This window comes from Lycium barbarum, chromosome 4 (genome assembly GCF_019175385.1).
Source record: "Lycium barbarum isolate Lr01 chromosome 4, ASM1917538v2, whole genome shotgun sequence".
Classification (NCBI taxonomy): domain Eukaryota; kingdom Viridiplantae; phylum Streptophyta; class Magnoliopsida; order Solanales; family Solanaceae; genus Lycium; species Lycium barbarum.
In genome coordinates this window covers 39,341,203-39,413,291 of record NC_083340.1, presented here as the reverse complement: position 1 = coordinate 39,413,291, position 72,089 = coordinate 39,341,203, and the positions used below count along the sequence as shown (strand labels likewise).

General features: G+C 39.0%; 3 protein-coding genes across 4 annotated transcripts; 2 read left to right on the top strand and 1 right to left on the bottom strand.

The window, feature by feature from the left end:
• The first annotated feature begins 23,625 nt into the window (after nucleotides 1-23,625).
• Nucleotides 23,626-27,918, top strand: LOC132635924 (elongation factor 2). 2 transcript variants are annotated; one of them, XM_060352535.1, is made up of 3 exons: nucleotides 23,626-23,761; nucleotides 24,838-24,972; nucleotides 25,261-27,918. In XM_060352535.1, the coding sequence occupies exons 2-3, from the start codon at nucleotides 24,882-24,884 to the stop codon at nucleotides 27,699-27,701; spliced, it is 2,532 nt and encodes an 843-aa protein (XP_060208518.1). In that variant the 5' UTR covers nucleotides 23,626-23,761; nucleotides 24,838-24,881; the 3' UTR covers nucleotides 27,702-27,918. The 2 variants fall into 2 exon arrangements, with proteins under 2 accessions (XP_060208518.1, XP_060208517.1); XM_060352534.1 differs by having other exon boundaries at nucleotides 23,746-23,869.
• Nucleotides 27,919-29,457: 1,539 nt separating this feature from the next.
• Nucleotides 29,458-29,799, top strand: LOC132637425 (E3 ubiquitin-protein ligase ATL23-like). The gene has a single exon (XM_060354514.1). The coding sequence runs from the start codon at nucleotides 29,458-29,460 to the stop codon at nucleotides 29,797-29,799; it is 342 nt and encodes a 113-aa protein (XP_060210497.1).
• A 4,481-nt stretch (nucleotides 29,800-34,280) lies between these two features.
• Nucleotides 34,281-41,416, bottom strand: LOC132635923 (mitochondrial carrier protein CoAc1). Its single transcript, XM_060352533.1, has 7 exons — nucleotides 40,660-41,416; nucleotides 39,695-39,780; nucleotides 39,409-39,616; nucleotides 38,455-38,587; nucleotides 36,922-37,106; nucleotides 36,228-36,356; nucleotides 34,281-34,715 (listed from the first exon to the last, which is right to left on the bottom strand). Exons 1-7 carry the CDS (start codon nucleotides 40,831-40,833, stop codon nucleotides 34,614-34,616), a joined length of 1,017 nt encoding a protein of 338 aa, XP_060208516.1. The 5' UTR covers nucleotides 40,834-41,416; the 3' UTR covers nucleotides 34,281-34,613.
• Nucleotides 41,417-72,089: the final 30,673 nt, after the last annotated feature.

Sequence of the window (72,089 nt, the reverse complement as noted above, 5' to 3'; positions counted from 1 at the left end):
GAGCACAGTTCACAGCCAAATTCTGGAAGTCTTTTCAGCAAGGATTGGGGACTTAGGTGAGTCTTAGTACTGCGTTTCACCTCCAGACAAATGGACAAGCGGAGCGTACTATACAGACCCTTGAGGATATGCTTAGAGCTTGTGTACTTGACTTTCAAGGCATTTGGGATGATCATTTGCCTCTTATCGACTATGCTTATAACAACAGTTACCATTCTAGTATTCAGATGGCTCATTATGAGGCCTTATATGGGCGGAGATGCAGATCGCCCATAGGATGGCTTGATGTGGGGGGAGAATCAGTTAGTAGGCCCAGACTTAATTCAGCAAGCAATTGACAAGGTAAAAGTAATTAGAGACAGGTTGCTAACAGCTCAGAGTCGACAGAAGTCCTTGCGGATAATCGGCGACGTAAGCTAGAGTTCGAGATAGGCAACTGAGTGTTCCTGAAGGTTTCACCAATGAAGGGAGTGATAAGGTTTGGCAAAAAGGGTAAGTTGAGCCATAAGTTGAGCCCTCGATATATTGGGCCATACAGGATCATTCGCACAGTGGGCATGGTGGCATATGAGCTAGAATTGCCTTCTGAGTTGGATTCGGTACATCCGATATTTCATGTATCAATGCTTCGTAAGTGTATCGAAGATCCTTCAAAAGTGGTACCAGTGGATGATATCCAGGTGACCGAGCAGTTATCGTACGACGAAGTTCCAGTGGCTATATTGGACAGACAGGTCCGTCGGCTGAGGACCAAGGATGTAGCCTCCGTTAAAGTTTTGTGGAGGAATAAGAATGTTGAGGAAATTACTAGGGAAGCAGAAGAGGCAATGAAGACTGAGTACCCACATTTGTTCCCAGTAGTACAGGAGGTCCAATCTGAGGCATCATCGTCCCCAAGTATTATTTCATTTCAGTTATCGTAATTGGTCGTGTGAGGCCCAAGGTATTGTGTGTTATAGTATGTGGCCCTGTGTGACATTATTTTGGGTTGCTGCGTTCAGGATGGATTGGTATAAGTACAGGAGAAACTCTGTCGAAATTTCTATAACCCAGGATTGTTCGAACATTCGAGGACGAATGTTCCTAAGGGGGGGGGGGGGGGGGAGAATGTTACACCCCTCGTGTTCGTAGCCTATGGTTTCCTAGTCAGGTATACCCTTGGAATAGAGACCCGAGCCCGAGTTTGGAGGTAGAAAATGTCTTACCTCGTATACAAGGTTACCAGTAGATATTCCTGGCAATTTATAGAGTTAAAAGTTGAGCGAATCAAATCGACGCGATCTGAACTGAATCAGAAAAATTTGCAAGACACCAGTAATCGTCGATGAGTCGTCGACATGGTCGATGGACCATAGATGTACGGTGTTGACAGGATCCCGTAGCTTTGCATCATGTCGACGGTCCGTCGACCAGCTCGTCGAACCAGACCGTTGTAGCCTTTTTGTCTTCCAAGTATAAATAGGTGGTTCACGACCTTATTTCACATTTTTCTCCTTTCCAAATCAGAAAAATCCTAAGATATTATCTCCCAATATTTTTCTTCATATTAGTGGAGATTTGATAAGACCCGGACCCCGTAAACCCGAGATGGTGAAAAAGAAGGTTACTTATAGGGTTTCTTCAAGGTTGTGAAACTTAGGGAGTTGAAGTTGAAGTGATTCTTGGAATTTTTGACCCCTAAAGGTATGTAAATGATTTCCACCCTTATATTTAAGTTGAGTATCAAGATTTTAGTGATTCTAAGTAAAAAGGGGGTATTTGTGGGGGTGGTAAGTTGATGAAAGACAAGATAGTGACTTAGGGTTATCTTAAGAGATGTTTGGGAATGGATTTGAATATATTTGATATATATGTGTTGTCATTGTGTTGTGGGTATTGTGGTTGATATTGGACCGAATGAGAAGTTGATGAGCTTGTAAGGAAAATGTTTCCCATAAGTTGTTAAGCTCTGTTCGTGTTTAGAATGATTATTAATCGAGATAAATAACCTAATTAAGCTCTATGTTATCTTAATTGTAGACTTGCAAGTTCAATAGGTAGAAGTGGGACGATTGAGTATACTTTAAGGTATGTTAAGGCTATCCTTATCCTTTTTTTCTTTTGGCATGATCCAACAAGCGAGTAAGTGAGCTTTCATATTATTTTACTCTGAGAAGTATTAGAAGTACTTCAGTCTTTGATGTTCATTTACCCCATTTATGAGTGATCCTTCTGTTCATGGGTCCAGTCTTATGTAGCCAGTTCCATGCATACAGTTTATTCATGCATTGCATTCATTATATAGTTATGTACATTGACTCATGACCAGAAGGCGTTATATACGCGAATATTAGATATATGTAAAGTATGAGAGGAGATATAGGTATTATATATGCACTACCACTATGATGATTATATTGATTATGGCCACAGAGGAGCCGATATGATATGATGAGATGCCATAGAGGCTTTACAGGCGTTATATACGCACATACATCAGGCGTTATATACGCACATATATCAGGCGTTATATACGCACACATATATAGATGCACGACCATCATTGATAGGTATGAGCATGCATATTATGTGCCCATAGAGGCATTGTCAGTTATACAGATCTATGCAGATTTAGGCAGATACTGGTTCATACAAGTACATGCAGTCAGTCATTTCAGTTTATGAGTTCAGATCTTATTCATGATTCTTATGTACCTATGTTGTTCTTATGCCTTACATACTCGGTACATTATCCGTACTGACTCCCTGTTGCTTGGGGGCTGCACTCATGCCCGCAGGTACAGGGAGACATACAGGTGGTCCAGCTCAGTAGGACCTCTAGATCTAGCAGTGGTTAGTACGCTCCATTTGATCTTGAGCTACAGCCAGTTTTGGTATGCCGCTTTTGAGATGTGTATACATATGGGTATGACGGGGTCTTGTGTCACGACCCGACTAGGGGCCGTGATGAGTACCCAATACTTGTACCGAGCACCCCTTGTCTTTCGTTTTACCTCTACCTCTTAGCAAGCCGTAAGCACAGTGCCATATTTTTTTTTTTTAACATTGACATTAGCGGCGTCATTCTGAACATAGACTAATAAACTTCGTTATCACTTTATACATCAACACTAGCATGCCAAAACACCATATATCTAACTATACTTAACTGACTGTACATATCTGCCTACGAGCCTCTAGACATAGTACACTTATACATAGAAAGGGTCGGGTGCTGCCGTGCCCGAATATACATACACAAAATAGTACCGCAGAAGTGAGGCTCCGGAACAACTGGAGCGCTGTCAACACTGCTGGTAAGACTTCTAAGGATCAAGTCCACCCGTCTACTGACCTGTGCGGCATGAAACGCAGCGTCCACAAGAAGGGACGTCAGTACGAATAGTGTACCGAGTATGTAAGGCATAAAAGATAATATAAACAGTAACATAGAGTACGATTAACAATATCATGGAGTCATAGGACATATAACGAGGCAGGAAAGTAACCTGTACGTGGGAAGGCCTCTGTTTCAGGCCGGCTATCATGTAGGCTTGTCCTTTTCTCTTTGAGACATTTCTTTCTCGTAGACACAGAAAATAGGATTTATATCGTGTCATATTTTATCATATTATGCGCTGCTCTATCATAGCGTGTCGTATCACGTCATGTCGTAGCATCTCATATCATAGTATATCTTGGCATAGCGTATCATGTCATAGCATTGCCCCTTTTTCAGGACACGGTGTCCCTTATTCTCGTATACAGAAAACAGTACAATTCAGTAAACGGTATCTTTTACTCACATTTACAGACGCCGAATACATCGGCTCTCCCAACCCCCCTCCCCAACGGTGTCTCAACACATCATATCATATATATCTTACATCATATATATACAGGCGCCGCGTACGGCTCTCCCATATCCCGCGTCCGGGCATCCCGCGTCCAGGATGGAATCCAGCTGAATCAGGTGGTGATATAACAGTGGCCCTTCCCCTTTCCCCATATACATATACGTGTATAATTACTTATCTATTATACATATACATGTCTTATATACAAATACTTATCTGATATACATATACATATCCATACACATATACCTGTATCATATAACCAGCATGCACGGGAGTCCAAAGAAAGTTACGTCTATCGGAGTGACATAAAGTCGGTAACCTCCGATTACATTATAGAATACTCGTGATCGCTTTGTCTCACCTTGAAGGAACGAGTATTTTAAGGTGAGACTATCAACGGAGAATAATATTAAAGTAAACGTAGAATGAAATCGTGGGCATCATAGATGACAGTTCATAAGCTTTGGGGTCTTTAGAAAGTAAAGTCATAGCTAAAGGATATGAATAGGATTCAAAAATTAGTTTATCAACTTCTTGTTCACATTAAATCCTTAGCTTAGGAATCTTGGTCGTAGAATCGTTCCGGTCGTACTTGTCATAGGCACATTCTCTTGACTAGCATTGCCGTCATCATAGAAACATTCTCGTTGGAGTAGTCATAGTACTTATCATTGGTAACGAAATCGGGATCAAAGGTCCCCTTTGGATTCAACTTCAAGTAATTCAAACAAGACTATAGGGAAAATCCGAGAGTATCGGGCCCACCTCGGGCCGAATAAGGTAGCGTATACGATTTGCATATATTACATGTCATGGCGTTACTTGTAAGGGTCTTAGGGTAATCGGGTCCCAGTTATACAAGTTCTAGGGGTTTAGGAGGTCTTTCTAACATTTGCACTCTTTCTAGTTCAATTCTACTGAAGGAAAATGAGGAAACTTTAGGTGCGGATTCCGGGGAACAGAGTCTTCCCCGAGGCTCGTACCCAACTTATTACATCTAAGACATGCCATAGAAGGAAGGGTGAGGCCTTACATACCTCTTTCCGCTCCTTTTGCTATTCCGAATTCACGTTGCAATCTCGTCAAAATCTGCAAATTGGTCATGTTTACCAAAACTTTTATTAGGATACTTAGAGTTAGAATCTTAAGGAAACACTTGGCTACCGAAATTTCGGCAGCACTTCCCCTCTAAATATACCATCCTTAACATTCAACCTAGCCAAATTCTCATCAATCACAATCCGGGAATTCAAACTCGGCCAAACTATTAACATAATTCAACAATCACACTAGCAATTCACATATTCCATTCAAGATGCATGATCTCAATTTACTACTTTCTTCAAAACCTTCCGACTTCAATGAACACAATAGCAACCTTATAATATACATTCCAACAACATCATACTAATATCATTACATGCTATCCATGCAAGAACATTATTTTTCCAATATACACAATCTTCCAATTGCCAATACTTCACCAAACTTATCAAGTCTTTATTTGCGATATAACATCTACAACACAACGACTAAAATATTAATTACAACTCGCTCATTATTCTTTCACAACTCACCAATATACACGACTATACATCAAGTATACACGGCCACATACACACCACACACTACACGGCCAAATCATGCACACACAACTACATTCTATCCAAATTCATTCCACTTCCATTTTCCACCTATCATTTACAACCATAACAACCAAACACTAGACAACATAATTGAATCATGACTCCTACACACACATATATATATATATGCACGGCCATATACTATATTTCTCTCCTTCATGAATTTCATCCATTTTAGCATACTACAACACATATAAACCATATATAACACATAAAACAAGATTAAAACTCACCTTTCTTCTTCAACTTCTCACTTGGCTACAACTTGGCAACTTGTATGATTGTGAGTTTTTCTTGCTCCAACAATAACTCCACCTTGTTAAGCACCCTCTACTTGGTAGGAATTGATTTTTAGGAGAATTTTTGCAATTTTCCTTGGAAATTCTTGCTATGGCCGAATGGCCTTGAGCTTTCTCCTTCTTTTTTTTTTGTTCTTGATTTTTCTTGAAGTTTCTAGAGTCTTATGAGATAATTATGAGCTTTTCATCCTTTTAATTCATAAAAATTTTATCCCACATGGGCTTGGTCTCAAGTATGGCCGGTTGGGCCCTTAATGTTTTTCCTAAAAATTTCCAAGCCCACTTATGTTGTGAGCTAGGCCTTGTAATTCATGAAAACAAATTTTCCAACTCCCAAATTTGCCCTTCGTCTCCCTCCATATTTCCACGAGTTATGTCGTGAATTCCCCTTTATGCTCTTAACCTTTCTCATTGTCTTCACTTCTAAATTTTTCATAAACAACTCATGTGTCAAACAACATAAAATATTGCTTTGCTTGTTGTCTTCCCGCGATTGTCTTGAATTATCCGATTGCACCAAATGCGGGATATAACATCTTGTCCCGTCCTTTCTATAGCTTTTATTCTAGTAGAGGTCTGTAGATAGTTGTATGTAGTAGTCAGACGATGTGGCCTTGTCGGCTTCTATTCTTTTGTGTACAGTATATGTAGCAGCCCAACTGGCTTGTACTGTTCTTCCGCATGTCGTGCATATATATGCAGATTGTACAGAGTTCTGATGCTTCCCTTTTATGAGATAAATTTATGCCATTTATGGGCCTTTGATGTTCAGTATGTTTCAGATACGTGTTTAGGTGTGTTTGGTCGCTAGAGGACAGACACTCGTCACGACTCATCGGTTTGGGTCATGACACTACTTTTTCCCCCAAAAATCCTTGTTCAAATTTTCAAGATCATCAAACTAAACATTTAGAATTCTATGGACAAAGATAGGCCACTTGGTCGTACTTTTCCCCAAAAAAATCCTTATTCAAATTTTCAAGATCATCTAACTCAGCATTTAGAATTCTATGGACAAGAATAGGCCACTTGGCCGTACTTTTCCCCCCAAAAAGACCTTATCCAAATAGTATCAACAAAGGTACAAATGGATAAAATTCCCTTCTTATTTTTTATATTTTAGGTTAACTAGTCTAATACTGTCACGACCCGACTAGGGGCCATGACGGGTACCCGGAGCTGACTACCGAGCACCACTCATTATGCTAGTCATCATACTCACCCTGGAACACATATAATCTTCAAGGCAATGCATACATAAGCATAAGCCCCTACGGCTGCAAAAATGATATGCAAAAGTGCAATGTAGTCATCATGGGACATCACCCACATATACGTATCTACGATCCTCTACTAGAGTACTAGACATAAGGACGAGATAGGACCCCGTCATGCCCATATATGTACACAAAAGAATACATCAATAACTGGCACCTCCGGAATAGTGGGGTGCTCCTGTGTAGCTGATGATAGACTCCTATGAATCTGGGCCACCTCTCTGTCTACCTGTGGACATGAACACAGCGTCCAAAAAGAAAGAACGTCAGTATGAACATTGTACTGAGTATGTAAGGTATGAACAATAATAGCATATCCAAGAGATAAGGAAACAACCTGTAGCTGAGTATCACTTAAAATGGGACAATGCATGCTAACTTACATCATAAACATCATCATATCAAGTATGCATATATAAGTTGCCCGACCATATAGGTACGGTGTGATCATCATTAGCCCGTGTCCAGGCCTCCCGCGTCCGGGTAAACATCTCATGCCGCCCACTAGTGGTGTCTGCCCATGCCCTCTAGACATGGTGTATATACTGCCCGCCTTAGTTGTGTCTGCCCGGCCATATAGGCACGGTGTAATCTCATTATCATATACATCGCATAAAGCATTCATTAGAACTCAAATACAACCTATAACTCTATCGGGGTGATGTAAGGTCGAGAACCCCCAGTTCCATTGCGGCGTAGTCATGATCATCATGTCTCACCTTGAAGGAACTAGCATTATAAGGTGAGTCTAACAACAATGAATAATATCAAGAATCTTTAACTTCATAAAAATATCATATCATGAGCTTTAGAATCTCTAGACTTGGACTCATCATCATCATTATCATATTCATAACATATCTCTTAACTTTATCTCATGCGAAGCTCGTTATAACATAGACTCATAGTTTCCGGAATGTAAGAAGGTCATGGAAAGATAAGGAAAGTCATGTCATAGGGATCATGCCTTAGAAAAAGAAGGGAATAGAATTACATACCTTTACGTCTCGCTAACTTTATCAATTAACGCTTCCCTCCAATGTTCGTGATTCTACATTCAAGAGAATTCATACTAGAATTAGATAATCGATAACATAATTATACTTGAGCTAAAGCTAATGAAATTCGGCAGCATCTCCTTTGTTTCTACAACTTTCTCCATATAATATAACAACTCCCAAACATCAATAACAACATTCATAATATCACAATCCACAACTTTATCAAGTTCGACATTATCCAATTCCCCAAAATTCCCTCTCAAGGTCATTTATAACCATAGCCATAATATAACACCACATTCATCCTCATATAATACTTCTCCAATATTCTTAATATCATTTATAACAAGATTATACCCATAACATCTCAAATATTATGATTCATGTCAACTACTATTCAAGAATACCCTTATTTTCACATTTGAGCTCCATTTTCCACTTCCTTCCATAATCCAAGTCTTTCAACCATTCAATTTTCTAAATAACTTATAATGATCATAAAACTCACCTTTTATTGTGTATGAATGGATTTTGGATGGAAATGCCTCACTTGGATAAAACCCAAACTTTAATTCCAAAGAGATTTCTTGCTTCCATCAACCTTAGCTAGCATTCATGCACTTGATTCCACTAGTTTTTGGTATTTGATCTTTGATTTCTCTTGAATTCTTGTAGATGAAGTGTGTGGAATATTCTAGAGACTTATAGAGAAGTGGGAAATGAAAATAATAACTTGGGGTCTTATAATTATAATTGGAAAAAATCTGACCCGTCGTGAATTATACGGACACGTTTACGGTCCGTATAAGTGACCGTGAAATTGCCCCAACAATTCCTTATTTCTGTAACCATTATACGGTACCTTATACGGTCCGTATAAGTGACTGTATAACTCCATCAGTGATGGACCTCCACTGCAACGGTTATACGGACCGTATAATATTATACGGACCGTATAAATGGTCGTATAATCCACTTTTTCTCTAAACTTGTTCTCGTCGTTTCGTTTGATCTCCAATCCTTATGGAACCTTCTTAGCACTTGTTTAACACTTTATTAACATTATAAAGAGAGCTATAACTCTTCTTTAAGACATCATTAAGTCCACATTAAATGAGTACTTTGGAAAACCTTTCCGAAACACAACGTATACTTCGCCTTTCTCGACGAACATTCTTCTCTTGCCTCAAACGTCTTTGGAATCTTAATTAGAACCATTAAGTACTACTTCTTAATTATAGAAACGTCATATACTTCTCACCCTGCGTTAGTCTATCTACCATATGATGACATGAAATTTTCCGAGGTGTAACAAATACACCCCTCGTAAAATAATAATACGTCGTTTTAAAATACGAGCTTCAAAATGAACCGTAATTCATACGTCATTTTTAATTAACAATTTTCTCGAGTTAGGCGGAGCGAGATATATATCTTCTTTTCAAATCACATTTGTGAAAGTAAATAACTCGTAATTTCTTGTAATTGGTAATTTTTATGAAAAATAATAATTAAACGTTAATTTTTGCAATTTTCTCAGGATTTTGAAATTTTTAATTTTTTAAGGGCATCCTTACTCCGTCTTGGACTCAGGAAATTTGAAGATTAAAATACGCGTTTTATGAGATGAAAATTAGGTGTCAACAGTAAGATCTATGACCCTAGCCTTTGTTATTTGCCTTCCTAGATTCCTATTCCATGCCTAGAATCACTAGAATCTAGATAGAGAAGATGAGTCTTGTGTTAAAATTCTTGAAATGGGTTTAGACTTCTAAAATAGCAATTGGTGGTGAAGCTGACTAGAATAACCATCGAGTCTGATGAATTCCTTGTTGTTAAGCTTATTTCTTCCATTATTAATGGTTAATTTGAGGAATTAGGGTTCATACCCAAATTTGAGGGTTTTGCCTTAAATCCGAATTAGGCTTAATCTTGAGTTGTTTTAGCAAATGATTAGTGGGTTTTATCACCTAGAGCTTGAATTGCATGTTCCATCTTTTAATTTTTCGCTTTACCCTTGTGGGCCCATTTCCCCAATTTCTTGGGTTAGAATGTGACCTATCTAGAAGTATAGCAATATGGGTGTCATTATTCATGGTTTTTAATATAGAATTCGATTATGAATAGACTTTGAGTACTTAAAGGCGTTACAGAAAGGCAAGGCAAGGTGTGACGGTTCGAGGATCCTGTTCGGCTTTCCAGGTAGGTACGACTTACCTTTTTTGTTAGACTCCGGTTAGCGACTCGTATGTAGCACTACGGAATTATTGGAGACATCATGTGATCCTTCGGGTATGAATTTTGGGATGGAATTCTTAGGATTGGTACTATTGTGTGACTTGTGTGTTGGGGCTCGTGGCCCGTAGATTCCCTAAGTTATGCTTGGCTTTTCTTATGTGAATTGGTGGTTCCTTTATATTATGGGAGATTGGTTGGAAGGAATGGATTCATGTGATACTTGTACTATGATGGTTGTCCTTGTACGAAATTGATTGGAATCCATATGTTATTTATGATATTCTCATTGCATGATATACTTTCTCATATCCATGATATATTTGTCTTAATCTTGATATTGGGAAATGGTGACGACAGAGGTAAGTATGAATCATGCGACATTACTATATTTGCATAGCCATCTCTATGTTGTGTGATACGAAGTGGTTAGCATTGATATTGGATGGAGGAATCATTTTAAGCTGTGTGATACCGAATAACGGTACATGGACTTAACGGTCCCCCATGGGTCATGACTATCGAGAGGTGGACATCGTCTCCCCGGAGCATGTGTGTATCATTGTATTGCATTTCATATGCATCCACCTTATACGTTCTTTATGTCCTTGGATTGATATTGATCTACTGTGATATTTGAGTTATTGGGTGATTATTTGGTTATGTTTGGATTCTTGATATATTTGAGACATTGTTGGTAATTGATTGTACCACTTGGACTTATTGACTTGTATTTGTCTGTGAGCATGATTATCTTTCCATTTCTTTGTTTACATGCGTGATCTAACTGTTGCCGGCCTATGATGCTTACTTAGTACCGTGTTTTGTATTGATGCTACCTTGCTGTACTTTTTTCATGAGTGCAGAGTTTGCTGTTGGAGAAACTTCCACACCTCGCGACTGATCCCAGGGCGATTATCCTAGAGTTCTGAGGGCAAGCTACTGATGATCCATGCAGCCCGAGACTCTATCTTCTTTATTGTCCCATTTCTTTTCTGAGACAATATGTATTTCAGATGATATATTGACTATGCAGGCGTGCAGTAGTATTTAGTAGCTCTTGTACTGACCAGACCACGATTTGGGATTTGTTTATCTTCTGCACTTAGTATTTATATATTATGTCAGACTTATCGTATTATTCTTGGGATTCATTTATTCATTATTTATTTACTGATGATTGGTTGCATAAGGGACGGGTTTGCCTACTGAGATGGGAAATAGTATGTCCCCACACGTTTCTCGAGTTGGGGCGTGACAAGTTGGTATCAGAGCCCTAGGTTACCCCGTCTATAATACAAGAGCAAGTCTAGTAGAGTCATGTGGATCGGTATGAAGAGCTCCGTACCTATCTACGAGAGGCTATAGGACTTCGGTATGAATTCTGTTCTCTGACAGATGGTAAGAAATCGAGCCATGATAGCGAGGGATGAGGTGCCAGAGCCCGCTCCTAGGGCAGGCACTAGAGGGCGAGAAGCAGCAAGAGGTCGCGGTCGCGCCAGAGACTGTGGAGCACGCTGAGCCTCTGCAGATCAGTAGCCAGAAGCAGCACCGGTAGTCAGGGGTAGTGTAGGACCAGCTCAGACCCACCCCGACACTGTGTCTGACCTCATGTTTCAGGATATCAGTCCCGGGTACTTCTTCATTTGGACGGTCAGCATGCTGTAGGGGGTCCTACTACTCCAAGTGGCGATTCTCAGACTCGAGTGGGGGTACGGATTCCCGAGCAGGGACAGACCATGGGTATGCATCCTGCTGCAGTCATGGCCCCCCGTATTAGTGTTATTCATATTCTTGAGAGTGTTCCGAGGCATGTTGTTGTGCAGACTATGACTGTTGATGATCAGGATCTAGTTGGGAGGTTTCTAAAGATGAAGCCGCCCAAGTTCTATGGCTTACATTCTGAGGATGCTTATGAGTTCCTTATTGAGATGCATGAGTGTCTCTACAAGATAGGTATAGTTGAGACGCACGGCATGGACTACACGTTATTCCAGTTTTGCAGCGATGCAAAGAGTTAGTGGAGAGCATTTATTGATAGCAGGCCAGTGGGCACGCCCCCTCTTTCTTGGACTCAGTTCCATCAGGCCTTCTTGGAGAAGTACGTACCTCGAACTTTGAGGGATGCGCGCAGGGATAAGTTTCTTCGTTTGCAACAGCGTGGGTTGTTTGTTTCTGAGTATGAGGCCAAATTTCTATTCTTGGACCGATATGCTACCTAGATGATTCCCTCAGAGGAGGAAAGAGTCCATAGATTTGTGAATGGACTTGTGTAACCGATTCATATTGCTTGCCTTCAGTTGGTGACCATGGGGTCTTCTTTCCAAGCTATTGTTGATCATGCCATTGGTGTCGAGTCTGCTAAGGCTCAATCTTTGGGAGGGTTAGTGGGAAGAAGCCACGTCATTATGGTAGTTTCAGCGGATCCAGTTACAAGGGTGAGGGACAGTCATCCCAGCCCTATCAGTCAGCCCCCAGCCGCCCTGTCCAATCAGCACTATAGGCTTCTTCGGGTGGTCCTACTAGGTCCAGTGGCTATGGAGCTGGCAATCTTATGGTGGATTTTACTCCCGTACAGTGGACCGTACTGGTCCCTCCTGTTCATCATCTAATATGCATCAACCTGTAGCTCCTAGAGCATGCGATGTGTGTGGCGACCCCAGTCACCTTATGAGATATTATCCCAGGTCAGTGCAAAGTGGGTCCCATCAAGGTTTCAGGTTTCAGACTCTGAGGGCCCCAGTACCTTCTAGCAGCAGATGTGGCTCATCAGTTAGAGGTGGTGCTCAATCAGGCCGCAGTGGTTCTTATCAGACCGAAGGTGGACACCAGTCAGGTAGAGGTGGTCCGTAGGCTTGTAAAGGTGGCCGTGGTGGCGGTCTTTCCTATTCTTTCCCTGGTAGGCCCAAGGCAGAGACCTCTAGTGCTATGATCTCGGATGATATTTCTGTTCAACTGACCTACTTCGGTATTGTTTGATCCGGGGTGTACTTATTCCTATGTGTCTGTCTATCATGTTGTTGATTGGGATTTGTGTTGATATCGTATGGGAGTGCCTATTCGTGTATCTACTCTGGTCGGAGATTCTGTTATTGTTGATCAAGCCTTTTGGTCTTGTTTAGTTACTTTCATGGGGTATGATACGTGGGTAGACTTGATGACACTGGATATGGTAGACTTCGATATTATTTTAGGTATGACTTGGTTATCTCCCTACCATGCGACCTTGGACTGCCACACCAAGATAGTCACTTTAGTTATGCTTAGTATTCCTCGATTAGAGTGGAAGGGTAATCCGAGTCTCACTCGGAAGAAGATCATTTCCTATGTCTATGCGAAGAAGTTAGTGGCCAAGGGGTATTTGGCTTATTTAGCCCATGTTCATGATACTAGCGTTGATTAGCCCCTTGAATCCGTGCATGTTGTGAGTAAGTTCGCCGAGCTCTTCCCTTCTGATTTGTCGGGTATGCCGCCCCACCGCGACATTAATTTCTGTATCGACTTAGATCTGGGCACGCGTCCTATTTCCATCCCTACTTATAAGATGGCACCTGCCGAATTGAGGGAGCTTAAGGAGCAGTTACAGGATCTTTTGAGTAAGGGATTCATTAGACCGAGTGTCTTCCTTTAGGGTGCTTCTGTTTTATTTATGAAGAAGAAGGACGGTACGATGAGGATGTGCATAGATTACCGTCAGTTGAACAAGGTCACAATTCGTAATAAGTATCCCATTCCTCGTATTGATGACCTTTCGACCAGCTTCAGGGTGCTTCAATATTTTCAAAGATTAATTTGAGGTCAGGCTACCATCAGCTGAAGCTCCGGGCCGAAGATGTTCCGAAGATGGCTTTTAGGACTCGTTATGGTCATTAAGAGTTCCTTGTGATGTCATTTGGGCTTACGAATGCCCCAGCTGCTTTTATGACTTTTATGAATAGCATTTTCAAGCCATATCTTGATTCTTTCATTATTGTGTTCATTGATGATATCTTGGTTTATTCCAAGAGTAGATAGGAACATGAGCGCCATTTGAGGATTATTCTTGGGTTGTTGAGGGAGAAGAGGCTTTATGCCAAGTTTTCAAAGTGCGAGTTCTAGCTTGAGTCTGTGGCATTCTTAGGCCACGTTATGTCTAAGGACGGGATCATGGTTGATCTCAAGAAGATTGAGGCCGTTAGAGATTGGGAAAGGCCCACTACTGTGACCGATATGCGTAGCTTCGTAGGATTAGCTAGCTATTACCGTCGATTTGTGAAGGGTTTCGCTTCTATTGCTTTTTCGTTGACCAGATTAACTCAGAAGGATGTTCCCTTCTAGTGGTCCGCTGATTGTGAGGATAGCTTTCAAAAGCTCAAGACCCTTTTGACTTCAGCCCCGATTCTAGCATTGCCCATAAAGAGTAAGGATTTCTCAGTCTATTGTGATGCATCCCGTGTGGGTTTGGGTGTTGTTTTGATGCAGAAGAGTAAAGTCATAGCCTACGCTTCCCATCAGTTGAAGATCCATGAGAGGAACTACCAAACCCATGATTTGGAGTTGCTAACTGTGGTATTCACTTTGAAGATCTGGAGGCATTACTTGTACGGTGTCCAATGTGAGGTTTTCACCAACTACCGTAGCCTTCCGCACGTGTTTACCCAGAGAGATCTTAATTCCAAGCAGTACCGATGGATGGAGCTCCTGAAGGATTATGATATCTCTATTCTTTATCATCCAGGGAAAGCCAATGTTGTTGTTGATGCCTTAAGTCGCAATGCAGTGAGTATGGGTAGCTTAGCCCGATTGGTTACTTCTGAGGGTCTGTTAGCCATGGAGGTTCAAACTCTGGCTAACAGTTTTATACGCCTTGACATCTTTATTGCGGGCACCGTCTTAGTTTGTGTTGAGGTGAAATCGTCCCTCTTGGAGAAGATTAGGGCCAGTAGTTTGAGGATGCCCAGTTGTGTAAGATTCGTGACAAGGTTCTGAGAAGTGAGGCCAAGGAGGCTATGCTTGATAGTGAGGGCATTTTGAGGATCAAGGGACGCGTATGCGTTTCTCGTGTTGGTGACTTGATTCATTTAATTTTGATTGAGGCCTATAATTCGAGGTACTCCATTCACCCGAGTACCACGAAGATGTATCGAGATTTGAGGCAGCACTACTGGTGGGGGATGATGAAGAGAGATATTGCAGATTTAGTGGCTAGGTATGGGAATTATCAGCAAGTCAAGTATGAGCACCAGAGGCCTGGTGGGGTGCTTTAGAGATACCCATTCCCGAGTGGAAGTGGGAGAGGATTTCCATGGATTTTGTGGTGGGTCTTCCAAAGACCCTTGGCAAGTTTGACTCAGTTTGGGTTATTGTTGACCGGTTAACTAAGTCTGCTAATTTTATTCCAGTTCAGGTTACTTATAATACAGAGAAGTTAGCCCAGATTTATATTAGTGATATTGTGCGATCATACGGGGTCCCTATTTCCATTATTTCATATCGAGGCCTCTAATTTACTTCCAGTTTCTCGAAGGCTTTTCAGACAGAGTTGGGTACTCAGTTGGACCTCAGTACAGCTTTTCATCCCCAGACTGATGGCTAGTCTGAGAGGACTATTCAGGTGCTCGAGGATATGTTGAGAGCATGTGCCATTGATTTTGATAGTCATTAGGACCAATTCTTGCCCCTAGGTTCGTACAATAATAGCTACTATTTGAGTATTGATATGGCACCGTTTGAGGCCTTGTATGGTAGGAGGTGTCGTTCTCCTATTCGTCGGTTTGATGCATTTGAGGTTCGCCCGTGGGGCACAATTTGTTGAGAGAGTCCGCGGATAAGGTGAAGCTTTTTCAGGAAAAGCTTCTAGCAGCTCTAGTCGACAGAAGATGTATGCGGACCAGAAGGTTCAGGACTTAGAGTTTGGAGTGGGTGAGCAGGTGCTTTCGAAGATCTCACTCATGAAGGGTGTTATGCGATTTGGAAAGAGAGGCAAGTTGAGACCAAGGTACCTTGGCCCATTTGAGGTTCTCCGTAGAGTCGAAAATGTTGCTTATGAATTAGCGTTGCCACCAGGCCTGTCAGGTGTTCATTCGATTTTCCATGTGTCCATGCTGAAGAAGTATCATTCTGATGGTTCCTATATAGTTCTTTGGGATTCTGTGTTGCTTGATGAGAATCTGTCTTATGAGAAAGAGCCTATACTGTTTCTGGATTAGCCGGTTAGGAAGCTGAGGTCGAAGGAGATTGCTTCGATCAAGCTTCAGTGGAAGCATCGTCCCGTTGAGGAAGCTACTTGGGAGACCGAGTCCGATATGCGCGAGAGATATCCCAAGTTGTTTGCCGATTTAGGTACTTTTCCCTATTTATACTCCTTGCCGCTCGAGGATGAGCGATTGTTTAATTGGTATCTGATGTAACGACCCGATTGGTCGTTATAGTGTTAATGACCCTTTTACCCCTATTGACCTTTCCCTAAGTCATCAGGTGGGTTTTAGAGTGACTTTTGGAGGTTTGAGCCTCAAAGTGGAATTTGTTTGACCCAAAGTTGAATTTTGAGTAAACCGACCTTTTTTGGAATTCCGTCGATTATGAGAGGTTCAGACAGTCATTTATGACTTGGTAGTGTGTTTGGTTCGGTTTCCAATGCAATTGGGCACGTTTTGGAACTTGGGTTGGGAATTTGGCTTTAGGCTATTGGGGGTTGACTTGGTCAATTAGACCTCCGTTTAAAAATCCGAGGCCACGGGTGATTCCACACACTACAAGAAAAACTATATTTGGCAACAAATTTTTTTTGTTGCCATAGATTGATTATTGTTGCAAAAAGTACTTTTGGCAACAAAAAATATATTTTGTTGCATGAACTTTTCCGAACGACTGTTATTGCAACGACGTGCATCAACTTTTTTTTTTGTTGCCAAAAGTACTTTTTGCAACAATAATCAATACTATGGTAACAAAATTAAATTCTTTGGCAATAAAAAAATCATTTGCCAACAATAAAACTAAGTTGTTGCCAAATATAAAAAGAAATTGTTGCGATTTCTATACTTTCTTGTAGTGACAACGCGTTTTTATGTGTGAGCATGTTTGTTTGGTATCTGTGGAGCCTCGGGTGATAGTCGGATTTCGGGACGAGATTAGTCGAAACTAGAATATTCTAGTTCTGGTGTAGGCACTGCAGCGGTACCATAACCGATATAGCAGTCACGCTATATCGCCTGGGGGACGGCTATAGTGGACTGGGAGTTTTGGTGATTAGCCGCCGTAGCGGGTTCCTTGCCTTTATAGCGACCTACTGATTTTGAGTAGAGGCCTTCATGGTGAGCCTTATGGGCGCCGTAGCGCGTGCGCAGCAGCGGCTCCTTGACCGCTGCAGCCGTAGTCTGGTAGAATTATCTTTTTTTTCTCAAGTTAAGTCCCTTAAATCCTATCACTTCTTCTCATCACTTTTCTAAGCACTCTTTGGGGGAATAGAGATATTTGTGGACTTATTCTTATTGGAGGTAAGATCTATAACACTAGCCTTTGTTATTTGTCTTTCTAGATTCCTATTCCATGCCTAGAATCACTAGAATCTAGATAAATAAGATGAGTACTAGGGAATTGTTGGAGACATCATGTGAACCCTAGCCTTTGTTATGCCTCTTATTATTATTGTCTGTTTGTCTGTTCGTACGTACATATCAGTCGTATATCCTCGTTGAATTGAAAAGAAATTAAAAAGATGAAGCCTTCATGATATTGAGAACATAATGATGGAATTCATGCTTATATTATTATTTTTTACTTGAACTGCCATATTCATGCTTGTTATGTATTCATGCATACGATTTGAGGATATAGTGGTGAGTCCAATGAGATCTTGTTTCGGACGGGTGCTGATGTTTGGCACATTTTGTTGGTTATTGAGCCCGGTTGGCTATGAGACAGGTTATTGAGATATGATATGATTGAGGCCGTGATCCGAGGAAATTACTCGAGCGGTGATATATGGGCCTCATGAGCCCCCCATGGGTCACAATTCGTTAATATTCAAAGTGTGTATATCGGAAAGTGGAAAAAAAGGCCTTGCATTGCATTTGCATCTCATCCATCTTTATCTTGTACTATTGTTGTGATTGTTCGTATTTGACTTGCCTTATCTAAGATTCTATTCTCTATTTGAGTTTATTTGCTAAAGTAAGGTTATCTGATGATTTGGCACCTATTGTGATGTGAGTCAATTGGTTAGGATAAGGTCAACCTATACATGAGTAACTTGAGTGAGTATGAGATTGCTTGGTTGAATTAATCCTTTGAATTATCCGTAAAACGAACTTAGAGAATTAATGGAACTTTGGGATAAAAGCTTTACTTAGGCTTATGTAAATGGTAAACCTCACAACCGGCTAAGTTAATTGGGAAGAATAGGTTTTGCATACATTTAGCATGTGATGGCGTTAACTAGGTCTATACGATAATGTGAAATGTTGGAAAGGATAAGTAAGATGGTGTCGTACCTGTTAATTGTAATATTTTTCTCATTATGAATCTCTTGTAATTATCTTGGTTTAGCGAAGTGGTGAGTGATTGGCCAGCGCTTGTCTCCGTATCATTTAGGGACGGTCGACGATGTTGCTGAGTACCATTGTTTTGTACTCACGCTACACTTGCTGCATCTTTTTATCGTCCAGGTTTGACTTATGTTCGGGTCGGATCTTCGGATGTGATTTGGAGTCCGCTCGAGAGTTTCGGGGTCACCTAATGATGCAGCGTGTGGCCCCCAGATTTCTCTTCTTTGTATTTATTTAATCTGTCTAAAATCCTACCTAGACAGATGTAGTTGTGAGTTGACTCATGTTTAGAAAACTCTGCAGTGCTCAAGTACACTTATGATAGGGTTTTGGGGTAATGCTTAGTTCTCTTTGATTTTTCGCACCGTTGTTTAATTTGTTCCAAATTGATCTATTTTTTTTATAAGAAATGATTATTGTTTTGCTTGATTTTCTAATGATTTTAGTCGCTTTTGGGGTTGGCTTGCCTATCGGGGGAAAAGGTAGGCACCATCATGACCTTGTATTTTGGGTCGTGACATCCACCTCAACAAAAAACAAAAGGAAAGAAAAAGAATAAGGGACCCAACAGCATTATATCAAGTCCTGCTGAAAAATAATGGACAACCTTTAATAATAAAGGAATCCACTTTGGTAAAGTTTTTTTTTTTTTTTTGAATTATTGTACCTTTTAAAAAGTTTTTGTTTGTTTTAGAATTATTGTATTTTCTACTTTTTGTTTGTCGGCCAATTATGAAAGAATTGTCGGCCATTTTACTGTTTCTTGTTTTGATATTTGTTTTATCGATAATCTATATAAAGGATCATTATGTTATTAAGGGAGGAAGATTTTAGAAACCACCTTCTCTCTCTTTTTGTAAAATACTCCCAGATATAATAAAAGTTTGCAGCTTAAAGCATATTAACTTCTTCCGAGCACAACCTTCGGGTATTAGGTAATTTTTATTTTATATTGTTTTAAATTTTAATCTAGTATTCATATTTAGCCTAAATGATAGGCTAAACACCTTGTGTTAAACTATATCACACTAGACTATTTAGTATTATGGTGAAAATGCTTTAATGAAACAAGATTCACAAAAGATGATAGTGAGGTCAGGTAGAGAATAACCAGGCGGAATGTTCAAACTCAGACTGATGGTCCTATTTGTTTGCCCGCTGAGCCGAGGTGGCATTAGGGCTGTTTTTGGATCTGTTCTGAGTTAGACAACCTCCATGCCAGAGTTATTGACCTAGCAAACGTTCCTCTGTAGTATCATCCTACTATGCGATCCTCGCTATTTATGTAATCCTATTAAATGGTGAGTGAGTCCTTGGTATATGTGGGGGATGAACCTTTAATATTTTATTGTATTTATTAAAATAGAGAATGAAGAGAAAAAGGCCAAAAAATTGAAAAAAAAGAAGATAAATACCAATGGAGGCCATAGAGAAGTGTCACATCACCTTATCTATGTCTAGCTGAATATTATATATAGAATATAGATGTAAATATAGATTTCATGTCAACTTTATTCTAGCCACATCAGTTTCATCGTCAGAAAATATGACCGCTCAGGTCCATCCATTTATCGAATACTAGTGAACCTATCCGCCCTTTGCGCGGTTATAAAAACCCGATTGATTTTATAATTCAATCTTTTCATGGTACTCAAAAATAAAAAATAACAAAAGTGTGTTCTGCAAACACTATAACTATTTTTAACTTTTATTCAAATGTACAAAGTTTATAACTTTAACTTACCTGTATTTTGCGAATCTTACATTTTTAAACATTAAGTTAAATCAAAATATTACATGCATTAGATAAATTTCTACAATTTAGTGAAATTTTAATTTCTAAGTGCATATGAATATCTCAATTTCCAACCTGTTACATATGCACTAACAACTGTCTTTTATATAAGAAAATAGGTCAAAGACTCAAAGCTAGCAGGAGAAAAACAAAGTTCAAATAAGGCTAACTAAAGATATATAAGCTTCAAACACACATGAAGTGAAGGAAATTATCTGATATCGCATGGAACAATTACATGAGACAACTTTTTTTTCTAAAGTCATAACACAATGCTCTAAAATATTTTATTAATACTTTGAACATTCAAACAATTATTATTTACTTTATCACCTATTAGTTGACACACGGTCTTAGAAGACACCAAAGGCAAAACTAACACTCACTTTATATAGAGAAAATCTTGCTTTATTAAATTCAATTTTTGTAAAATACAAAAATTCAGCACCCAATTAATGAAAAAAAAAGCTCATTAACATTTGTCCTCAAATGATTAACTTATTTCATGAGTTAAGCAATCAACTTTCTCCTCATCCAATTAGCCAAAATCAAACTGTCAATCTACACTCATGCTTTTGTTTCTCCTCATCCAATTAGCCAAAATCAAACTGTCAATCTACACTCATGCTTTTGTCACTAATATATGAATATTAAAATAAAGGAAAGTGGAGGAAGAATTTGAGTAGATGTTGGAATCTTATAGAAAAAAAGAAGCAAGACCATGTGTATAAAACTAAATATGTAGGTTCCAAACAAAAATAATGAACTAAAATGCGCAAAAGAAAATCGAAAATGAAAAAAACAAAGTGATAGATGCTATAGTTGAAATAATCTGGTTGCGTGTGAGTATGTAAATTTAAAAATCGACATTCCCCTAGAAGTTCAATCGAATACTCAACCTAAAACTTTATTTTCTTTAAAGCAATAAATGGAATGATCATGCTATATTACAAAACCCTTTTAGAAAATGTTTACAGAATATGTGAGAAACAGACGTATTCACTATCATGATGGAGAAAATTTACAATCTTAAATGACTAAACTATCTCAATAAGCATCATCATCAAAATTCAATTGCAAATATACAGTAGATCAGTCCTGTAAAATAACAACAATAATGAGTAATTAACTGACAAGTCTATGGATATATTGAGGGAAAAGACTGAAAATTAAAATTTAGTAATTATAACTTCAGAGAGGCATGATGTTTTCCACTCTGCTAAGTAGCTTTAGAAAATCGAAAATGAAAAAAGACGAAGCGATAGGCAAGCTTAAAGAATTTGGTTGTGCGTGTAAATTTAAAGAGAAGGTAAACTTTTTAATGAGAATTAAAGGTATTATAAATGTGTAGACCTTTCATATTTTAGGGTTTCCAAGCTTATCCTAAAATATTTGACAGAATATTTTACAGAATATGTGAGAAACAGACGTATTCACTATCATGATGGAGAAAATTTACAATCTTAAATGACTAAACTATCTCAATAAGCAGCATCATCAAAATTCAATTGCAAATATACAGTAGATCAGTCCTGTAAAATAACAACAATAATGAGTAATTAACTGACAAGTCTATGGATATATTGAGGGAAAAGACTGAAAATTAAAATTTAGTAATTATAACTTCAGAGAGGCATGATGTTTTCCACTCTGCTAAGTAGCTTTAGAAAATCGAAAATGAAAAAAGACGAAGCGATAGGCAAGCTTAAAGAATTTGGTTGTGCGTGTAAATTTAAAGAGAAGGTAAACTTTTTAATGAGAATTAAAGGTATTATAAATGTGTAGACCTTTCATATTTTAGGGTTTCCAAGCTTATCCTATTCAAAATTTTACATAAATAAGTAATTATGGAAGAGAGGAAAAGTTAAGTAATAAAAAAATGGATTGTGATGAAAAACGGCTCCAAGACTTTAGCGCAAACAAAATTAATGTACCAATTAATATTACTATAACGTGTGCTGAATGAGATGACTAATTGTGCTTTATTGCTATTTGGACTAACTATTGTGAAGAGATATTTTAATTTATGAGGCTTTTGCTAATCTAATTAGTTAATAAATTATGTAGAGAAATGAAGGAAAAAATATCAAAAAAAAAAAAGGAGAAAAAAGATAAATAGGAATGGTGGCCATAGAGAGGTGACACACCACCTTGTCTATGCCTTGCTTTATATTATATATAGATATAGATTGATATTGATTTTTAGTAGTGTATTAAGAGCCTGTTTGGCTTAGCGGTTTTGAGGCCAAACGTGATTTGTTTTTTTTTTTTTTTGGAGAAAATGCCCTTTTTTGCGTTATTTGAGGTGTTTGACCAATTAGTAAAACTGATTCTAAGTAGAAGCAGAAACAGTTTTTCTGCGGTTGCGGAGAAGTAGAAAATTTCTGCTCCTTGAAAAAAGCAGAAGCAGAAAATCATTTTTTTCAAGACAAATATATTCCTACCATAAATACATATTACCAAGTATATCCCTCATTAATCCATTAATTTTTAATTAATAATTATTTTAATTTAAATTTTTTTTGTAGATTTTTAGTATATTTAAATCATCATGTTGATATTATACCAATATTTAATATTTTCTTTGATTTATATATGTATTATATTAATTAATTTTTTTAATTAACTAAAAGTAAAAACTTAATTGAAAAAAAACTTAATTGAAATATTTCATAATAGATATTTAAAATAATTTCTCTCTGTAAAATAATCTTGACAGTAAACGTTCATTGATAATTATTTTTTTCCGTAATTTGACACTAATAAATATTTTTTTAAGAAGATTAGCCAAACACACTCTGCTTATTAAATGCAGTCAAAAGCAATTTTCTAATGAATTAGCTAAACATAAATTATTTTTCACTAAAAATATTTTTTTGAAAAACACTTCTCCAGTTTTTAGCCGCTAGGCCAAATAGGCTGTAATTACAATAGAAAGTCTTGTCTTTGGTTGGACCATAGGCCTCTTATTTGAGATGGACCCAATAAAGGCCCATGTAGATAGTAAGCGGAGGGGTTTAAGTCGGCTGCGGCCCATTAAGAAGTATATACCTTGGCACAAATGCGAAACCTCGGCTCTTATCGCAGCGGCACAATTGTAAGGTCTCACATTACTCATAGCCGCTCACTTCTCATTTCTCAGTAAGACTCTCTTTTCTCTCATATTTCTACTACTACTGCTTTTTCATTCCGATTCTAAATGTTAACCTTATTTCTCTTTGATCTGTATTGTGATTTTGCTTTTCTCTGGTAAAACTACACTTTGTATTCAATATTTTTATTAATTTGTAGTGCCATTTGTTAGGTGTTTTTTGTATAGATCTAGTCCAGATCTGTTGTTTATTTGCAGTTTATTATGTTGGTGAATAAATAGAAAGTTTCTATTTATTCATGTGTTGAAATATTTTTAGTCGTTGTTTAGTTGTTTGATGTTGTTGGTTTGGATATCTCTATGTTTTTAGTTCACGTTAATATTACAGAAGCTGTTTTCTTTTCGTTTGGTGAAAGATTTGATTAAGCTGCTTCATTTCATGATAGATTGGGGAAAATTACGCTCTGTAGCCCTTATTTTGAGTTTGTTACCTGGTGTAGTCCATATTTGTGTATAAACACCTTTTATACACTTTTATACCAGGTTTATACAATGTATAATGCTTTCCCCAAGGTATAATGTTGTATAATATTGTATAAACTGAAAATATGGCTACGTGGTGTAATATTTTATGTTGGGTTGTATATTTTTGAAAATTTCCCGATCCTGTTATATGTGTGTGTGCGTGCACACACGCATATGGTCTAGTGGTTGTAATTGGTCTAAAATTTGAATATCAGGCTGTCTGTTTCTGCTCTGTGTGGTTCTTTAAGCTTAATTTAAATGAGTAGTTACCTTTTGTTCTGTATGGATCTTGTTGATCAGTGATTTTGTGTTTCTTTTCAAAATCTTGACTCAGATTAAAGTGCACAGTTTAGTTATAATTGAACTTTGTATTTTTAACCACCTGCTTCTTTTGTGTGCTTATATTCAACATAGTAGGAGTAATTGTTTTGTAGCTTTTAATGTATATGATATGTTACTTTTACATTTTGTGCTGTATGGATATCGTGGATCATCTTTATTTTTTGTTAGTTGGTGACTCAGAGCCACATGGATTTACACTTTAGGAGAATAAAGTGCGTTTTGGTTGATGCTTAACATTTATCGTGGTTTCGAATGGCAGGAACCGAAAGTAATTCTTAGTTGTTACATTAACAAGCATTCAAGATGGTGAAGTTCACAGCTGAAGAGCTTAGGAGGATTATGGACTTAAAGCATAACATTCGTAATATGTCTGTTATTGCTCATGTGGACCATGGTAAGCAATTAAACTACTATTAGTCAAGTTAGTCTAAATTCTTTCTTGTGAAACTGTTATCCATGTCAAATGGGAAGGAAACTTTATTCTGATCACCTGGAATCATTGAAACAACCTTCTATATTTTTGGGGTGGTACAGTTTTGCTTAATATTGTTTCATTAGATTTCTTCTCCTTTGTATTGCCATGGACAATATTCTTGTTATTGGTAATAGTTTATTATCTATGGTTTTAGTAATCAGATGATGAATAGGAGTTTCTAATTCTGCAATATATTTAACCTGACAGGAAAATCTACCCTTACCGATTCTCTGGTTGCGGCTGCTGGTATCATTGCTCAGGAAGTTGCCGGTGATGTCAGAATGACAGATACACGTGCGGATGAGGCTGAACGTGGTATCACCATCAAGTCCACTGGTATTTCACTTTACTACGAGATGACTGATGCATCCTTGAAGAACTACAAGGGAGAGAGAATGGGGAACGAGTACCTCATCAATCTCATCGATTCACCTGGGCACGTCGACTTTTCGTCTGAAGTGACAGCTGCTCTTCGTATTACTGATGGTGCCCTTGTTGTGGTCGATTGTGTGGAAGGTGTCTGTGTCCAGACAGAGACTGTGCTTCGTCAGGCCCTTGGTGAAAGGATTCGTCCTGTCTTGACAGTTAATAAGATGGACAGGTGTTTCCTTGAGCTTCAGGTTGATGGAGAGGAGGCTTATCAGACGTTCCAAAGAGTTATTGAGAATGCTAATGTTATTATGGCTACATACGAGGATCCCCTTCTCGGTGATGTCCAGGTTTATCCTGAGAAAGGTACTGTTGCTTTCTCTGCTGGATTGCATGGGTGGGCTTTCACTCTCACCAATTTTGCCAAGATGTATGCTTCCAAATTCGGAGTTGACGAGTCTAAGATGATGGAAAGGCTCTGGGGTGAGAACTTTTTTGACCCTGCCACCAAAAAGTGGACAACCAAAAACAACGGGTCGCCTTCATGCAAGCGTGGGTTTGTTCAATTCTGCTATGAGCCAATTAAGCAGATTATTAACACTTGCATGAATGATCAGAAAGATAAGCTCTGGCCAATGTTGACTAAGCTTGGTGTAACCATGAAATCTGATGAGAAAGATTTGATGGGCAAGCCACTGATGAAGCGTGTGATGCAGACCTGGCTTCCTGCTAGTACTGCTCTACTTGAAATGATGATATACCATCTTCCATCCCCTTCCACAGCTCAAAGATACCGTGTGGAAAATCTTTACGAAGGACCCCTTGATGATCAATATGCCAATGCCATCAGGAACTGTGACCCAGAAGGGCCGCTTATGCTTTATGTATCCAAGATGATTCCAGCATCTGACAAGGGTAGATTCTTTGCTTTTGGTCGTGTATTTGCTGGGAAGGTTTGTACTGGTCAGAAGGTTAGAATCATGGGACCTAACTTTGTTCCTGGTGAAAAGAAGGATTTATATGTTAAAAATATCCAGAGAACTGTTATTTGGATGGGTAAGAGGCAAGAAACTGTTGAGGATGTTCCCTGTGGTAACACTGTTGCCATGGTCGGTTTAGATCAATATATTACCAAGAATGCAACATTGACCAATGAGAAGGAAGTCGATGCACACCCAATCAAAGCAATGAAGTTTTCTGTCTCACCAGTTGTGCGTGTTGCTGTTCAGTGCAAGGTTGCATCTGACCTCCCCAAGCTTGTTGAAGGGTTGAAACGTCTAGCAAAGTCTGATCCTATGGTTGTTTGTTCTATTGAAGAGTCTGGAGAGCATATCATTGCTGGTGCTGGAGAACTCCACCTTGAGATCTGCCTGAAGGACTTGCAGGATGACTTCATGGGCGGTGCTGAAATTATAAAATCTGATCCTGTTGTGTCCTTCCGTGAGACAGTTCTCGAGAAGTCTGTTCGGACTGTGATGAGCAAGTCTCCTAACAAACACAACCGTTTGTACATGGAAGCCAGACCATTGGAGGAAGGGCTTGCTGAGGCTATTGATGATGGACGCATTGGCCCGAGGGATGATCCCAAAATCCGTTCCAAGATCTTGGCTGAGGAGTTTGGTTGGGACAAAGATCTTGCTAAGAAAATTTGGTGCTTTGGTCCAGAGACAACTGGTCCCAACATGGTGGTGGATATGTGTAAGGGAGTTCAGTACCTGAATGAAATTAAGGATTCTGTTGTTGCTGGTTTCCAGTGGGCTTCCAAGGAAGGTGCATTGGCTGAAGAGAACATGAGAGGTATTTGCTTTGAAGTCTGTGATGTTGTTCTTCATGCTGATGCTATTCACAGGGGTGGTGGCCAAGTTATTCCCACTGCTAGGAGGGTTATCTATGCTTCTCAGCTTACTGCCAAGCCCCGCCTGTTGGAGCCCGTTTACCTGGTCGAGATTCAAGCTCCAGAGCAAGCCCTTGGTGGCATCTATAGTGTTCTGAACCAGAAGCGTGGACATGTGTTCGAGGAGATGCAGAGGCCGGGAACCCCTCTTTACAACATCAAGGCTTACCTTCCTGTCGTTGAGTCATTTGGATTTTCAGGTACCTTGAGAGCTGCTACTTCAGGTCAAGCTTTCCCACAATGTGTGTTCGATCATTGGGACATGATGTCATCCGACCCATTGGAAGTTGGCTCACAAGCTAATCAACTTGTCCTTGATATCCGCAAGAGGAAGGGTTTGAAGGAGCAGATGACCCCTCTATCCGAGTTCGAGGATAAGCTGTAAACTTGTGGAAGTTTCAACTTGGCAGAGGTTATTGATGGATACTTGCTTCATCGGATCTGCATAAGTTTTGTTTTACATTTATCTGTGTTTTGGCCGTACTTTTTACCATTTTCCATGTAGGAGTTTGAACCTTAAGTGAGCAGTACTTATTTTTGTCATTTACAAGGACGAGAACCTTGCTGTTGCGTTTTCAAAAATATTTTGGTTCTTCTGTTCATTGCTTTGTGGCTTCGGCCCTCCTCCCCCGCTAACGTTTCGTACTTTCCATGGGTCATTTCTAAGAATGTTGATGTGGCATTGTCTATTTCCCCTGAATTAATCCCAAAAGAGTGTTTTCCCTATGAGTACTTTGAGCTACGGTGAGCATGTTATAGGAACGGACACTGAGCTCACTTCTAATTCAAACAGACATCTGGAACACTAGACTAGGTCGTTGAGGAGGTTAAACTTATTGATCAAGAAGGCTGGAAGACAAGGTTTCTAATCTACTTGTTAGAGTTGCAAAGACATCTATCCCATTACATTTTTCAGAACCTGTGGAAATGTTTTGAGGATATGAAGCAGCATTGTTGGTGGAGATGCTTTTATGTTCAATTATGGTGTCATTTTTCTCCATGATATGACGAGAGACTTGTTTGCTTCACAATTTGTTACTGCCCAGATTAAATGGATACAAGACTATTATAGCTGAGAAGGTGCACAAAACTCTCATGTGGAATCTTTCTAGATCGTTCTCATAAAAAATTGATGAAGGAGAATCATTTTAACAAGTTGATGGCTTTGCTAGATATTTCCCTCAGAGAGCTGGTTTAAATGGTAAGAAGATAGCAGAAGAATGTCAAAGGACTTCCTCCAGTTGTTCTTTGAATAGTTGGCTAGCTAAAGGGAGAAGAAACAACAATGGTGGGATAAGGTCACTGGCTGAGTTTAAATTTTGGTATTGATGTTAACTAACCTACTACACCTTAGTTACCAGCACTTGCAAGATTGGCCTATGTAGCATTCCGAGAGGGTAAGAAATTCCAGTTTCTAAGCGTACAAGGTTATGGGTTATCTTCTTAAGTAATTGGAGGAAAGAGCCTAGATAACGTAGCAGAAGATTATTTGATGAATTTTATTGGTTGAGCCTATAGTAGCCAAAACGAGATCAAAGGTTGGGATAGATAGTTGTTGTCTTCACGAATTATGTGTGGGAACGGCCAAAGGAGAACCTTGCGCTTTTGGTTAATTTTTAAATTCTTCATTTAATCCTGAAGATTTTGAAGTTGATCGCATTACTTTTTGCTCTTCAAAATCCTAGGATTTACTATGAAGAACGACCATTTCCTGAACTATTATTTTGAATTTTGATGTCTCATAAAGGTTCAAATATGTCATCGAACTATCAGAAATGACTCATTTATGTCACTCATCAATAGTTTGACTTATTTATGTTATCGAACTATCGGAAATAGTTTATTTATGCCACTCATCAATAGTTTGGCTCATTTATCCCATCGTCCGTTATCAAAATGACTCATCCATGCCTTTTTTTTTTATTAACGCCGGTTTTACAATATCAGATATGACATGTGACCTCCAACTAGTGTCAACCCATATACACTCAAAACTCTCCTGCCCCTCCACAAATTTAAAAAAGTTCTTGGATTTCACTCCACCATTTTCCGTAAAGGGTAAATTCCATTGGATATTCCAAAAAGGAAAAAAGAAAATGTAGATCTCTTTGTATCCTTTACTTTGTTTACCTTTCGTCGTCATGGCTTTGATCTTCTTCTTATACCTCTATGTAGTTTCAAGAGCAACCAGTAGGGACCACTCTCCCAGGCTGGTGAAATCCACCCGAAAGGAAGGACTCTCTGTCGTGCAGCTCGAGGAACTCCCAAAAATCACTGGAAAAGATTTGAAGCTGGGCAGTGATTGTGCAATTTGCTTGGATGTGATTGGAAATGAGGAACCTGCAAGGTTAGTTCCTGGTTGCACCCATGGATTCCACCTAAAATGTATCGATCTTTGGCTGTCCAAGCAGCCATTTTGTCCTGTTTGTAGATATAAGCTTGAGCCTGAGTTGTTCAATCAAGACAGTAGCAATCCATGTTAAGTTCTGGTAGGTAAGAGTTATCCGATATATGTGTTACTGGAAAGTATAAATACCCGCTAGAATAGTTGAGGTATTCACAAGTTGAGGCATATATAGCATTATAAATTTTAAAAAAGAGCTCCCATGATGAAAATTTATATTAGATGCAAAATGCAATTTATTTGGTAAGCGATTTGGGGTTTTAGTGACATTACAAGTGGAGATTGTAGGTGATTTCTGATTTGTTTTTGAACGAATGTTATGTGAGTTTTGGCGGATAGGACTAAATTTTCTTTAGCAATCTATGGTTCTCTATTACATGTTTTCCAAAATTTGTGTTCTAATTATTCAATCAAAGTCTAGTTTTTAGCATCTTATCTAGAGACATTCTTTGTTAAAGAATGATACTATTCTTTTTTGATTTTCTCAAATAAAACTAAAATTAGAGTTTATCTTAAGGATACAAAGGTGTTTGACGAGACAATCAATGGAGGGAGGCGGGAAGAAAGAAACATATCTGCACATAGTTGTGTCGATTAACTTTAATTAATTTGAATTCATCCTTTTATTTGATAGACATTACGTACATTTACATATACGACAGACACTAGACAATACACAATATAAAAGGAGGAAATAAAGAAATGATTTTCAGATGCCCTTATTTTATGTTTATATTTTTTGAAGCAAAAATGGGAGAGAGTTTAAGAGGAAAACAATAGTGGACAAAAGACACATGAGGAACTTAAACGACATTCATAAGTCGCAAAGACTCGATGGATCAAAACGTGGAAATTTTGTCAGAATTCCCAAACACGACGTCAGAAAAATTTGACGGTACATGGGTGTCAGATTATTCATTCCCTCTCAAATGACTATCCTAAGTTAAATTTAACAGTCAAATCATTAAATCTGTAAATGCTACCCCCTCCCCTCACAGTTGACTGCCCTAAGACCTAAGTTGAATTGCAGTCAAATCATTCAATTTGTACATGCTACCCCTCCCTCTCAGTTGACTATCATACGTTGAATTTGACAGTAAATGCTACCCCTCTATTTGACAATCCTAAATTGAATTTGGCAGTCAAATCATTAAATCTATCCTTTTAATGATAAGGTCCAAAGCCGAGATTTATCTATTGACTTACTCTTGATATTACTACTTCCTCTATCCACTTTACTTTTCACGTTTCGTTTCTCGAGAGTTAGTTTGACTAATTTTTGAAGCTAAATTAAATAGATTAATTCAATGTTTTAAAACTAAAATTTAGATGTTCGGAAACTATATGAAAAATACTATAAGTTGCAATTCTTCTCATATTAATATGATGATAAAATACATCTTAAAACATTGATCAAAGTTTATGCAGTTTGATTCTCGAAAAACGAAACGTGACAAGTAAAAGTAGACAAAGAGAGTAGTACTTTAAACATTGTTATTGTAGTTCTAGCATATTGTAGCAATGTCTACCGTATATTCTTTACTTTAAAGAGATGACCGAGGTCAAATATCACTTTAGAACTAGTCAAAAGGACCAAAGAGCTCCTAGAGTGGGGACTGAGGAGTGAAAGCCTGATGCAAATTAACTGAATTATTAACGTTGCGGAAAAAGATTTTCATTTTGGACTTTAGTTAGAAATTTAGTCCCATACATAACTTTTCTAGGTTTTAGTTGTCATGTCCCGACGCATGATCGGGGTGTAACAAGACATTCGGTGTCTGACTGCATCTGACCGAGCGAACCAACTGGCTGGCTGGATCAACATGTGATATCAAAACATACTGAATGCGGAAATAAACTTAACACATGCTGATCTACTAAACATCTGACTGAATAAACATAAGTGTGGAAATACTGAATAAGTTTGAGAGTATAAATACGTAGCCAACACGGCTAACACTAAAGCCTGCTAAACTCTGACTGTCTGCAACTATAGTCTATGTAGCCTCTATAAAGTACTAAAAACTGACAATTACTGGGATAAGGCTCTCGGCATACCTGACTGTCTGTAAATGCTAAAAAGACTGTAAATAAATGATAAGGCCCCGAAAGAACTGGGGCTCACCAATCAGCTAATATTGGAGATCCAAGTGAGTAGATGTGTCGTCCTGTAAATCATTACTTGCATCGTGATGCAGGCCCCGGGGAAAAGGGGCGTTAGTACATTTGAATTGCACTAGCATGTAAAACATATGAAAGAAAGAACTGTAAGTACTGAAACTGAAACTGATCTGATAACTGAAGTGAACAAAAGAAGTAAAGATAAGAATACTTCATGTTCTTAACGGAGAATCACCTGCTTACTGAAATCATAATTTGTGGCCTCAGGCCTAATATAAGTGCACAAGTTTGTGGCCTCAGGTCCAAGTATACGTGTACATAACTGTGGCCTTAGGCCCAAAACACAGGTGTTCAAACAATTTATATAAAAGTTTTGAGAATTATGCTAAAAAGTACAACACTGACATATTGAGCAATGACTCACCGAGACATATATTCATGAACTGATTATAAGAATTGAAGCTTTAACCATTTATAAACATGCTGAGTATTCTTGACTGAGACTCATGGTTATCAAACACAAGTCTATATTGATTACGTACTGAGCTCACAACGTTCAGAATGAAAGTCATGAATGAATTACGAAACTAGAGAATAGAAGTTCTGCAACTATTCAAGGAACTAAGCTTAACTATATTTCTGAGGGAATTAGTAATGTTGTAAAAGAACGTGGCGTACGGAGAATCATTAACATTGCCAAACGTAGAGAGTTAACCTTACATACCTTAATTCCGTATTTGAGTGTAATACAACGTTCGTCAACCCTTTCGACCTTAATCTATAACAATACAAGTCAAAGGGATTCGATATTTGCAAGTATACTTTGGTCATTACACATTTTATCAAACACTTAGTGGGCATGAAGCTCCATAACCTTCATTAACGGTGTCTCTTCATTCAATTACCCAACCTCTTGCTTCTAGGTGACTCTACAACCTCAAGTAGATATAATTAACATCATTCTTCATCACCAATATGATTACAACAACCCTAAGTCAATAATCCAAACCATACAATAGTTCATACGCTTCTTACTATCTAGCCCATTAACTTATCTCTCAAGAAATTAGAGTCCATAATCACCAATTCAAAGCTATAATCAATTGGAATAGGAAAGTCCTACATATCTTAATCGCTCCAAAACTTTTGGAGACGAATACCAAAAATATGAACTTGAATCCTTGAGAAGGGTTTTCTTGAGAACCTTATAGAGTAGAATCTTGTTAATAATCCGTATATGGGTGTTACTGGTTGATAATATGATGGAAAAAATACTTGGGATTTGAGGAAGAACTCACCTTAGGAGGTTTGGGGAAGTTCTAGGGTCTTTTCTCCTAAAAAAGTTGGCCAAAAACGAAGTGGAATGAATGATTTTCGAAAATTTCACGGTTTATAAATAGCCAAGCACAACCTGCGACATGATCTGCGAAACGCAGGTGTGACCTGCTGGACGCATACTGAACGCAGATTGTGACAGGAAATTATGATTTTTGGTGCTCACCCTGCGAAACGTAGGTTGCGTCGCAGACTCAACCTGTGAAACGTAGGTTGCGTCGCAGACTCAGCCTGCGAAACGTAGGTCGCGCCGTAGCCTGTCGCAGATTAGTAAAACGGTCTTAACTTTTTACTCATATGTCCTTTTGAGCTCCATAATATACTGTTGGAAAGATATTTCAAAGGTTTACAAGTTTCATGTTTTGCGTTTTCTCAAATTCTCAACAAATTTTCATAACATCGGGCTGGAAGGCAAACCTGTCGTAAACTTAGCCGATTCTATCGAACCTCAACACCTCACTATTCATCTTGATTCAAAAACAACTATTTCCTCCCAAACTCATCCCGATAGGACTTCATATGTCTAAAATGACACGTTAATACTCATTTAACACATCCACACCTAGTTCGAATTGACAGAGTGTTACATTAGCGATTATACATTTTGATTTTTGAGTGTGCTTGGTATTCCAATTTTTTCATTTTTGATTGATCAAAATGATTTGAAAAATGTTTTTCTCGTAAGGAAAAAGTTTCTTAGAAATCACAAAAATAACTTCCTGATGAGAGTTAAAAAACCAAGTTCCATAAATGATATGCAAAGTTGATTCTCAACCGCACCCCCCCCCCCCCCGTCCCCCAACCCCCACCGCTGCCCCATACCCAGCAAGCTTTCATTTTTATACCATTACTGTATATAGATCCCTCACCACAATGGCCCCACCCCTATAGTGTTAGCTTAATTATATATAAATGTTTTTGAAATAACATTTTTTGATTAATTACCAAATCCCAAAAAATAAAATTAAAAAATCACGTATTTCCAGAAAAATATTTTCTTTCACACCAAACACACCTGGATAGTGCCAACTCCTGGGTTGTCCTTCAGGATATTATGGGGGATTATGACGCAACATGATCGGGAGGGAGTCTAATAAAACCAAGTGAGGAGAAGCATAATGTATGTAACGACGTCATGTATAACCGGACTAGCTTGTCCAGAATATAATACTTTTTACATCGGAACTACATTGCACTGGTTAGAAAGAAGATGGAGGAAGAGAGACAACTAGCAAAATGACGTGTTTAAGTAAATCTTTTTATATGTAAGTAAGGCTGTGTAAAATATAGCCAATGTGGTCCGACCCTTCTCGAGACCTCACGCATAGCAAGAATTTTGTGCACGCCATAAACGCATATTCTTCCTCTTTGGTAATCATGATCATCGAAGCTTTTATACAGAACTATGTGAGTTGTTGTCACCATTTGGGGGTGTATTTATGCAGCTGATACGGATTTTGATTTCTGCCTGGGAGGAACACGAAGGCACGCCTTCATTGTATCATATGCTGTGAAACCAATTGCCACTGAGGGAACAATCTGCCAACAAAACCAAAGGCAGTTTTGATGAGTTACTCAAGAAATCTAGCAACATAAAATATGGTACATCTCTAACTAATAATCGACAGTAGATCTAATCCATCTTGGAACGATAATTTGCACTATGTTCTTTGTCAAATGCTAAGATATGATTCCTCTTTTGCTAAATAGTAAAACACCTATAGATGCGACAAGAACAAATCCAAATTTAAAGATGGTACGAATTTGAGTCCTTGTTAGGAAGCGCAGAAGTGTGACTTCTCCAGAAACATACTTGAGGCAAAAAAAGCTTCTACTGAACATACTTTTTGTGGTGTAAAAGGAGATTGACATTCAATGGTCATGGAAATATCCTTATTTCTTTTCACCCCATTTCAGCTCCCCGTTTACACTAAGCAGGTTAAAGGAATAAATCATAACACAAGGATTGGGAAAGGCAAGGTGATGATAACTGGTTATTCAGGAAAATGGGAGGGACCAAGATAGTTTTTATTTTTTGAAGAATGGCGAACTGACACAGATAGTTAATTAAACTTTAGGTCATGCAGAAAGGATAAATTGGTCAAAAGAGACTTGTTAAATCTGATATTTAACATAGTAACCCAAATATCATCTTTATGTTTTTGTGCTCTTTGAGATCCAAGTATAAATGCTAACTTTGTTTTTCAAATGTCAGGGATATTCTATCCTGTCTATTGTATAAGTGAAAAAAAAGATGGCACTATAAGCAACAATAATTTGGGACTTTACACATTATTCAGAAGTTTATGTAGTTTCTGAACCCCACTGAAGTGACATGAGAGGCAACATCTTTATGGTTTTTCCTACAAATGGTAGGGTAATTTGCATTGTGCGCTAATCCAATTAACAAAGATACAAGTGTAATCCCACAATTGGGGTTTAGGGAGGGTAGTGTACGCAGACCTTACCCCTCCCTCATAGAGATAGAGAGGCTGTTTCCAATAGACCCTCGGCTCAATAAAGCATTTCAAAGAAGTATGAAAAAGGGCATATGGAAATGAAAGCAGTAACAACAATGTAATAATACGATATGGAAAGCAGTACATAACAACAACAATGTACTGCAACATGGAAAGCAGTACATAACAACAATGAAATAATGCGATAACCAAATTCAATCAACAAAGATAATAAAGCTAAAAACAGTTAGCAAAGGTAAGAGATAAAGATACTAATTTGTCAATTCTATTATCAACTTTATGATCCTTTCAACGTTCTTATCACAACACTGTAGTCGGACAAAATTGGTGCTTTAACCACAGGATTATTGTTTTTCTTTGTTGGTCATTTCTTTTTTCGTTTCTGCAGTTGACAGCATTCAAGTTTCGAAAAAGTATTTCCAGTAAAGTTTTCTTCAACTCTCAAGTGAAGTGTGCCCAAAGGTGTATTATGGGCAAAATATATAATAGGATCAACTAGAAATTCTTTAAAGAACGGGTTAAAAATTGCAATTGTAGTGAAAAAGACTACTATTAAACCAAACTTTTTTACCTTCATATAATTAACACTGAGCCCTGCAAACAATTGTCTCCAACCTTGATTACGAACAATTGAAGAAAGCCCATCTAATGTGTTCCTATATCTGGCTCTCTCTTGCAGTGAAGGTTGCAGATGCTCTACCTGAATAAAAGATATTTTCATAGTTTATTAATTCATATGCACAAGTGACATGCTCAAAATACGTGAAAAACTTAACTACATCTATCTGTGGCAGTGCTAAGGCACAATATTTACTTCCTCTGTTCCAATTCATGTGACATATTTCCTTTTAGTCTGATCCAAAAAGTGTGACACCTTTTTATATTTGGAGATAATTTAACTTTAAACCCTATTTTGCCCTCAATGAGATGATATTATACCCACACAAACTGATGACATGTATAAGATCACAAGTTCCAAAAGCCTTTCCTTCTTTCTTAAACTCCATACTTAATCAAACAGGTTCAAATCAAACGAAGGGAGTATATTTTAGTAAGGCTTCCACGGAGGGTTTAGTACCATTGGACACAAGTTAGTCACTCAGATACTGGTGGAGTTCCAGAAGCACAGATGATGCACAAAATTACTAATTACTCTGTTCAGGATATAGAGTGGACATGAATTCAAAAGGCACTCATTCAATCAACACAAAATGTATAGAGGTTACATTGAGTTATTCCATATATGAGAGGATAATGGGTGATACCTGCATCTGCCTCCTAACCACGTCCAATGGATATGTAAATGTCTGACCCAATAAACCAGCAATAGCTCCACAAGAGAGACGCATCAAAATGGAGGATTGTTGCTCTTCCGGAACATGCCTCTTTAACTCCTCATAAACGTAAAACTTCAATCCAGCATAAGGAAGAATACCAATAAGGGTTGGCCCTGCTCCGAATATAAATTGAGTCATTTGTGCATCATTGATATTCATAAAGAGCTAAAACCATAAAACATTAATGCAAAGACTTAGGCAATGCATGTACAACCATGGACATCAAGACAAAAAAATTGTAAAAGTTAGGGAGGCAAGGCAGATTTTAGAAATTAGAGACATTAATCTAAACCTTCACAGAAGTAAAAAAAAAAAAAACAGTTAATTTACACTTAGATTGCCTTTTTTTTTTTTTTTTTTTTGGAAGTGTTCTCATATTTTGTCCATTTTCCTAATTTCAAACTTTTTTCCTTATTTTTTATTTTCTTTTTGACTTTCATAATAATTTAAAGGACCTAGGACCTTCTTTTATTGTTATAAAATCCCAAATTTATCAAAATATACTCCCTCCGTTTCAATTTATGTGAACCCATTTGACTGGGCACGACATTTAAGAAAGAGTGAAGACTTTTGAAACTTGTGGTTCAAAATAAGTCTTGAATATTTGTGTGGCTGTAAATCATTTTATAAAGTGAATTTGTTTCCAAATTAAGAAAGAAGTCATTCGTTTTGGCACGGACTAAAAAGGAAATAGGTTCACATAAATTGAAACAAAGGGAGTAATATTTTTCTGCTTTTGAGTCCACCTGTTTCGAGCTATAAAAGGATTCAACTTATACCCAATCAAACTAAAATATGGCATAGGAGGATTAAATAAGTAACATGAAAAACACGGTCCAGCAGTTTCAGAGATTTTTCAACATCGCAGTAAATATATAAAATGCCAAGTACTTGACAACATAAAACCCAAATTAATTGTCTAAATTAGTGTGAAAGTCTCCTCGTCCTTTTGATTGAGGATGTTTTTCAAGGGATTTCGATGTTACGATATTTCAAATTTTCATTTATAGCAAAAAAAGTCAAACATACTGTTAATTTTGCATTCCGGAAGAAAAGAACTACATATAAAAAAGCAAATTAGGAGGTAGTATGGTTGGTGTTTTCTGGAATTATAGAAGTACCAAGAAAGGTTTCATGAGTTGATGCCATCGATGCAACAACTCACTTCATAAGAAAAAGAATGGTTTCATGAGTTCCCGAAAATAAAATAATCAAAGAACAAAAAATAACAACATCAAAAGAATGACCAGTGCTGTATCAAACTCAAGTTCAACTTGAATATGCAATCTAAAATTGGGTTCCTATGGTTATCTGCCATGATATTGACCTTTAATATCACACCATGCTTCATAAATAAAGTTAGGTCCCTCATGTCTTTAAAGTTTTATGACCCAATTAATTGCATATAAGTCAATTGGGCAGTAAAAGTTCATTATTCAATATGAACCAACAAATACTTACCTACACCTCGATAAAGTGCACGGAGTCCTCCTTCCTTGTAGACAGCCTGTAGGACATTTTTAGTGCCACTATATTGAGGATGAACATGAGATGGTCTAACGCCATTCCACAAATTTCCTCTTGTGTCCTTGACCTAAAAAAAAGATAAAAGGAGAAAACAAACATGAGATGATAGCCATATCAACAGTTTAATGCCGTGAACATGATCGAGTATGTCAACACTCAAAGGGTAAACATTATATTTGTTTGATCTAGTGAACCTACATGAGACTGAGAGTAAGGAATATAGAAACATTTGCGAAGATCCTTAGTGCAAAGTAATATTTTTGGAGGTCTCTTTGGCATATACAGCTATACAAGATACAAACAGAATGGCCAAAGTTGGAGCACACAAACAGTGTAGATTCTTTCTACCCTAATTCTTGAATCAGTCAAAATGATAATTTCTCAATGTTCTCTTTATCTAAAAGACACGCTTGGGCAGAAAACTGATACCAGGATGCAACTTTTATTGATTGATGTAGCAGGATCTGACATGTCGACTGGGAAAGAAACCAGATTTTTTTCCCTCCTCAATTGTGGAGTAATTTGAGAGACAGAGAAAGAAAGAGGGAGGGATTATTTCTCCATCATATATGAGTTTGCATGAGTGTTTAATAAAGTAGGGCCGCTTACCTATGATAGTTTACACATCTTAATGAAATAACAAGGTATATTGCCGTTTTGATGAAGTCAAAAATCGGATACAGCTATTTATCCTACTAAAGCAAGTCAATTTGCGAGTGCTGCTAATCAGATCAATTTCCAACTTTGCCGGTGCGAGTTAATGAAAAAAATTCAATAGGCCAAGCACAGAATACGCACAAAACTAGCTGTTGCAAAATAGTAAAACTACCAAATGCAATCAGACATGCACAGAGAAAGAGAAACAAATGTATTTAACAAATGAAGCACCTGATAAGCCAGTTTGGTGCGAGCCAAATCTAAGGGATATGTACATAAAACTGCAGTTCCTCCAGATGCTGAGCCAGCCAAAAGATCTACAACAGGTCCTGTTCCTAAGGCAGAGTAATTATTCAATATCCACCCTCGATATCGCTCATACGTCATGTAATGAAGGGCAGCATATGGAACAATCCTGAGAACACTAGCTCCATTTCCTCTGCAATATGCGGCATCATGAATAACAAATACTTCCACAACAAACTCTAGTTTTTGAACAGTCAAAATCTAAACTTACTTGTAAAATCCAATAACGCCTTCATGCTTCAGCAGCTTCTTTAGAGATTGATAAACTCCAAGGGAGTGAAATCCTTCGGTTCTTGTCTATAAGAATTAAGGAGGAGGAAGTTAGGAAGTCATATTGAACTAAAACTGAATCAAAGACATAAAATTACCGGATTAATAATCTGTTTTGCCAAGCTTCCAAAATTTGCCTATTTTGAAAAACGCTTTTGAATAAGTACTTTTGCAGAGTAGCAGTTTGTTTGGCTATTTAATTTGAAAAGTACTTTTCCCAAAATTAGAGTAGTACTTTGCGCTTGGTCAATGTTCCAAAAATGTTTCTCGGGAAAAGCTACTTTTTTTAGCTTCTGAAAAATAGCGTCTGCAACTACTCAAAAACGCTTATTTTTCCCCCTAAAAGCTTGACAAACACCTAGACTTTCTAAAATAAGCACTTTTGGCCTTCCAAAAGCTTGGTCAAGCAAGCTATAAGTAGCCATGTGCAGAATGTAAGGAAAAAAACACACAGAGCATCTGGCAGATGCGTTAAAGTGGAAACACAAGAAGCCAACCAAGGATAGAAAACAACTGGAGAAGTTGATAATAAATAAATTTTGATATATTTCAGAAAACATACAAAACTAATGACCTAGAGAAACTGCAAACAAAAACTTTCCATTTAACAGTCATGGAACTAGAGGTGGTGCAAACTCCTTTTTTTTTTTTTTTTTTTTTGACAATAGAGGTGGTGCAACTGCTTTTCATTCATCCGATTTGATAAATACTCCACACAGACTGATTTCTCTCAGAACTAAATGTATACAGTCTAGAGAACATGTAAAGAAAGTGTCTAAGTATAATATACAATACAACTAAACAAAAATCATTCAGCTTGTCTAGACCAGTATAAACTGGCATAAACAAACATGGGAAGCTAGATAGAACAGTTTCTTAGATCCTTTTTCTTTAGTATTCGTTCACCTGCAAAAGTATTTTGACACGCTCTAATGGTGCAACTGCAGTCTTGGCAAATGCACCAGCAGCTCCTCCAGCAATCAGTTCCTTCACATATATTGGCAAACCATCAAAAACTGAAACCTCTCTATACCCTGCCACATTTGTAGACAAACTAGATCCTTGTGAAGAAGAACCCATCTTCAAAAGTTACTATTTTTATTGCCTTTCAAGATTTACCAAATCAAACAAGTTTCTACTATCCACCCTGTAGATTATAAAACTCTTTATCCCACCTATCTCTTGGGATGCAAAAAGGTAAAACCTTTTGCTCAAACAATGGCCGGAGAACACACCTTATGTTCACAAGCCTACCTTCTTCTTCACCAATTACAAGTATCATGAAAAAAGAAAACTTGAACACAAGATCCAAACTCAATAATTCTTTCAATCAAAGCAATCCCATATGAAATTGTATCAATCCAAGAATACCCACAAAACTAATCTATCCCAATAACAACCCCAGATCAAAAAATATAAAGAAAATTGATAAAATCAAATATAAGCAATGCAAAAATGGATCTATTCCCATATATGTATAGATAATATCAAGAAAGAAGTTGGGTTTTTCAGCTGAATCTTTTATTTTTTTTCTGATTCTTGAAAGTAACGTTTATCTAATTTGACTTGTCCCCAGATTTGTTTACCTCCCTAGTTCTAGGAAGATTGCTTTCTAATTTGAAAGGGTATTTGGGGACTGGTCAAATTTGGTGACCGTCAACTCATGCAAATGTATTATAAGCTGACTGAGTTGGGCCCATCATACCTGTGACTTCTCACAAAAGTACGATTAATTTTTTTCAAACTTAAAAAAAAAAAAAAAAAACTTATATACCTAAAAGGAATAATAGTCAAATGCCCCCTCAAAGTTTGGGAGGTTTAATTATGACCCACCCAATCTTTGCAGCCGTCCTATTACCCGACCTTATTTTTTCTGTATTTTTATACCTTTTTTCGGCTGACATGACACAAAAAAATTAGATGACCAGTTGCACAAGGCAGAGTGTGATTCTTGAACCCAAATAGGTTGATTTCTTGAAAATATATGTATGTTTGGTGATGAAATGGAATGTGGGTGCGTTAATGGAGGAAGAAAATGGGTTTTAATTGAGGAAGATAAGGGGTTGGGGGGGGGGGGGGAGGGTGTGGCCTGAAATGAAGAAGAAGAAGGAAGGTTTAGTGATGAAGAAGATAAAATTAATGGAGGGTTTAATGATTAATTAGCGTAAATATAATTAATAAAAGAAAAATCAAATGAAAAAAAAAAGAAAGGAAAAGAATATAAAATTAAAATTTAGAAAGTTCCAACGTGGCACTGACGTGACGCCGATGTGGCTGCGAGTGTGCAACACTCTCCCTTGTGCAACTGGTCATCTAATTTTTTTTGTTCCAAGTCAGCCGAAAAAGATATAAAAATACAGAAAAAATAAGGCCGGGGTAATAGGACGCCCGCAAAGGTTGGGTGTGTCATAATTAAGCCAGCCAAACGTTGAAGGACATTTGACTATTATTCCTAATATTAATGTATTTTTAAATATTCATACAGGCTATATATTTTATTTTTAGAAAATAAAATATAGAAAACACTTAGTATGGACCGGATGGAGTAACTATTACCTGTTCTAGTAGGTCCTTGAAATTCTTGTTCTTGTAGGTCACCTTATGGTTTAAAAGATTATACATATCAATGCACAAAAGTAAAACTCTTTCTTAAAATGTGAATGAATTGTTGAAAAGAAAAGAAAAAAAAAGATGTCAAGATTTGTAGTGGAATTTAAACTTTGCACAGAGGCGAATCCAATAATAAATTAAACTTTTTAGATTTTTGTATTGAGGAAAATTCGTAGAATACAACTGGACGTACGCCGTGGCGACACGTGTCAATGGATATGACTCAAATCTAAGTCAGCACTTGATGCCCCAGAGGTGGTCGAATGTCTCCGGAGGCGCATTAAGATTCATGCCTCTGTGGAGTTCGTGAATATGATAAGACACCTGTTGAAGAGGCCAACGATCAACCGTTACAACAAGACTTTGCACCTCCCACGGGACATTAATAAGCATTATTGTCATCTTTATCGTCCATCATTACTATAACTTTAATTTGTAATATTGATGGGGGCACGATTCATGGAACGTGCACCCCTGAGTCCAAGTAATAGGACTTCTCATTTCATTGTAAATCATCCAAGAGATACATACAATACACACTTGATATTTGCACTAATTTCTAGTTTCTTGTCTTAATTCAACTTATCGATATTACAGCTGACGGCTTTCCCAGAGACTCTAGCTCAAAGCTTCTCCAAGGCTCAGGCTATTGTAACTCTTTAATTTCGATTACATTTCATTTATAATAATTTCTATCGCAAATTATCTTGCTATACTGGTCACTCTGATCCACGTGTCCTTAATCACGTATACAAGTTCAACTATACTAATTTACGAGTAAATAGTTTGGCGCACCGTGGGGCCAGGACAGTAGTGGTGTCACAGTGACCCTGTCTTGTAAACTAATTCTTTTCGAATTCTATTTTGTCTCTAGCACCAACTTCAGGTATGTCAGGAGTTAACAACAACCCAGAGACCGGAAACGATGTTGACAACGAGCGGCCCAGACGACTATCCCCTTCGTGATCCTATAGCAGCTGATCCATCGATCTAAAAGGTGGACGATGTAGCCTCAGGAGGAGGTCAGAATCAGCAATCCACCGGGGACCAAATCCCAACCGACGAAACCCCCGAGGAGATGCAGGTCACAAGGGCTCAACATCACGTGATGAGGGAAGAGATGGAAGAAATGAGGCAAACCATCGCCGCACTTTCATCCAAACTTGCCTCTAGGACTGCAACTCCTGGGTTAACACCTTTGGCCCAGATGAATGGCATAATTCTATCGAAAACGGCCAGAGGTGAGAAACGGGGACTCATCAGGAAGCAATTCGGCCCTAGGAAATCCTTTCCAAACACAGGTCTTGCGATTTATGAAAGAAATTACAAGCAAGGTGGACAAGACCGCCAAAGAAGCCAGGAAGAACGCTAAAGAATTCCAGCTGCGGCTGAATGAGATCCCGGGGGTTCCACCAGTCATAGAGCGTCTGGATGCAAAGAAGTACATTCAGTTAGAATATAAACTCGAAGTCGCACCAAAGCTGATCCCAAAAAGATTCAAAATACCGAGCATACCGAAGTATGACAGACCCGCAAGAGCATATAATGGCTTACACTATGGCGGTCAAGGAAACGATCTGAAGGAAAAGGAAATAGAGTTGATTCTGATTATGAAATATGGCGAAATACTGATTAAGGGAGCGTTGACCTGGTATTCCCTCTTATCGAGCACTCAGTTTGTTAATTTGCCATGCTGGTCGACATCTTCATCAAGGAGCATGCGGCGGCCCAGAAGGTGAAAACAAGGAAAGCAGACATCTTCTGCATTTTGCAAGAAGAGTCGGAGTTGCTTTGAGACTTCGTCAACCGTTTCTAGAAGGAGCGGATGCTTCTGCCTGTGATCCTGGATGAATGGGCTGTCAAAGCTTTTACCATGGTTATGAAACCTCTAAGTTCGGATGCCTCTTGCAAACTCAAAGAGAATTTTTTAGAAATCCAGGCCATAACCTGAGAAGATGGACACAACATGTATGAGTCGAAGATCCGAGTGAAAGACGACCTGCAGGGGACTCTGGCTTGAGAGCTTCCCCGAAAGACTGATAAGGGAGTTGGGCTGAATCAAAACTTGTCAAAAAACTGGTTCCAGCCTTACCCCCTCCCTGAAACATCCAGTGGTGCCAAGGATATCGTTCTTTAGAAAAGCTAAATGCGAACAAGAAGGGAGATCATGACAGGAATAATCGGGGCTTGTAGAATTGGGATAAGGGAAACTCCCTTGGTTCCTCTTCGAAGGGATCAGAATACCTAAAATATTTCGACTACAATTTTAGTGTTGATGAAGCACATATGGTGGTTGTGTTGAGGACTCATTCGGCGTCACGCCCTTCAAAACCCCTGCAATCTGATCCTAACACTAGGGATCAGGCCGTATGGTGTGACTTCCATGACATTCACGAGCATAAGATAACAGATTGAAGATATCTCCGGGAGGATGTGGCAGGTATGCTTAGCAGGGGTCATCTGTGGGAGTTCTTGAGTGAAAGAGCTAAGAGCAATTATGGGAGAGTTGGACCGACAGACGGAAATGTCGCTTTGGATGCCCCTCCACACATCATAAATATGATTTTTGAGGGATCCATAATTGTCGGTACAACCTTCACGGAGGCCAAGAAAACCAAGATCTTGGTGACACATGAGAAAAGATTCCGAGAATTACCAGATGAAGACACCATCACTTTCACTGATGAAGATGAAATTAGCGTCATCTTGTCGCATAATGATGCCCTGGTTATCACTGCATCCATTCACTGTTTCCATGTAAAGCGTGTGTTGGTTAATCCGGGAAGCTCTGCCAACATCATCCGTTGGAAAGTGATGGAGAAAATGGAAATACGGTAAAAAATCATACCGGCCGCGAGGACACTCGCTGGTTTTAACATGTCAAGTGAAACTACAAAGGGTAAGGTCGATTTACCAGTACATGCCGGATGAGTCGTGAAGACCAAATATCTGGATTGGCTAGCAAACGTAGTCGTAGTGCCTAACAAGGGGAGTAAATTTAGAATGTGTGTTGATTTTAAGGATCTTAATAAGGCATGCCCGAAGGACACTTTCCCACTTCTGAGCATAGATTAAATGATTGATGCCATGGCCGGGCATGAGATAATGAGTTTTCTCGATGTGTACTCCGGGTATAACCAGATCATGATGCACATAACGTACAAAGAGAAAACGTCTTTCATTACCAATTTTGGAACATATTGTTACAATGTGATACCTTTTGGGCTAAAAAATGCCGGAGCCACTTATCAGAGGCTCATAAATAAGATGTTTGAACAACAAATTGGGAAAACAATGGAAGTTTATATGACGACATGCTTGTTAAGAGTCTTCGTGCATAAGACCACCTGAGTCATTTACAAGAAACGTTCAAAATTCTAAGGAAGTTTAACATGAAGCTCAATTCAGAGAAATGAGCTTTCAGAGTAGGCTTCGGAAAGTTCTTGGGTTTCCTAGTATCTCAAAGATAAATTGAGGTAAACCCGGACAAAATCAAAGCAATCGAGGACGAATCCCGATTCACTGGATAACGTGAAGGCGGTGTAGTGGTTGACCGGTCGAATAGCAATCCTTAGCAGATTTATATCCCGGTCATCTGAAAGCTGTCATAAGTTCTTCTCGCTACTCAAAAAAGAAAAATGACTTTGAATGGATGCCGGAATGCCAACAGGCACTTTGCAATCTGAAAGGATACTTATCCAGTCCTCTGCTTATGTCAAAGCCGAGGGAGGAAAAATAGCTCTTGGTATACTTAGCCGTCTCAGAGGTAGCGGTAAGTGCAGTTTTAGTCCGTGAAGAAAAAGGTACGCAGTTTCCAGTTTATTATGAAAGTAGAATCATGTCAAGACAAAAACTTGGTACCCACTTTTGAAAAAATTGGCCTTTGCTTTAGTGATGACATCACGAAAGTTTTGGCCTTACTTCCAGTATTGTTACACCTCGGAAAATTTCATGTCGTCGTATGGTAGATAGACTAACGCAGGGTAAGACGTATATAAGGTTTCTACAAGTAAGAAGTAGTACTTAACGGTTCTAATTAAGGTTCCAAAGACATTTAAGGTAAGAGAAGAAAGTTCGTTGAAAAATGTCAAGCACGAGTTGTGTTTTGAAAAAGGATTTGCAAAGTACCAAGCTAATGTTGATGTAATAGTGTCTTGAGGAAATTTATAACGCTCCTTAGGTTATTAATGAAGTGCTAAACAAGTGCTAAGAAGGTTCCATAAGGATTGAAGATCAAACGAAGCGACGAGAACAAGATCGGAGAAGAGGTGGATTATACGACCATTTATACAGTCTGTATAATTTTATATGGTGACCGTATAAAATTATACGGACCGTATAATGGTCCGTATAACTCCCGATGGGCAAATTTTTAATTTTATATAAGGAGACCCCAAATTCATTCTTTTCATTTCCCACTTTTCTCCAACACTCTCAAAACCTCTAGAACTTTCTCCATACCTCATTTACATGAATTCAAGGGAAATGAATGATCAAATACTAAAAACTAGTAGAATCAAGTGCAAGGAAGCTTTCTAGGGTTGAGGAAAGCTAGAATTCTCTTTGGAATAGAAGCTAGGGTTTTCTCTAAGTGAAGTGTCTTCATCCAAAACCCGTTCCTACATAATCAAAGGTGAGTTTTATGATCATTTCATGTTATTTAGAATATTGAATGGTTGAAAGACTTAGATTATGAAAGAAGGTACAATATTAGAGCTCAATTGTGAAATAATGGTATTCTTGAATAATAGTTTGACATGAATCATAATTCTTGAGATGTTATGAGTATAATATTGTTATAAATGATATTAAGAATGTTGGAGAAGCATTATATGCGAATGAATACGACGTTGGGTGATAACCACGGTTATGGATGACTTTGAGAGGGAATTGTGAGAATTGAATAATGGCCAACTTGGCAAATTTTATTGATTATGATATTGTGGGTGTGTTGTTGATGTTGGGAGTTGTTATATTATATGGAGGAAGTTGTAGAAACAAAGGAGATGCTGCCCAATTTTCGTTAGCTTTAGCTTAAGCTTAAGTATGTTTCCGACTATCTAATCTTAGTACAAATTCTCTTGAATATAGAATCGTGAACATTGGAGGAAAGCGTTTAATTGATAAAGTTGGAGAGACGTAAAGGTATGTAAGGCTAGTCCCTTCTTTTCCAAGTCATGATTTCTATAACATGACTTCTTTTATATTTTTATGACTTTCTTATATTCCGGAAACTATGAGCCTATGATTATAAAGAGCTTCTCATGAGATAAAGACAAGAGATATGTTACGAATATGACAGTGATGATGATGAGTCTAAGTTGGAGATTCCAAAGCTTATGATATGATATTCTTATTAAGCTAATGACTCCTTGATGTTATTCATTGTTGCTAGACTCATCTTACAAAGCTAGTTCCTTCAAGGTGATGCATGACGATCATGACTACTCCATAATGGAATCGGGGGTTCTCGACCTTACGTCACCCCGATAGAGTTATAGCTTGTCCTTGAGTTTTTATGCATGCTTTATGATAAGTATATGATGATGAGATTACACCGTGCCTATATGGCCGGGCAGACACCGCTAAGGCGGGCGACATATACACCATGTCTAGAGGGCAAGGGCAGACACCACTAGTGGGCTGCATGTGATGGTTACCCCGGACGCGGGAGGCCTGGACGCGGGCTAATGATGATCACACCGTACCTATATGGTCGGGCAGCTTATATATACATACTTGATATGATGTTGTTTATGATGTAAGTTAGCATGCATTATTCCATCTTAAGTGACATTCAGCTACAGGTTGTTTCATTACTTGATGCTTCCTTATCTTTTCGATATGTTATTATTGTTCATGCCTGACATACTCAGTACAATGTTTGTACTGACGTCCTTTCTTCTTGGACGCTGTGTTTATGCCCACAGGTAGACAGAGAGGTGGCCCAGATTCTTAGGAGCTACTCAGCAGATTTACAGGATCACCCCACTCTTTTGGAGGTGCCATTTTTGAGATATTATTTTGTGTATAAATTTGGGCACGACGGGGTTCTGTCCCGACCTTATGTCTTAGTACTCTAGTAGAGGCTCGTAGCTGCGTATGTGTGGGTGGTAGATGTCCCATGATGACTACATTGTACATTTGTATATCATTTTTGCAGTCGTAAGGGCTTATATATATGCATGTGTTGCCTTCGAGATTATATGTGTCCAGGATGAGTACGATGATTAGCATAATGAGTGGTGCTCGGTAGTCAGCTCCGGGTACCCGTCATGGCCCCTAGTCGGTTCGTGACAAAAGTGGTATCAGAGCAGTTCTGTCTTAGGGTGTGTCTACGAGCCGTGTCTAGCACAGTCTCGTTTATGGGTGTGAAGCGCGCCACACTTATAAACAAGAGGCTGCGGGGCATTTAGGAGAAATGATCGTTATTCTTATTATTAGATCGTGCCATAGAGCCACGCTATAAGACTTTAACCTCCCTAATTGTGCGTTATGATTTCAGCGATGCCGGTAAAGAGAAAATTCACCGTCGCCCAGAAGGGCAAGGCAGCGACAGAAAGGCGGATGGAAAGGGAGCCACCAACAAATATAAAAGAAGGTGAATCTCATAATGAGGCTCCATCCAATACCTCTCACCCTCCGCCTATTCTAGAAGAACAAGAGGGGGCTTCAGCTCCGGCTCATATGCCTCCGGTTCCTCCACCGGGTACTTCGGGTCAACAAATGACCGAAGCTATTCAGCCATTGACACAGCTAGTTGCCGCTCAGGCTTAGCGGCAGAGTACGGGTCTAGGTGACAGGGCGACTAGTGCTAGAGCCCGTGATTTTAGGAGTTTAAATACTCCAGATTTTTTCGGGTCAAGGCCGGATGAAGACCCGTAAGGTTTTATTAATGAGATGCTGAGAACGTTGAGAATCATCCATGCCTCTGATACTGAATCTGTGGAGTTGACATCTTATAGACTCCGGGATGTGGCGGTTCTTTGGTATAATAACTGGATATCTTCGAGAAAGGAAAATACACCTCCCCCTAGTTTGGCAAGAATTTGTAGACGCTTTCATCCGCCACTATTTGCCACTCGAGGTTCGAAGGGCCCGTGCTGACAGGTTTCTAAATCTAAAGCAAGGGAATATGAGTGCCCAGGAGTATAGCCTTCACTTTAATTCATTGGCTAGGTATGCTCCGACTATGGTGGCTGACGTGGGAGATAGAGTACACAGATTTGTGAGTGGCTTAGGGCCACATTTGTTTAAAGATTGCTTGACAGCTTCATTGCAAAAGGGGATGGACATTTTCCGTATTCAGGCCCACGCCCAGAATTTAGAGGAGTAGCAACAGCCGCAGAGAGGTGAGCGTGATATCGATAGAGGACAGAGCAAGAGGGCCAGATCGGCTGGTGCTAGTAGTGAGTATAGAGGGGGTCAGCGGCAACTGTATTCCAGATATTCGGGACAGTCCGCAATGAGTGCACCTCCTCGGTTTGTGGGAAGAAAATTTGGTCGCCCTATTTACTCCATTCGGGTCAGAGTTCGAGAGTCTCACGCTCTCTGTTTGGAGGTGATCCTTGCCAGCGGAGACCACCGGTGTCGCAATGTAGCCAGTGCGGTAGATTACATTGTGGTCAGTGTCACAGAGGTTCAGATGCTTGCTATGCCTGTGGTCAGGTTGGGCACATGATGCGAAATTGCCCATCGATGAGTGGTAGAGTCGGGGTTCAACCCACAGGATTAGCAGTTAGTTCTTCCTCATCTGTGCACCTCGTAGGATAGGATCCCTAGATTCCAGCAGGCCATGGTAGGTTCCGAGTGGGAGCATCCAGTTCAGGTGGCACCCATGCCCGTATTTGTGCTCTAACCGGATGTCAGGATCTTGAGTCCTTCTCGGATATGGTTACAGGTATACTATCCATATTCTCTCATGATGTTTATGCATTGATAGATCCGGGTTCTACGCTGTCTTATATTGCTTACCGCATTGGGGTGAAACCTGAGCGAATTAAACCTTTTGAAGTTTCTACTCCGGTTTGTGATCCCGTAATAGCTAGCCAAGTATACAAGAATTGTGTGGTGGTGGTATGTAATCATCTAACTATTGTTGATTTAATCGAGCTGAAAATGTTAGATTTTGATGTGATTACGGGCATGGATTGGTTGGCTTCTTGTTATGCTAATGTGGATTATAGAACGAAAATAGTCCGATTCCAATTCCCGGGAGAACCCGTACTTGAATGGAAAGGTAATACAGTGTCTCCCAGAGGTAGATTTATTTCCTACCTTAAGGCAAGGAAGATGATTGAAAAAGGCTATATTTATCATCTAGTCCGAGTTCGTGACACCGAAGCAAAGCCGCCGACTTTTCAATTCGTTCTTAGATATGGAGGTGAGAGAGCGCCAATATAAAGACCCTCAGTTGGGTTACTATATAGATACACTTCCCGAGAAAGAGATGTCGCCATTTGAAATTTTTGCAGATAGAGTTCTTAGATACCGAGACAGGCTATGCGTTTCAAATGTTGCAGGACTACGTCATCAGATTCTAGAAGAAGCTCATTACTCTCGGTATTCCATTCACCCAGGAGCGACAAAAATATATCACGATCTCAAGTTAATGTATTGGTGAGATGAAATGAAGAAAGACATAGCAGAATTTGTAGCTCAATGTCCAAATTGCCAACAAGTGAAAATTGAGCATCAAAAGCCAGGAGGATTATTGCAAGCGATAAAAATTCTAGCCTGAAAATGGGAAGTGATTAACATGGATTTCATTGTAGGTTTGCCTCATTCTCAGCGAAAATATGACTCCATATGGGTGATTGTTAACAGACTCACGAAATCAGCTCATTTTCTTCCAGTCCGAACCACATATTCAGCAGAAGATTATGCAAGGTTATATCTTAAGGAGATAGTGCGACTTCATGGTGTCCTGATATCTATTATCACAGACAGAGGAGCACAATTTACTGCTAAATTCTAGAAGTCCTTTCAAGAAGGTTTGGGTACTCAGGTAAGGCTTACACAACATTTCATCCACAAACTGATGGACAAGCTGAACGCACTATTCAGACCTTAGAAAATATGTTACGGGCATGTGTGCTAGATTTCGGTGGTAGTTGGGATGACCACTTACCTCTTATTGAGTTTGCATACAACAACAATTATCATTCCAGTATTTAGATAGCCCCGTATGAAGCTCTATATGGAAGAAAGTGTAGATCCCCAATTGGGTGGTTTGAAGTAGGAGAGGTACAGCTAACAGGTCCGGAGTTGATTCAACAAGCGGTGGAAAAAATCAAGGTTATCCGAGATTGATTGTTAACAACTCAAAGTCGCCAGAAATCCTATACGGACAACTGTCGGCGAGACTTAGAATTCCAAGTTGATGATTGGGTATTCTTGAAGGTATCACCGATGAAAGGCGTGATGATATTTGGTAAGAAGGAAAAATTAAGTCCTCGATACATTGGACCTTATAAGATTGTCCGCAAGATAGACTAAGTAGCTTATGAACTGGACTTATCTCTAGAGCTTGAATCAGTCCACCCTATTTTCCACGTATCAATGCTCCGTAAATGTGTTGGAAATCCAACTAGAATCGTGCCAGTAGATGATATTCAAGTTACGAAAAAGTTGACTTATGAGGAGGTACCCATTGCCATACTAGATAGGCAAGTATGAAGACTTAGAAACAAAGAAGTAGCTTCAGTCAAGGTCGTATGGAGGAACAATAACCGAGAAGAAATGACTTGGGAAACAGAAGAAAGCATGAGGTCCAAATATTTGCAATTGTTTCCACCCCCGGGAGAGGTTTAAGATGAGACATCAATATTATGAGGTATGTAATGCTTTCTTTTTAGTGCTTTTGGTCGTGTGTGGCCATAATTTCTTGCTATTGTGTTGTAGCTTATGAGGCAATGTTATTGTGGGCTGTTGTGACAGGATGGTAGCGCCTTATTACAGGGGAAACTCTAGCGAAATTTTTGTAGAATTCCTGAGAACGTAACATTCGAGGACGAATATTTTTAAAAGGAGGAAGTGTGTTACACCTCGGAAAATTTCATGTCCTCGTATGGTAGATAGACTAACGTAGGGTAAGAAGTATATGAGGTTTCTACAAGTAAGAAGTAGTACTTAACGGTTCTAATTAAGATTCCAAAGACATTTGAGGTAAGAGAAGAAAGTTCGTTGAAAAATGTCAAGCACGAGTCGTGTTTTGAAAAAGGGTTTGCAAAGTACCGAGCTAATGTTGATGTAATAGTGTCTTGAGGAAAAGTTATAAAGCTCCTTAGGTTGTTAATGAAGTGCTAAACAAGTGCTAAGAAGGTTCCATCAGGATTGGAGATCAAACAAAGCGACGAGAACAAGATCGGAGAAGAGGTGGATTATACGACCATTGATATGGTCCGTATAATATTATATATGGTCTATATAACCGTTACAGTGAATGTCCATCACTGATAGAGTTATACAGTATATTATACGGACCATATAAAATTATACGGACCGTATAATGGTTTGTATAACTCCCGACGGGCAGATTTTTAATTTTATATAAGGAGACCCCAAATTCATTCTTTTCATTTCCCACGTCTCTCCAACACTCTCAAAAACTCTAGAACTTTCTCCATACCTCATTTACATGAATTCAAGGGAAATCAATGATCAAATACTAAAAACTGGTAGAATCAAGTGCAAGGAAGCTCTCTAGGGTTGATGGAAGCTAGAAATCTCTTTGGAATGAAAGCTAGGGTTTTCTCCAAGTGAAGTGTCTTCATCCAAAACCCGTTCCTACAGAATCAAAGGTGAGTTTTATGATCATTTCATGTTATTTAGAATATTGAATGGTTGAAAGACTTAGATTATGAAAGAAGGTACAATATTGGAGCTCAATTGTGAAATAATGGTATTCTTGAATAGTAGTTTGACATGAATCATAATTCTTGAGATGTTATGAGTATAATATTGTTATAAATGATATTAAGAATGTTGGAGAAGCATTATATGCGAATGAATACGACGTTGGGTGATAACCACGGTTATGGATGACTTTGAGAGGGAATTGTGAGAATTGAATAATGGCCAGCTTTGCAAAGTTTAATGATTATGATATTGTGGGTATGTTGTTGATGTTGGGAGTTGTTATATTATATGGAGGAAGTTGTAGAAACAAAGGAGATGCTGCCCAATTTTCGTTAGCTTTAGCTTAAACTTAAGTATGTTTCCGACTATCTAATCTTAGTACGAATTCTCTTGAATGCAGAATCGTGAACATTGGAGGAAAGCGTTTAATTGATAAAGTTGGTGAGACGTAAAGGTATGTAAGGCTAGTCCCTTCTTTTCCAAGGCATAATTTTTATAACATGACTTCCTTTATATTTCTATGAGTTTCTTATATTCCGGAAACTATGAGCCTATGATTATAAAGAGCTTCTCATGAGATAAAGACAAGAGATAGGTTACGAATATGACAATGATGATGATGAGTCTAAGTTGCAGATTCCAAAGATTATGATATGATATTCTTATGAAGTTAATGATTCCTTGATGTTATTCATTCTTGCTAGACTCACCTTATAAAGCTAGTTCCTTCAAGGTGAGGCATGATGATCATGACTACTCCATAATGGAATCGGGGGTTATCGACCTTACGTCACCCCGATAGAGTTATAGCTTGTCCTTGAGTTTTTATGCATGCTTTATGATACGTATATGATGATGATATTTTACTATCTCAACACGAAAAGCTATCGGAGGACCTGAAAACGTCCAAAGCCATAAGAGCTAAAGCTGCCCGATATTGCATCATAGATGGAATATTGCATCAGAGGTGATACTACGTCCCACTAGCACGCTGCTTAGGTCCCAGCGAATCTGATTACGTCTTGAGGGAAGTCTACAAGGGAATCTGTGATAATAATTCAGGTGCAGATGCATTTATGAGAAAACTGATAAGGGTTGGGTACTATTGGCCCCGAATTGAGGAAGCCACGAAGGCATTCATCCGGAGATGCGATAAGTGCCAATGCCATGCACATATTTGCACCATCCCGGGGAAGAGTTGCATGCGGTTGTGTCTCAATGGCCATTTATGAAATAGGGGATGGACATGGTTGGACCTCTGCCTTCCAGTCCAGGACAGGTAAAATTTGTATTGGTTAGATGACTGATTATTTATCTAAGTGGGTTAAAGCAGGAGCCTACAAGAAGATTCGAGAGAAGGAGGTGATGGACTTCATTAGGCAGCATGTCATCTGTCGTTTTGGTATCCTGAAAGAAATAGCTTGCAATAATGGCCCTAAATTTTTTGGGTCTAAGGTCACCAAGTTCTCGAGGATTTGAATGTCAAACGGATCATCTCATCTCCTTATCATCCCAGTGCAAAGGGTCAGACGAAGTCAAGTAACAAGACAATATAACTCAAAACCTGAAGAAGAAACTGGAGGATGCCAAAAGGCAATGGCCTGCTAAACTAATTAAGGTCCTTTGGGCATACAGAACGACGACAAAGTCAAGCACTTAAGAAACACCCTTTTCCCTCGTACGTGGGCTAGGGGCGTTAATCCCGGTTGAGAGATTCTTCAAGGTTCTTCAAGTGGGTAAGTTTCTAATCACTCCTTTATAATTATATACTCTAATATTATGGAAATTCATGTTAGAAATCATGATTTAGGAAGGGGAATTATGGGTTTTGGAACCCCAACTTAAGAGGATATAATCATGAATTATGGAAATTCTTTCAATATAGCATGAATTAGTGGATATTAATGGATGGGTTTTGGTTTATGAGTTATATTAAGTATGAGGAACATGATTCTAGGTTCAATTTACTATTTTGCCCTTTTGGGTTCAGAATCCTAATTTTAGGGCTTAATTTGGGTTTGGATTGAAGAATGCTTATATGGGTATCAATGGATTCGTATTGCTCTCTAGAATGCTAATTAGACCATTTTGAAACCGTTTTATAATAAAATTATGAAATTGACCTTTGGGGTTTGGAACGGGGTCTATGGGTTGACTTTTGGACCCAAATATTCTATAAGGTAATATGGGCATCGTTTGTCACGTATTCTTAGGCTTAATCTATATTTAAGCATATTGGATTGTTCGGAAGCTCTATGGAAGGGAAAGGCTCTGTTGGGATTTGGCTGGACTTCCTACCAGGAATATTGAGACTGTAAACTCTAAGTTAAGCACCGAAACTCAAAGGAATTGATGGGGGCCTGCACAAGCAGTGGAGCATGTGGTTTAATTCAATACAACGCGCAAAACCTTACCAGCCCTTGTGGTTGATAAATTGGATTAAGTAAGAGGGTGTAATGGGGATAATAAGGGGGGTCCCGATACTCATGTGGTGACGAGCACTTGTATTGGGTACCTGTGGCATCTTATAGGAACTTGTGCAATTTAAATTGTATAGTTGGTCTGAATGCCATGTTTTAGGCACTAGCTAGTCGATAGTATGATCCTATGGATCTGTGAGTGGGGGTATGAAGCCCATATTTTCTGTCTCTTTGATTGTGTGTCTATCTTGTTTATTATGTGTGGTACTCATCACTCCTAAATTCTCACCGAAAAGTGGAAAATAAGCTAAGATAATGACCTTTGCATAATTGGCTAAACATAGGCCCTTTATAGCTTATAATGAATAAAGATGAAATCTTTTGCTGTATCTATTAGCTTCTTTTCATTGTGCATGTTATAATCATGCCTTATTTTGTACCTTATGCATTATATATATTTGAGGATACATATGTGGGTCCGAGGGGAAATGTTTTCGGACGGAGTGATGAAGTTATCTTGAGACAGAACCTTATTGTGTATAAGAGCCTAAAGGTGGGATCTTGTGATTATGAGAACTTGAAAAAGGGAATCTTGTGTGCATTCCGACTTCTTATTGTGATGCATGAGATATCCGTGCTTATTATATATCTCTTGCATACTTATCATGACTAAAAGTAAGGTCCTTTACTGTATGCATTGGTTTCTTGTTGTTGAGTATATCATAATCATATTTTTCATGGCATCTCATATGCATTGATGGCACTAATGAAAGGTCCGAAGGGAAATGATTCCGGATGAAGTGATGATGATTATGAGCCAATGGGCTAGTTGACAGGTATATGGGCTTAAGGGGTTAAGATATGATATGTGAAAAACCGTGATCCAAGGGTGCTACCGGAGCGTTCCATGATCTGATGATTTTTTGGAGCGGGGGTATATGGACCTCGCGAGTCCCACATGGGTCATGATTTGTTCATATTCGTACGTGTGTATACCGTGTGAAAGGCCTTGCATTGCATGACATTACATGCATTTGCACTTTATATTATATCATTCATTCTATCTCGTTGTTGTTATTATGGTTTGAGTAAGTTTATGGTCTATTATGCCTTGATTGTGGTTTTGATTACCTTTTTGGCTTGGGATGACTAACGGATTGTGGACTTAGATGCTTATTTGGTTACCTAATGTGCTTATGGATTCGGAGCTTCACTTAGACTTAAACTGAGATTATTACAGCTTGATATATTATTGTGTACTAATGGCGGTTAAGTGTGGAAGTAGTAATTGTAGGCCAGCCCTAGTCTCCGTTTTCATTAGGGTCAGTTGACAGTGATACTGAGTACACGTTGTTCCCGTACTCACGCTACACTTGCTGCACTCTTTTCGTGTGCAGATTTTATTCCCGGAATGAGTAGATTTCGGGATGCTGCTGGTCGTTGTGATGGTTATTTGGACGATTCGGGGTGAGCCATCAGTGATTCCATGGCACCGGATTTTCTTCGGTTACCTTTAATGTTGTCTGTTATTTCGGACAACTTATGTATTTTTCGGATGTATGCCTAGACTTATGCTTCATTTAGTCGTTCTTATACTAGTGACACCAGATTCGGGGATGGATGTGTCTTTATTTTTTTCATATTTTATGTTATTAATCATTATTAATATTTGAATGATTTGTTTTTCGCTTTAAGTCCTTTATTATATTATTCTATCGGGTTGTGGATGGCATACTAACTTGGTGGGAGTTAGTGCCTTGCCGACTTATGATATTGGGTCATGACAAATTGATATCAGAGCTTTAAGTTAATCGGTCTCACAAGTACAAGAACATTTTCTAGTAGAGTCTTGAGGATCGGTATACAGACGTCTGTATTTATCTTTGAGAGGCTATAAGACACTTAGGAAAATTCTATTACTACATTCCTTATTGTGCGTATTTGATTTTGGTAAGGTCTAAGCTCCGTTGTTTCAATCTCTTACTAATGGTGAGGACACATTTTCGGGTTCGAGCATGAGCGACGGAATGTGACGTGGCGTGTCACCATGACAAGGATTTGTTTTGAGGTGCATGTAACGGGCTTTCGGTTACTTGACGGAATAGAGGTGTGTGAAAGGAAATCGAATGGATCATTCTCAGTTGTGGGACGAGCCTAAGTGGTGGATGTGATCATTTGGTAATTAGTAGTTATTGATGATCGACTATTGTGGAAATGATCGGGTATAATCCCTTGGTAAAGGTTGGGTTTGTGAGTTTGCGTGATATCTCGTTGGTTTGATGGTAAAGGATCATTGTGAGCTATGAGCCTATCAGTTTTTACGAGACTACTCTGCCTGTGAAGTTATTTATTAAGGGACGTGAATTTATCGGTAAGTTTTACTATATCGTAGGCTTCTGTAAGAGTCAGTGATCGATCAATAGGAATGAATCTAGCGAGGGATGGGTGTGAAGATTTGACTACTTGGGATATTCTTGTGGATAGTGTAAATGTGGTTTTGACTCAGAGGATTCTATGATTAACGGTGAATGTTAACCAGTTAAAGTCGCGGGGTATGTTTTAGAGGGTTATTGAGGATCAATGAATCAGTTTGAACAAAGAGTAGTGGATTTGCTAAAGGACTTTGGATACTTATTTTGGGTCGGTGTACTCATGGGCCAGGATGGTAGAAGTTATCGTCTTTTAAGGGGATCTTGGTAAGAAAATTGTTATGAGCTATGAGGACGTTGGTAGGAACTCGTATATAGTAGTAGTCAAGGATCACCCTTCAGGTAATGGACTATTTCGATGGTGATTGAGAGTTACACCAGCGGGGATTAACTTCGTTGAATGACCAGGGTTGGTTGGTATTTTCTGGTTTAAAGGCTTCTTGGGGAATGGTATATGTGTTGTGTTGGAATTAGAGGTTCTTTCCATTTTAAGGTTCGAGTGAGGTAAGTGAAACTCTCAACCATTCAAGATTGTGGTTTGCTACGACCTCCATGATTGGCTTAGCTATTTTGAAAGAATTATAGTATTTTGATCTACCCCACGAGTGGGTAGGGGTGATTCTTGGTTGTTATTGATAAAAGTGGTTTTGTGGGATATAGAAATAGAGGAGTTAAGAAAAAGGCATCTTATTATCAGCTTTGGAGGATTAAGGTTCATAAGACTTGAAATTGAAGCAGCGCGACTATTTGAATTATGATCGGGATGTGGTGTCCTTATATTAGATCTTTTAGAAAGGGTTTAAAGTGATAGTTTGATTGAGGAATTCTATGGATGATTTGACTTAGTGTGTGTAGCAAATGCCAACGGAACTTTGTGAATGAGCGTTGATGAAAAGGCAACTGGTGCAATACTAAGATAGGCTGTTTCATGGCATCTTTGAATGAATGAGCGAGAGTTGATCGACAAGAAGGAATCCTTACAGTTAGTAGTTGGAGTCATAATTTCAAGAAAAGACTATGTATGCAACAGTAGACAGTGTTGATGGTTAGATAGTATGGTCGATTATTTCTAATGTGAATGAATAGAGTGTATCCGTGCGGGATAAAGCTCATGGATTGTGAGATTGGTACTCTTCGATTTGCTAAAAGGTGTAATAAGTATTGCACTAAGGGATTTGCGGTTATGAAGGGTGAAGCTGGGGCCATAAGCCTTACTTTGGAAGGATCAGTTGATTTTACAGAATTGGTACAACAAGATAAACAATGAGGTAGTTTGCAGAGTATGATATTTGAAGAATTGAGAGGATCTGTATGGTGAGTGTCAACTCAGTGGTTTTTGCTCATCGATACGAGACTATGGGAACTGAGATGTGCGTGATTAACTTTGTATAAGATTAGTTATTAACGGAGATGCTTAGAGTTTGCTCAGTACAAGCACAACTTTTTTTTTGGTCGGATGGAGTCATAACTAGGACTCGGGGTATGCGACTACGTGATTTCTAGGGGTTCCTGGTACTAAAATGGCTTTGGAAGGTGGGGGAGGATGATAAGTGAGATTGAAGTATTTTGCGGGTGCAATTTGACAATGGGTTACCACTTCAGATAGAGAATTACGACTACTACGATGATAATTATGGAATTGGCAGATTGCATTCAGAGTTTTAGTTACGATCAAGTCGGGTATCTCGAGTGGCACTTGTCAAATGTAAAAGGATTAGACTTCGAGCTATGTTAGGAAGGTTCGATGGATAAAGTGAGCAAGAGAATTGCTACTAACTTCGTGTTAATATTTTCACGGTTGTTGGGAAAATTTTGATGTCACCTGGGTCGTGGTGAACTATTAGACTAAGTTGGATCATCTTAAACCGATTTAGACTACTTGCAATTCAGAGAAATTGGCTAGAATTTACATTTGAGAGTTGGTTCATTTGCTTGGGGCTTGCATTTCTATCACTTCAAACTTACTCCTCATTTCTGGCAAGGAGTGGCGTTCTCAGGTGGAGCTTAGTACAACATTCCATCCTCAGTTTGATGACCCATCCGAGTGGGCTATTCGGGCCCTTGAGGATATGTTATGGAAATGCGTGATTGATTTTGGTGGTGATTAGGATCAGTTTTTGCCTTTATCGGGGTTTGCTTACAATGACTATCATCATCTGAGACTCTATAAGGTAGATGATGTCAATCTACGCTTGGTTTGCTAGATGCATTTGAGGTTAGACCTTATGGTACAGACTTGTTACGAGATTTTCTTTGGATAGAGTAAGACATTTCAAGGAAGAGTTCTCACAGCACAGAGTAGGCAAAAAAGTTATGCATATCAGAAACTTCGTGACTTGGAGTTTTTGGATATTGAGCTGGTTTTGTTGAAGGGTTCACTCTTGAAAGGGGTGATGAGGTTTGGAAAAAAGGGAAAGTTTAGTCCTAAGTGCATCGGTCTTTTTGAGATTCGTCAGCGTAGTGGTGAGGTAGCCCACGAGTTACTTTGCCTCCAGGTTGTCGGGTATGCACCCTGTGTTTCATATTTGCCTATGTTAAAAGTACCATTTGAATGCTTCTCGTATGTTTCAGTGGGTTTCGGTGTTGCTTGATCAGAATTGAACTTTTGAGGAAGGGCCGGTTGCCATTTTGGGTTTTCAAACTTGTGGATTGGATATCCCTAACCTTTTCGGTAATTCTAGTATGTTCCCTTTTCTTTCGTGTTCGAGGACGAACATGTGTTTAAGTGGTGGATGATGTAACGATCCGTTAGGTCATTTTGGTTATTTTCTTGTTTTTGCCTATTTTGCCCTCATGAAGTTGCCCCTATTCTTGTTTTGGTTTGCTATGTGGTGGGAGTGGTTGGCCCAATTCCCAAGGTAGTTGATGTCTTAAGTTGGAAAATTTGCTAAATTAAAAGAATCCTTAAGCGTTTGGTTAACTTTAGGCATCATCGGGGGTAATGGTGTCATTTTGGGAATTTCATCTATTCCATTAGCTCTGAAACGTCGAATATAGGCTGGTTGAGTACCTGGTTCAACTCTCGAGGGTCTTGGGGCCATTTTGGTCTTTTGGTTAGAATGTTAGTTTTTGGCCGTGGGTTAGCTTGGTCAACGAGCCCTCTTTTGGGAATTTTGAGTGCGCGAGTGAGTTCGTAGCGTATTTTTACATGTGTCTACATATTTGGTTTGTATTAGGGAGGTTCCGGGAGAGTATCGAGATTTCGGGGTGTGTGAGTTAAAAACCAGATTTTGCTGGTTTTGGTGTACTCGCCCCTGCGAGCCCTTGTCCGCCCCTACGGTGTCGCTCTTGTGGAAGAAGGCCCGTAGGCGCAAGATTTAGGAATTATTGTTGGGTCTCGCCGTTACGAGGGCACGTTCGCAGAAGCAGAGTCGCCCCTGCATGGATTGGTTCGCGGGCGCGCATCTCTGAGATATTTAAGTGACTTTGCCCCTGCGTGGAGTGGTTCACAATCACACACTCGCGGGTGCGAGGAAAGTTGAGCAGGCATGCCATTCGCTGAACAGGTTTAGATATTTCTTCCCTATTTCGTTATTAGATCTCTCACTCTCATATTTGGAGTTTCGGAGCTCAGCCAAGGGTGGTTTTTGAGAGATTCTTCCAGGTTCTTCAAGTGGGTAAGCTTCTAATCACTCCTTTATGATTATATCCCCTAATATTATGGAAATTCATGCTAGAAATCATGATTTAGGAAGGGGAATTATGGGTTTTGGAACTCCAACTTAAGAGGATATAATCATGAATTATGGAAATTCTTTCAATTGAGCATGAATTAGTGGATATTAATGGATGGGTTTTGGTTTATGAGTTATATTAAGTATGAGGAACATGATTCTAGGTTCAATTTACTGTTTTGCCCTTTTGGGTTCGGAATCCTAATTTTAGGGCTTACTTTGGGTTTGGATTGAAGAATGCTATTATGCGTATCAATGGATTCGTGTTACTCCCTAGAATTCTAATTAGACCATTTTGAAACCGTTTTCCAATTAAATTATGAAATTGACCTCTGGGGTTTGGAACGGGGTCTATGGGTTGACTTTTTGGACCCAAATCTTCTATAAGGTAATATGGGCGTCATTTGTCTCGTATTCTTATGCTTAATCTATATTTGAGCATATTGGATCGTTCGGAAGCTCTATCGAAGGGCAAGGCTCTGCTGTGATTTGGCTGGACTTCTTACTAGGGATGTTGAGACTGTAAAATCTAACTTTAGCGTTGTGGTTGATAAATTGGACTAGATAAGAGTGTGTAATGAGGGATAATAAGGGGGTGCCACTTCTCGTGAGGTGACGAGAATTTGTATCGGGTACCGGTGGCATTTTATGGGAACTTGTGCAATTTAAATTGTATAGTTGGTCTGAATGCCATGTTTTGGGCACTAGCTGATCGATAGTATGATCCTATGGATCTATGAGTGGAGTATGAAGCCCGTATTTTCTATCTCTTTGATTGTGTGTCTGTCTTGTTTGATATGTGTGGTACTCATTACTCCTAAATGCTCGACGAAAAGTGGAAAAAAAGCTAAGACGATGACCTTATTGCGTAATTGGCTAATCATAGGCCCTTTACAGCTTATAATGAATTAAGATGAGATCTTTTGCTGTATCTATTGGCTTCTTGTCATTGCGCATGTTGTAATCATGCCTTATTTTGTACCTCATACATGACATATATTTTAGGATACATATGTGGGTCCGAGGGGATTCCGGATGGAGTGATGAAGTTATTTTGAGACGGAACCTTATTGTGTGTAAGAGGCTAAAGGTGGGACCTTGTGATTATGAGAACTTGAAAAAGGGGATCTTGTGTGCATTCCGACTTCTTATTGTGATGCATGAGATATCGATGCTTATTATATATCTCCTGCATATTTATCATGACTAAAAGTAAGGTCCTTTACTGCATGCATTGGTTTCTTGTTGTTGAGTATATCGTAATCATATTTATTATGGCATCTCATATGCATTGATGACACTAATGAAAGGTCCGAAGGGAAATGATTCCGGATGAAGTGATGATGATTATGGGCCAATGGGCTAGTTGACAGGTATATGGGCCTAAGGGGTTAAGATATGCTATGTGGAAAGCCGTGATCCGAGGGTGCTACCGGAGCTGTCCGTGATCCGATGATTTTTCAGAGCGGTGGTATATGGACCTCGCGAGTCCCACATGGGTCACGATTTGTTCATATTCGAACGTGTGTATACCGGGTGATGGAAAGGCCTTGCATTGCATGACATTACATGCATTTGCACTTTATATTATATCATTCATTCTATCTCGTTGTTGTTATTATGGTTTGAGTAAGTTTATGGTCTATTATGCCTTGATTGTGGTTTTGATTGCCTTTTTGGCTTGGGATGACTAACGAATTATGGACTTAGATGCTTATTTGGTTACCTAATGTGCTTATGGATTCGGAGCTTCACATAGGCTTAAACTGAGATTATTACGGCTTGATATTATTGTGTACTAATGGCGGTTAAGTGTGGAAGTAGTAATCGTAGGCCAGCCCAAGTCTCCATTTTCGTTAAGGTCGGTCGACGATGTTGCTAAGTACACGTTGTTCCCCTGATGTTGCTGAGTACACATTGTTCCCCTTACTCACGCTACTCTTGCTGCACTCTTTTCGTGTGCATATTCTATTCCCGGTACAAGCAGATTTCGAGATACTGCTGGTTGTTGTGATGGTTATCTGGACGATTCGAGGTGAGCCATCAGTGCATACGATGATTTAGATCACCAAAAAGGAATTGAGTTTTGAAAAAATATGGATGTTGAACTTATCTGTTTAGTAATTCTAGATCGACCTTGTCACTCGTTAGGTTGTTGATTGAGTTGCTGGTTGTGTTGTTGTGCTACCTTGCCTATGGATAGGCTTAAGGGAGTGGTCGTGAGGTGGATACAATTAAACTCTTGAGCCAGTGGGTTAAGACCAGGTATGTAAGGCTATCCCTTCTTTCTTTTGGCATGTCCTAGATATAAGTGATGAATGATATGAACTTTGGGGTAACTCTATTCATAGGTTCCGAATGTGATTCATGATTCTTGTGCTATTCAATCTATATGTACTCCATATGATTCCATTCTTAGACGAGTAAGGTCTAAATGTTTCTTGTAATGGTTTATTGATATTGTACTCCTATTCCGTTCCGAAGGGAACACCCATAAGGTGCCAGTTGAGTTGTGTATATGGTTTTACTAATGATTTTAAGGAAATTAGTTTTATACTAAAGGAAACATAAAGTTAGACTTTCAAAACCACTCCGAAGGCGGTGCGAGATTTTACTATTTAGATTTTCAAAACCACTCCGAAGGGGGGTGCGAGGTTTTACTATTTCATTTCATTTACGACTTACGTTTACATTCCATAGCATCATTATTATTGAGCCGGAAGCGGCTGCCCGAAGGGGCCATCATCATTATTGAGCTGGAAGCGGCTGCCTGAAGGGGCCATCATCATTATTGAGCTGGAAGCGGCTGCCCGAAGGGGCCATCATCATTATTGAGCCGGAAGCGGCTGCCCGAAGGGGCCATCATTATTATTAAGCCGGAAGCGGCTGCCCGAAGGGGCCATCATTATTATTAAGCTGGAAGCGGCTGCCCGAAGGGGCCATCATTATTATTAAGCCGGAAGTGGCTGCCCGAAGGGGCCATCATTATTAAGCCGGAAGCGGCTGCCCGAAGGGGCCATCATTATTAAGCCGGAAGCGGCTGCTCGAAGGGGCCATCATTATTATGCCGGAAGCGGCCGTCCGAAGGGACTATTGTGATACTAGCCGCAAGCGGCTGTCCGAAGGGACCATTTTGTTAACATGTCGGAAGCGGCATGTGTGTTAGATTGCATTATTTACTTAAAGAATGTGTGTTAGATTGCATTATTTACTTAAAGAATGTGTGTTGGATTGCATTATTTACTTCAAGAATATGTGTTGGATTGCATTATTTACTTAAAGATTGTTTTGAGACTTTGTGTATACATTTATGTTTCTTCCAGCGAAGGCTGCAGGTATTGAGTTAGATTGTGATTTCTTCTCTCCTAAATCAAGTTATGATTGCACCGGATTTTCTTCGGTTACCTAATGTTGTCTTTTATTTTGGACAACTTATGTATTTACCTGATGTATGCCTAGACTTGTACTTCATTTAGTCGTTCTTGTACTTGTAACACCAGATTCGGGGATGGATATATCTTTGTTTCCATATTTTATTTTATTAACGATTATTCATACTTGAATGATTTCTTTTCCGCTTTAATTCCTTTATTAAAATGTTTTATCGGGTTGTGGATGGCTTACTAACTTAGTGGGAGTTAGTGCCTTCACGACTTTTGAAATTGGGTCGTGACAGCGGGCACCCACGCTAAGCCCCCAGTGGGTGAACCCTTCCCTTATTCAAAATTTATATTAAGCACATGGAAAGGAAATAGAAATATTTAAGTAGTCTTAGCATATATATGATAGAATAAGTGCGAAATAAGAACTACATCATCCCCAGGGAATCTAGTTTGTAACACTACAAGAGTCACTAAATGCTACAAGTCTAAATTGCCATGCAAGGCTCATAAGCATAAAAAAGGATAACTGTCCGAAAGGCATTAGACAAATAATAAGATGAGTGGAAACTCAGCCTGCAGATCTGGCAGTGGCTCTCCCTGAATCTCCAAATAAGACTGCCTCGGGAATCACTCAGAAGGGCCTGGCGTGGATCCTGTAGCGAACTTTTCACTCAAAAAAGAGTAGAACAAGGTAGTATCAGTACAAACACTATGTACTGGTAGATATCATAGGCCGACAACAATCAATTCACATATATGAGGAAAGAAATCAACAAGCAGACATGTAAGCAATCAAGCACATTCATGAACCCATTTCAATCATAAGATCAATTCAAATATCAAGTGCCATGTACAAAACAAGCAATGAAGAATGGATGTAAATGTGAATGCAAATGTGATTCAATGCATTGAACAACTGTCCATACTGTACACACATGCTAAGTACGGAAACCTCCACGTCTCAATAGTCATGACCCATGGGGGATCTGCGAAGTCCATGTACACCCTCGTCCTGGTAAGAAACCTCGGGCAGCGAGTACAACACATTCCGCTCCGATAGCAACCTCGGATCACGGGTTCTCATCTCTCTTTTACACGATCCGACAAAGACCTCGGATGTTCCACTTTCTCACTTATCATCATTTAGTACCAAGTCACAGTTCATATCAATGCATCATATGAAATGAGAATATATGCCATGCATGATATCTCAAACAACAGTAAATCATAATCAAAATCTCATCCGTGTCTTATCATAAGTACACATCACGATTCAAGCCTCATCTCATTGTTATTTCTTTTTCTGATGATAAGTGACATAACAAGAGAGAGATGAATGCATACACAAGTCACAACATAGAAAATAAGGAGACAAGCCCAATCATAACAACAAGGCGACAAACCCACGAAAACAACATAACCAACTAATAGGATTTTACCTCTATACCATACCCAAAGGCCTAACATGTTTTCACCATCAAAATCTACCTCCTACATATGCTCACTAATTAGAGTCTATCCATAAAGGTAAATCGTAACCTACCTCGATGCCGAGCGGGTGCCACGAACTATACAACACGAGCCTTGCCCTTTCGAAGAGCTTCCGAATGTTCAAAGTCTATTCAACAATTTAATCTACATTATAAATAGAGACCAACGATGCCCAAATTTGTACAATACTATTTGAATTGAATATAACCCTTTTAAAGAGGAAACCAGGCCCACAAGGACAAAAATAGGAATTTCAAGCAAAAATTGATTACCCAAGGCTTAAGAAGTTCAATACCACTCCCCAATTACTAATTAAACTCAATTAATCATCAATTTCACCCTTTTATAAAAAAAACCCCAATTTTTAAAGGAACCCAAACATTCCATATTCATAATCCATGAAATTTAGATAGATTCAACTTAGTATCTAATTATTCCAAGTATTTCATGACTATATTAACAAGATTTTCCAATAAAAACTCACTTTCAAAGAAAATGATTCATGCAGTTAAACTTAGAGTCTATAACCCTTCTTTCCCACTAAACCTTTTAATTCCACCATAGAATCCACCCTTAAACATTAAATAAAACACAAAGAAGTAAAAGGGAACTTACCCAATGAAGATTCTACCCTAAATGATTCTCAATTCGCCCTTAGAACTCTCTAGGTTTCAATTTAGTGAATGGAAAAAGAATGGTTCGAAATGGGAAAAATATAAGGTTTCTGATTCAGCGATCTCCGCTTACACGGAGCGAGGGTCCGCCTATGCGATCCCGCCTCGATGGATACTCGTTCGCTAAGGCGGATCTCATTAGTGACTCAGTGATTCGCATATGAGGACCAGACAAAGCCTGGGCGGGCCCGCAGACGCAGTCAACCCGTCGCAGAAGCGACGCTTCAAAAAACCAGAAAAATTTGGTTTTCACTAAGTTCACCCAAAGTCCCGACATCCATTCGAGACCTCTCAAATACGAATTGAATATGAAAATACATGTAAAAACGCGCTACAAACTCAACCGTGCCCTCAGAATTCCAAACAGAGGTAGTGTTGACTTGATCAACGCCCGAATAGCCCAAATCAAGTTTCCAACTAAGGGTACAAAATGCTCCCATGTGCCTCGGAAACCAAACCAATCATCCCACCAAGTCATAATCGGTCCTCCGGACCTCATGGAATTGATAGAATTCCAAAAAATATCCGTTTATCCAAAAGTCAACTATTGATCAATCATTTTTCACTTTAAAGTTCTAATTTCCTTAAATCCTACTAAAACTCGCCCGATGACCTCGGGAACATGGTCTCCCATCCCCGTGGATCAAAGCACTCTAATGGGGCTAGGGGAGGGGTCAATGGGGGGTAAAATGGTCAAAACGCGCATAACGACCAAACATATCGTTACCAATTAAACAACCGTTTGTCCTTAAACGGGGAAGAAGTGGAGTGAAGTATGGGTAACTGAGTTGGTAAAAAGATAGGGATATCTCTCAAGCATATAGGCCTTGGTCTCCCAAGTAGCCTCTTGATGTTCCGCGTAATTTTAGCACATTTGATGCTTTTTAATGGCTAGTTTTACTTGTTTTCAAGCAAGTTTGTGTTGTCGTGATTTGTTTTTGATGTGTTGCAGGTATTTGGCGTCCATAAAGATAAAGTCAGGGAATTCTGTGAAAGGATCTCAAAAAGAAGTGAAAAAAGAGCAGTTTGCTAAAGAGAAGGATTCACGGTACAAAAGATGGTCCGTATACCATTTTACAGCCCGTCAATTGTACCGTAAAACCATCAAAGTGAGCCACTTAAACTAAAGAAAATTCACGACACGCTTTATGACCCGTAGATTATTTTGCGGTCCGTAAATCCCAGCATAGATCAGTAACAATCAGCATCTCAACTTGAGGGAAATCTAAGGCACAAATCTACGGACTCCAAATGATTTACTATTCGTCAAAAGGCAGCGTTAAAATGGAAGAGAAGTTGAACTTTACGGTGGAATTTGAAGATTTTACTAACCGTATATCATTTTATGGTCCGTATCTTGATCTGACGGGGGCAGTTTTGTCAAAGTATTTTCCACGACTTGGACCATTATAAATACCTAATGTTGGGTTTTTTTGTGGGTTATTCTTAGTCAGATTTTACTCTCTTTGTTCTTGGCATTGAATAATTTATAGTTTTAAAGCTTTTGAGGACAAGATTACAACTTTTCATCTTCTTTATTTAATAGTAAGCATTAATGACTTCTTCAATATCTTGTTTTGCATTAAATATTATGAGTAGCTAAATTTAATAATAAGGTTATGAACCCAATGATGGGTGTGATGTGATTGTGATTGGTATATGCACAATGAGCTGTTAGGGTTCACTACTTCTTTAATCTTCAATGTTAGCTGATGGTTACAAACAGTAACTTAAGCCATAAACCTTGTTTTATTTGGGAAAAAAAGTTAGGGTTTGGTAAGAATAAGTAATAAGAACTCGAGGCGTTAACCCTCGTTTAACAAATTCACTTAGGAATAAGAGGAATTTACTTGACACATATTAACCGTCCTTCATATAGACTCTTTTATATTTGGGAAAATCATATAGAGAAATACTTTTTAATTATTGGGAAATATTAGGAAGTCAATTAGAGGTTAAGTGCATTCGTACAACAATCTATTAGAATTATATCATATCAACACCCATAGCATTACACTTCATCTAAAAGGGGACACAATCTTGGTTTCTTTATTCCAATTAATTACAATAAAAGAAAAATAGTTAGTAAACAAAACACTCTTTTACAAACTCACCGGAATGCGAAATTAGACCACAAGTAAGTACTCAACTACCTTAATAACCTTTTTACATCCTATTTCCTGTGGGATTCGACCCAAACTAGTTGGGTTAATATATTTGACAACATCTGCTTTACGCCATTAAGTAGGTGTAATTTGAGTGTACACCTCCTCAACTGGACGGTGATTCCATTGCACCTTAACTGAAGCTATCTCCTTGACCTCAAATTCCTTACCTACCTATCCAAGATCGCTATCGGCTCCTCCTGTAAAGACTGGTCCTGATCAATGAGTGCCAAGTCCCACTGAATGATATAAGAGCCCTCTGAATGGTACTTCTTCAACATGGAAACTTGGAATGCCGGATGAACACCTGACAAGCTTGGTGGCAAAGCTAACTTATAAGCCACCTCACTAACCCAACGGAGAATCCAGAAAGGACCAATAAACCTCGGGCTCAACTTGCCCCTCTTCCCAAATCGAATCACATCCTTCAAAAAAAACTGCTCACCAACCATAAACTCTAAATCACGAAACTTCCTGTCCGCATACTCCTTTTGCCTACTCTGAGCTGCCAGAAGCTTTTCCTTAATCAACTTCACTTTGTCCAAGGACTTTCTCAATAAATCTGTGTCCCAGGGTCTCACCTCAAAAGCATCTAGAACGACATCTCTTACCATACATAGCCTTGAATGGTGCAATGTAAATACTCGAGTGATAACTATTGTTGTACGCAAACTTTGTAAACGGTAAAAACTGGTCGTTATGACCACCAAAAGTTGATAACACAAGCTCTCAACATGTCCTCTAGCTCCTGAATAGTCCTTTCGGACTGAACATCGGTCTGCGGGTGAAACACGGTGCTATGATCCAACTGAGTACCCAACTCCTTCTGTAAAGTCCTCTAGAATGGGAAGTAACTGAGTGCCCCATTCTAAAACAATGGAAATAGGCACCCCATGAAATCAAATAATCTCTCTAATGTAGATCCTTGCCTACTTCTCTGAATTATACGTTATCTGAACCGAAATGAAGTGCGCAGATTTAGTCAACCTATTAACAATACCCCAAATCGAATCAAACTTTCCTAAGGTCTTCGGTAGACCTACCACGAAATCCATGGCTATCCTCCACCACTTCCACTCGGAAATAGGCATCTCTGAAGCACACCACCTGGCCTTTGATGCTCATACTTAACTTGTTGGTAATTCAAACACTAAGAAAAAAATCCGTGATGTCTCTTTTCATCCTACCCCACCAATAATGCTGCATCAAGTCACGATAGATCTTTGTAGCACCCGGATGAATATAATATCTGAAACTATGAGCCTCCTTTAATATCAAACGAATCAATCCACCCATATGAGGAACGAATATGCGCCCTTTAATCCTCAAAACACCCTCACTATCAAGCATGGCCTCCTTGGTCTCACCACTCAACACCTTATCCCGAATCTTACACAACTTCTTATCATTGAACTGTTGTGCCTTAATATGCGCTAAAATAGACGAGCTGGCCTCAACACAAGCCAGAACCTTTCCAGGTTCCGAAATAACTAGCCTAACCAAACTGTTAGCTAGAGACTAGACCTCCATAGCTAAAGGATGCTCCTTAACAACCAAACGAGCCAAGATTCCCATACTTACTACCTTACAGCTCTGCGCATCAGCTACCACATTAGCATTGCCCGGATGATAAAGAATGGTGATATCATAATCTTTAAGCAACTCCAGCTATCTACACTACCTCAAATTGGGATCTTTTTAATTGAACACATGCTGAGCCTACAGTGATCGGCGAACACCTCACAATGAACCCCATACAAATAACGCTTTCAAATCTTTAATGCAAAGACTACCGCCGCCAGCTCCAAATCATGAGTGGGGTAGTTCTTCTCATGAGTCTTCAATTTCCTCGAAGCATACGTGATTACCTTACCTTATTGCATCAACACACAACCCAAACCAAGGCGAAAAGTATCACAATTACTGTAAAGTCCTTACCCTCCATGGGTAATTCCAAAAGCGGGGCTGAAGTCAACAAAGCCTTGAGCTTTTGGAAGCTCTCTTTACAGTAGTCGGACTACTGGAAAGGAACATTATTGTGAGTCAACTGAGTCAAGTGCGAAGCAGTTTGTGAAAACCCTTTCATAAACCGACGATAATAGCTCGCAAGGCCCACGAAACTACGAATCTCAGTAATTGAAGTAGGCCTCGCCCAATCTCTTACAGTCTCAATCTTCTTAGGATCAATCATAATCCCATCCTTGGACACTACATAGCCCAGAAATGCCACGAAACTTAGCCAAAGCTCACACTTGAAAAACTTAGCATACAACTCGTTTTCCTTTAATAGACCAAGCATGATCCTCAAGTGCTTCTCATGCTCTTTCTTACTTCGAGAATATACCAAGATGTCATTAATGAACACAATCATAAATGAATCCAAATATGGCTAGAAAATCCCATTCATCAAATCCATAAATGCTGCAGGGCATTGGTAAGCTCGAAAGACATAACTAGAAACTCATAATGACCATAGCAGGTCTTGAAGGCTGTCTTTGAAATATCCTCCGCTCGGATATTCAACTGATGATACCGTGACCTTAAGTCGATCTTAGAGAAGATCGACGCACCCTGAAGTTGATCAAATAAGTCATCTATGTGGGATATCAAATACTTGTTCTGAATAGTAA

Coding starts and splice junctions, on each gene's coding strand:
- LOC132635924 (XM_060352535.1), top strand. CDS start 24,882: ATGGTGAAGTTCACAGCTGAAGAGCTTAGGAGGATTATGGACTTAAAG. Junction 24,973..25,260: donor TATTGCTCATGTGGACCATG/GTAAGCAATTAA, acceptor TTAACCTGACAG/GAAAATCTACCCTTACCGAT.
- LOC132637425 (XM_060354514.1), top strand. CDS start 29,458: ATGGCTTTGATCTTCTTCTTATACCTCTATGTAGTTTCAAGAGCAACC.
- LOC132635923 (XM_060352533.1), bottom strand. CDS start 40,833: ATGGGTTCTTCTTCACAAGGATCTAGTTTGTCTACAAATGTGGCAGGG. Junction 39,781..40,659: donor GTGTCAAAATACTTTTGCAG/GTGAACGAATAC, acceptor TAATTCTTATAG/ACAAGAACCGAAGGATTTCA. Junction 38,588..39,408: donor GCACCAAACTGGCTTATCAG/GTGCTTCATTTG, acceptor TCTTTTTTTTAG/GTCAAGGACACAAGAGGAAA.